Source organism: Palaemon carinicauda, chromosome 28, assembly GCF_036898095.1.
Source record: "Palaemon carinicauda isolate YSFRI2023 chromosome 28, ASM3689809v2, whole genome shotgun sequence".
Classification (NCBI taxonomy): Eukaryota; Metazoa; Arthropoda; class Malacostraca; order Decapoda; family Palaemonidae; genus Palaemon; species Palaemon carinicauda.
The window spans coordinates 822,224-894,312 of NC_090752.1; the positions used below are offsets into that span (position 1 = coordinate 822,224).

Here is a 72,089-nt window from a genome sequence, read left to right on the forward strand (position 1 = left end):
TACTTAGAATTGAAATCAACCCATCCTCACCATCGTAGCTAATTGGTAGTTTGTTACTTGGCATTCAATTAATGATAAACACGTAAAAATGTGCAAAATTTATCATTAATTGAATGCCAAGTAACAAACTACCAATTAGCTACGATGGTGAGGATGGGTTGATTTCAATTCTAAGTACAAAATACCTGAATTCGACAGGTATAAGTACAGAAGAATTGTCATTGACTTTTTATCCTTCTTCGTGGCCAAGTGGCTTAGTCACTGTCTATACAGGCTTGCCGACCAGGGTTCGATTCCCGGCCGGAGCCAAGCTCTTGTCTTTGTGTGATTTCGCCTGGGGCTCTGATCCCGAGGTCGTTAAGAGAATCCAGACATTAATGTATCAAAAATATATATGGCTTATTTGAATATGTATATATATATATATATATATATATATATATATATATATATATATATATATATATATATATAGATATATGTATATATATATACTGTATGTATATATATATATATACTGTGTATATATATATATATATATATATATATATATATATATATATATATATATATATATATATATATATATATGTATATATATATATATTGTATGATAATTATATATATATACTGTATTATATTTATTTTTATATACTGTACTGTATATACACCATACACCTTGTTCCTATTCAACCTCAATAGTATAAGCAAATCCTCAGAGGTGAGGATGCTCTCCCACAGCTGTTTTCTTCCAGCAAATCCTGATACCCATTTCTAACTGGGTGAACTCGTGAGCTTAAGCTTAGGTCAAACGTAGTCCCAGAGAATGTGAACCTGAGCACTAAATCACATTTGTAACTTACAAATCCATCCTTTAATTATTGTACTAAATTGTGTATGAACCCCAAGTTTAGTTAAAGCTTCACAAAGCTAGTCTTTTCAAAAGACTCCGCTCCTAAGCGATGTAGCTCCCGGATAGCAAGGTTGGTAGCGTCGCGGATTTCTATTATAGAGGTCCCGAGTTCGGTCCCCGCCAGGGACGCGAATACTGCGAGACCTTCTACCGGGGGGTACTCCCATGTGGCGCCTGGGGGGGAGGTTAGAGGGGACTAGTGATAGTCCCTGCTGGCTAATGGTCGCCCGAGGAGGACGATGTAAATCGTCTCTGTGGAGACCTAAAACCCGCAACTTTAACTTTTTTAACTTTTTATACACCTCTCTGTTCATCCCAAATATGTATGAATTCATATTATTATTGAACATCAGAGAACTACTTCTCAAAACCTATTTCACATTTTTTTTGTAACTTTCTGTAGGACTAATCTTCCTCTACCATCTTCCTCATAGATTGAGCTAATATATGCCCTCTTTTCAATGTCTTTTCATTGTTCGTTCTTCCCACTTGATAAACCACCTAAAGAACGGATTTTGAGCGAAGCGAAAAATCTATTTTTGGGCTCAAGCCATGGCGTTCTGATGGAAGGTTCCTTTTTGGTAGCTTCCTTGGGTATAGCACTACTAAATATTCCCAGAGAATTTAACCACAGGTTATCACAGAATTCTAACTTCTGGAGCGAGTATCCTAAAGGTTTCCCTTTTAAGACATCGTATATCAACAGGGGACGCATGTATTAACGCGCCACATAGCTATCTACACCCCAAACAGAGTTAACACTTCGGTGTGTAGGGGCGGAGAATAGCTGGGAGCCGTTCCACAGCTAATCTCGTTCGTGGCTAATTTTGGTACTCGAGACGTAAACAAACGGGCGCCATTGCTAAATGACGTCACGTCCGTCGTCATCCTGAAGCCAGTTGCTTGCCGATCGCCATGATACAGCAGAGCAGGGTGGGACCTGAAAAACTGGACGAAGTAGCAGGGAGGGTCCATCAGGACGCCATGGCTATCTCACGCTCAAAATCCGTTTTTTGGGTGAGGTAGCCATGTCGTCCTAATGGAAGTTCCTTCTTAATAGCTTCCTAGGTTATATTTAACTACTTAAATATAACCTAGGAACTACTAAGAAGGAACTTCCATCAGGGCGACATGGCCTGAGCCCTAAAATAAAATTATACATTCTTTCACTTACACCCACCTTTCTACCACTATTGCCTATCAATTATTACTACTATGTACACTACGTTATAGTGCATCATAGCTTTTACATTTTTCTTCTTTCATATTCAACATGCATTTTCGCTTTCACTTCATGCCAGTCATTCTTACCTCAGATTCCACGGACAGTTTGAATTAATTACCAATAATTAGCACATATCTAGCATCACTTATTGCCTTACATATTCTATGTTTCACCTCTTACCATCATACTATCATTCATTTTGTTTCATCCTAGATACTATATCAACCATTCACTTCCAATGTTCCAATCATCTTCTTCTTCTTTTTCTTCTTTTTCCACTTCTATGCGGTGTCGATGTTTCTGGTCAGCTTTCTCCATCTACCTCTGGCTCTGTCCCACACCTCATCACCGGTTGATTCCTTTGATCGAAGGTCATCCTTGATACAGTCCATCCACCTTCGCTTTGGTCTCCCTCTCCTTCTCGTTCCCTGTACCTCCATTTCCATCACTCTCCTCCCAATATACTGTTCATCTCTTCTCATGACATGGCCATACCACCTCAGTCTACTTTCTTGGATCTTATCTGAAAGTTTTCTAACTCCTGTGGTACCCCTAATTACCTCATTCCGTATCTTATCTCTTCTTGTGTTCCATTGGCAGTGTTTAAAGATTTAAAGGCTGCTCATGAATGGCAGAGGCAAGGGACAGTGACGTTGCCCTATCAAGCATGACAGTACCCTAGAGACTGACCATTTACAGTATACTTATGATCACTGCCCAAGCCCCCTCTCCACCCAAGCTAGGACCAAGGAGGGCCAAACATTGGCTACTGATGACTCAGTAGATAGATCTATAGGCTCTCCCAAATGCCCCATCCTTAGCTCACAAAGTTGGTGAGGTTGCAGCGACCAAAGAAACTAACGAGTTGTTCTGGCATTCAGCAGTCAGGGACGTTACAGATTGGTTTATTATGATTTGAGATTCAGTAAAAAATGTGCTTGTACGATACCACACCTGCTTGCAATACCAGGCAAAAAAACGTACAGTGGCAGTCTATCAGGTGGATGCACTGACAAAGGGGATTATTGCATTCACAGCTGTCATATCAATGTAATAACCCTTTCCTAGAGTACCAATCTGGGAATCTACACATACAGGATGATCTCTAACCAACCATTCATAAATACAACCTCAGTTATAAGCATATACAGTACTCAGTCATGCAGCCAGTGAATGGTACCCTTCACCAGCTATCACATGAGATCAGAGGAAATGTTGTCATGTACCCCATTAATAATACTTTTTCAACTAATTTTGTGCCATTTAAAAAAAAAGGAATCAAATTACCAATTATTTCTAGTTTTCATTGCGTATTAGTGCATTGATTTTTTTTATTCAATTCTGACGTTAGGTGTTATAAATGGTTCAGTAATTACCATTACAAAACATTTAAGAGTTTGTGTATTTATGAAATAAAGGTAATGAGATTCATGTATTGTATATGAATGTTCAATTTTATTGATACATATTTAAGCAAAGAGTATTCAGTCCTTTATTACCAATTTTTTTTTTTTTTCAGAAAAATATGCATGAACTGCAGGTGTGGGAAAGATGACCATGAAGTTGAAGATGACGACGAGGATATCGGACAGATTGTCATTGGAAAACTGTTCGACCGACCAGCACGAACAGAGAAAGAGGAACTAGAATATTGTCATGGTTAGCATTTTCTTTTATTCCCTAATTTATATTAAGTAGGGATGGCAGCAGATTACTATTGAACGAGTCTTAATTTGAAATTTTTTCCTCAACACATTAGCTTTTGTGGGTTTCCACCAGTACAAATTTCTTTCAATGTATTCTTTCACAAACAGAAGTCCTCTAGATCCTGTTGGATTCATCACTTTAGTAGTGCCATAGCCTTTGCACCATGGTCTTACACTGTCTTGGGTTAGAGTTCTCTTGCTTGAGGGTACACTCGGCACACTATTCTATCTTATTTCTCTACCTCTTGTTTTTCAAAGTTTTTATAGTACTGTACAGTATATATATGAAAGATTATTTTGATATTGTTACTGTTCTTAAAATGTTTTTGTTCCTACACTTGATACAAACCCTCATTCTTTACTATAGGAGATATTCTAGCGCGAGCTGGAAAATACAACAGAAAACCTTAACAAGGTCGTTAACGACTGGGCTGGTAGTTATTCTAGCCGTCGCAGTGGTAACACCGCTGCTCCTTCTTTTGTTTGACTGGCAGACTAGCCTTTCTTTATTGTGTTTTTGATTAACTCTCTTTCTTTTTTCTTCGTTAGATGTGATGTCCTCTATTATGAGGAAGTGTCCCGGGGTTCCCCCGAAATCATGTGGCACATTTATGTCACCACCGGATTTGGATCCTCATTCCCTATGCTCTTCGTGCAGAGGTCATAGGTGTTCTGAAGGCTCCCCCTGCCAAGTATGTAGAGAATGGTCGCCCTCTCAGTGGGAAAAGTTAGTGAAGAGGAAGAAGAAGAAATCCAAAAAGGATTCGTTACATCCAGGTTCGCCGTCGAAAGGTAAGGAGTCTCGGGCCTCTTCTTCGGCCTCTCGATCTCTCCCTTCAGACTCTTCTTTACCTCCATCTTCCGGGGGGAAGTCAAGGAAGAGCGGCACCATTGACTTAACCCCCATTCCCCCTGGTCAGGCGGATCACGTTGCCCCCCCCACTGGGACAAATTTTTCCGCCACGGGGAATGACTCTATTACCGCTTCCATTCCAGATCATGTACGAGCGGTATGGCCTGCCTTTGGACTTCCTGGTTCTCCTTCAGAGGAAGTGTGGAACCAGTTCCTCACGCACAGTTTTACCTCAGGTCCCTTCTGTTTTGGAGCCCTCGGGAGTTCCGGACCTCGCCTACCTCCCATCAACTCAGTATGCGCCCGCAGAAGTTTCAGTAGAGATATAGTAGTAACTTCAGCTCCGGCGGCTCCTACTTCGCACCACGCTTGCACTTCTACAAAACTACAACGTCGCAAGTGCAAACATTGCAGTACCTCCTCCTCCTCCTCCTCCTCCTCCTCCTCCTCATCATCATCATCATCATCATCATCATCATCATCATCATCATCATCATCATCATCATCATCATCATCATCGTACTCGCCCTCTTCGGAGGCTAGGAGGGAGAGAGAGAAGAGGAAAAGGAGAGCTCACTCTCCTTCGCCCAGACGTTCTCGTCGGAGAGACAGGCGACATAGAAAGAGATATCATCATTCTCGCTCTTCCTCGCCTTCTATCTCTTTATGAAATGTCTCGCCGAGAGACTATAAGTGCTCTCATCATAAACATAAGAAGAGCGCTTCCTCGCGTCATCGTTCTGCCTCGTTATCGACTTCCTCTCGTGAGGGATCATCTATGTGCTCTAGGCGCTTTAAGAAAAAGAGCGCTACGATACGTTCTTTCTCTTCGTCACAAGAGAGTTCTCCAAAGCGTAATAAGCACTCCCGTTGGAAAAGCTCTTCCCACAATTTTTCATCTAATCGTGCCCGGAGCGCGGACAAGGGAAAAGTGCGATCCCTCTCCTTCACAGATTAGTATGAGGATCTCAGATCGCTCTAGGAAAGGGAGAAAGAGTACTTCTCCTCACCGTTGCTACGTATCATCAGAGAGAGAGCGCTCCCGTCCTTCAACCTCCCGATCGCGCAAGTCTCCGGGCATATCCGCGCGGGGTCAATCACCTCGCCCTCGTGTTTCAGACAGGACAGCTCCGGTTCCCTTGCTCCCTAATGAGTTACAGAATACGAGCCTCACGAGAACCTCGGAAGAAGACGCAGGGGTTCAACCCTTCTTCTCCTCGGTTGAGAGCAGAGGGAAAAGGCCAGATCGCCAATCAATGTAACCTCTTCTAACTCGTTCTTCAGACCCTTCAAAAAGAGGAATCTCTACGAATCTTACTAAGACACTACCGATAATTCGGTCACCTACGCCTAGACCATCGTCTTCCAGGCAATGTCAGGCGCCCGCGGTGCCATTATCCAGCTCTCAGCCTTTCCTTGGAACTACTGCAAGAGTCTCCTACTTCGCCGTTACCTCCAGACACTCTGACTTCTATCGCCCTTCCTCGCGAGGAATTAGCGCAACCGGAAGATTCCTCGGAAGAGCAACCATCAAAGGACTTAGAGTCCTCCTATCTGAGGGCTTTAAGAACTGTGTGTAATATCTCAGGCCTCGACGATCTACATCTGTCGCCTCGACATCCCGACGCTCCAGCTTTAGACAGACTATGTCGTCCTCCACCAAACCCTAAGACCACAATCAAACTTCCTGGTCTATTCACACTGCAGGACGTCTGAGGAAGGTCTTGCAGGCGGTCTCGGGGGAAATGGGTTCCTTGAAGTCGCAAGGATCCCATAAACTTCTACAATTCCCGTTTTCGTGGCAAAAGCGCTTTTAAAAAGGTCAGACGCCAACCCTTCTCCTCTGACCCTGGATCCCGTCACAGCGAGGCTCACACCTGGCTGCTCTTCAGAGAGACTCTCTTCTCTCCCAGTCTCCTTCACTGCCACAGAAGCCTCAGCAATAGAAGCAGCTTTAATGTCCTTTCTGGAGGCATTATCCTGGTTTGACACGTGGTCCGGCACAGTCGGCTACCTAGCGAGTCACAAAGACTTAACCAAAACTCCATGCAGTCCCTACAGGAAGTCTTAGCTGCTGGGGCCAAGACCATGGACTTCCTAACTGCCACAACTGCAACTATGTGGGGCAGTTGGATCCTCAAAAGAAGGGGATCAGTAGTTTCCAGACTTCATACGAGCATCGGTAAGGCTGAGAAATCAGATTTGAGAAACTCGGACCTTCTGCAACTTCTCCTCTTTTCTAAACAGGCAGTTTCCTCTGCCTTAGATACTTGGAGGAAAGAGACGGAGGACACCGCGATGCAAAAGGCTGCCTCCCTTCGCACAATGCAACAGCAGCCAACTCCACAACCTAAAACCACAACTGCAACTCCACAATCTAAAACCACAACCACAACTCCACTCCCAGCCAAGAGCCTCAGCCGCCCCTCTTTTATAGTCGAACCTATGGGCAGAGGAAAGTCGGCTCCTCCCAAGGCTAAAGGCAGAGGGAGGAACCCTTGACAGAAATAGGGTCACGGCTCCCCTCCTCACAGTGCATAGGGGGTTGCCTGCAGGGCAGGTGGAAGGCTATGGGGGCCATGCAATGGACCATCAAGGTGCTTTGTTGGGGGTACCGCATCCCCTTCATAGGCTCTCCTCCTCCTCTGATTCCTCCCCCGATCTCGTCCTCCCAGGTCCCTTGGGATCCCTGGAAACAGCAAGCCCTAGCTCGGGAGATCCAGAGCATGCTTCTAAAAGGCACCATACAAGAAGTCTCCAACACCTCGATGGGGTTTTTCAGTTGCCTCTTTCTGGTAGAGAAAGCCTCGGGAGGTTGGAGACCAGTAATCGATCTCTCTACCTTGAATCAGTTTGTGAAGCAAACTCCATTCAAAATGGAGACAGCAGCCTCTGTGATCCAAGCGGTGCATCCAGGAGATTTTATGGCATCTTTGGACTTAAAAGACGCATATTTCCAAGTGCCGATCCATCGCGCATCCCGGAAATTCCTGCGCTTTCTGGTTCAGGGTCAAATCTTCAAGTTCAAAGTCCTATTCTTTGGCCTCTCGACTGCCCCACAGGTCTTTACAAGGGTTTTTGAACTAGTTTCTTCGTGGGCTCACAAGCATGGGATACGACTGCTAAGGTACCTAGACGATTGGCTACTCCTGGCCTCGTCCAGGGAACTAGCTCTGGATCACCTGAGAAGACTTCTAGACCTTTGCAAGGACCTGGTGTTCCTTGTAAATGCAGAGAAGTCTTGTTTGATTCCAACCCAAGTCTTAAACTATCTGGGTATGTCCATCAACACCCAGATAGGGAGGGTGTTCCCTTCGGAAGACAGATTTTAGAGACTGGAACAATCCATCGCCCAACTCTTGTCTCCACTGCCTCCTACAGCCAAGTTGTGGCAGAGAATTCTGGACCATCTTTCCTCCCTGGAAAAACTAGTTCCAATCGGAAGATCAAGAATGAGAAGTCTCCAGTGGCATCTGAAGACCCATTGGTCTCATAAGATCGATTCCCCATTCTTGTCAGTGGAGGTTCCAGCTCTGGTGACACAAGATCTTTATTGGTGGTCAACCAGAGAGGATACCCAAATGGGCATTCCCCTCCAAAGCCCCAGTCCGAAGTTAAAACTCTTTTCAGATGCATCGCTACGGGGCTGGGGTTCCCACCTAGGCCCGAAATTAGAATCAGGAGTTTGGTCTCCGATAGAACAAACTCTCCATATAAATCACCTGGAATTATTAGCAGCCTGGAAAGGCCTAAAATACTTTGTAAAAGATCTACAAAGACGAGAGGTGGTGCTGATGAGCGACAACTCCACAGCCGTCTCGTACATCAACAAACAAGGGGGTACTCTGGTGAGAGACCTCTGTCTGCTAGTGGTCCAGATTTGCCACTGGGCGGAAGGTCACAACATATCTCTCACAGCCAGGTTTATTCCGGGTTGGAGAAATATCGTGGCGGATCAACTGAGTACGCATCACCAAGTGTTGAGTGGCGAATGGTCTTTGGATCCTTAAGTAGCGAAGACAGTAATAGCTTTGTGGGGTTTCCCCACAATAGACCTGTTCGCCATTTCTCTGAATGCGAAATTGCTACGGGTTCCCAGTTCCAGACCATCAGGCAGCGATCCAGGACGCCCTTCAACAGTCTTGGGACAACCTGGACGCATACGCCTTTCCACCCTTTTGCCTGCTCAGAAGGGTGATCAACAAACTCAGGACCTCCCAAAACTACAAGCTAACCCTAATAGCTCCGGCATGGTCAAGCAGAGAATGGTACGCAGACCTTCTTTCCCTGCTGGTTCAGGTTCCAAGGTTTCTTCCTCCAGAACCCCTTCTGCTGATGCAGCCACACAGTGGTGTCCCCCACGGGAGAATCCCCTTCCTGAAGCTTTACGCCTGGAGGCTGTCCAGTCACTCCTCAGAAGCAGAGGCTTTTCAGGGAAGGTGGCTGAGCACATGTCCAGGCACCTGCGCTAATCTTCCACAAACCTTTACCAAGCAAGATGGAGAGTGTTTGCAGCTTGGTGTAGAGGGCGAGGCTTATCTCCACTCGATCCCTCTCTTCCATTAGTGGCAGACTTCCTTGTGTACCTCAGGGAGGAAAAACTTCTCTCAGTCTCGGCAACTAAAGGCTATCGTTCAGCCTTAAGCCTCATCTGTAGACTGAGAAGGGTTGACCTTTCCATCTCAGAAGATATCACCTTGTTGATTCGAGGTTTTGAGAGATCTTGCCCCCCAGTTGAGATTAGACCACCACCTTGGGACGTGTCCCTGGTCTTACGTACCTTGAAGGGTCCACCCTATGAGCCCTTAAATAGGACCTCTGACTACTTCCTAACCCTTAAGACCGTCTTCCTAGTAGCTCTGGCCTTGGCAAAAAGGGTCGGTGAACTACATGGTCTGTCCTATGAAATCACCCATTCTAGAGGATGGGGGGAAGTCTCGCTCAACTTCATGCCAGGCTTTGTGGCCAAAACTCAGGATCCTTCATCGGCCGATGAGAGGTTTAGAGAATTTCAATTTTCCAGCCTCAATAAGGTAACACAGGATACAAACCAATTGCTACTGTGCCCAGTCAGGGCACTAAGGAAATACCTGATGCACACCAGACCTTTCAGACCACGCCTCCATCATCTCTTCCTCAGTACCAACAAAGTAAAGAAGAGAATCTCTTGCAACACCATCTCTTTCTGGCTCAAGAAAGTTATTGCGAGAGCCATTCACGGAGACCCAGAGGCATCGCAACCCAAAGCCCATCAAGTTAGGGGAGTAGCTGCCTCACTGGCGTTTAAGAAAAATTTTTCAGTCTCCCAATTCTTAGGAGTTGGAGTCTGGAAACGTCAATCTACATTCACCACTCACTATTTAACCGATGTGACACATAGGTCTCTAAATACCTTTTCTATAGGGCCTATTGTGGCAGGTCAACAGGTGCTGTAGCTACCTTACGCCCTTTCAGGGGACAGTAGTCATTGGTCGAGGATTCTGTGTTACACTAGGTTTTTAGAAGGACATCCATCTATCTTCTGCACTTCCTTCTCCCTCCCATCTGGGTATCCTAGTCTGTAGCTAGTTTCAGCTGGACTCATCAATGGAAATAAGGTATGAAACTCATCTGACTCCTCTCACAGGGTATGTGTTATACTCGTAGTCACGAGGGTTCCCCTTTTCAAGGTCGGGGGAATCCTAAGTATGAAAGGGTCCAAGTTGAATGTTCCTGACCCTCTTCATCCTGAAACATTTGTTTCTACGAAACTACAAACTTTCAGTCTTGCCAAGATTATGGGGATCTACAAAGAAAAGTTTAACGGGAGATTTTTTATTTTTTTTTTTCGTCAAGAGTCTAGTCTGAGGACTATCTTCCCTAGGAATAGGGAACTCCTTGACCACCCTGGCCTCAAGACTCAGTCTCCTATAGTAAAGATTGAGGATTTGTATCAAGTGTAGGAACAAATGATAAACTTATAACAGAGTTTGTATTTTTCCTAAAGTACAAACCCGAATTCTTTACACAAATCTTCACTCCGTCACCGCCCCCTAAAATAGTCTTAGCTAGAATCCGATTGAAGGTATTCATTAGCTACCGACCGGCAGTCCCCCACCACTAACAAGTGGATAACTACCGGCCCGGTCGTTAACGACCTTGTTAAGGTTTTCTGCCGTATTTTCCAGCTCGTGCTAGAATATCTCCTATAGTAAAGAATTAGAGTTTTTATGTTAGGAAAAATACAAACTTATAAGTTTGTCATTTTTTCTAATTGTTCATAACTTCTCATATGGTTTATTTATTTCCTTGTTTCCTCTTCTCACTGGGCTATATTTCCCTGTTGGAGCCTTATAGCATCCTTCTTTTATAACTAGGGTTGTAGCTTAGCAAGTAATAATAATAATAATATGAAAATAATGTAACTCCTTGTAAATGTACTTAGTGAATGTTTTTATGTTGAACAGGCTTGATTAAGTCCTTTTATAGTTTATAAATCAAATCTGTTTTAATGTTTTTAATGTTTTTAAAATATTTTATTTTAATTGTTCATTACTTCTTATATCGTTTATTTATTTCCTTGTTTCCTTTCCTCGCTGTGCTATTTTTCCCTGTTGAAGCCCTTGGGCTTATAGCATCTTGCTTTTCCAACTAGGGTTGTAACTTTGCTGGTAATAATAATAATAATAATATTTCAGGAAAGAATATTTATATGTACCATTGATATTTAAACAAACAAGCTCATTATACGATTATGAATCTTTTAGGCAACAGTTTGGAGATTGTCAACGAGGAGACTGGTAAAGCCGAGAATGTGAAGTTCGACTGGGTCCCTCCAAATGTCGAGAAGACGCTGGCATCTCGTTACATGGAGCTTCTGCCTCCGGATAAACGACCCATTGCTGGCTCAGAAGTAAGGATAGATTCCACTTTACTTTGTGACAAAGCTCAAACATGCTCATACATTATGATAGTAAGATTTTCCTTATTAGATAATTAGAATTCTGTATTTTATGATTATGATTGACAAGTTGAGAAATTGAAAGAAATTACTCAATCTTTGTCATGACTCTCAAGGTAAAAAAATGACTTTTACTCTTGGCTTGCAGCATAAGTCGTCTTAACATTCAAGGTGAAAGATAAGTATAGTGGTCTTTCTTTAAAAACTATTACTTGTGCATCAACTATCCTAAAACTGTTGTATATATAATGTGACAATATTAGAATTTGGTTTTGGAGGTAACAGAGAAATTTAAGCTGACATTAAGCAATTGAATAAGAATACTCAAAAAAAAAAAAAAAAAAAAAAACTTATGACATCGTTATTTTAGATTTCTTATTCCAGTTTACCTTTGCTATTTGTATAGATTAAAGAAATATTTTTTATCAACTTTTTTAACAAATTTAGATTTCAATTATAATTTTTTGGGTAGATTATCCCTTTGGACAAATAAGTTTTACATGGCAATGCCTTGGAAATAAATTTGTGTTTTTGCATTTACTCCATAGATTATCTAAAATTGTGTTTGATGATTATATAGATTAAAGATACATTTCTGGAAATTATACAAATACTTATAAATTAAGATTATTTTAATCCGCCATCTTATTTCAGGCTGCTAAGGCCCGACGTCGTCAGTTAGAACAGCAAGTTCCTCTCTATGATATGGATGCAGCTCAAAGAAGTGACAGTTTGCCACCAGAAGAGCTTCAGAACTTCTTGGCGTACTTGGATCGAATCAAAACGGAAGTGGCCGGGCAAGGCACAGTCCAAGAAATTGCTGGGATGCCTACACCTTCGTATGCAAAACCTCTCCAGTGGCAGTCTGTACCAGAAATGGATCCCATAGGAACCCCTCTGGGGAACCTGGATGCTAACGGGAACATTGGCTATTACTCGGATGTTCAGCCAGAGGGGGATTTGCATGGTAAAGGGTCTATAGACCTTGCCAACATTAGGAATAACAATGTTGGAGTAGATAGTACAACCCAGACAGTCGGGTCTGATCCCATAACGGGCGAGCCTAGGCGCGGAAGTAATCTTATGCCCAGCCTTCGACAGCAGTTCCTTGGAGGGATGGTAGGCGAACAGAGAGGAATCACGCCTTTTGGAAAAGCAGACTCCGCCCAAAGTGTCTCGTATGGTGGAACTCGTATGACTTCCAGGCCACTGTATACTTTAGGAGAAGAAAAAGGACCTGAGGGAATATCGGCAGAACTTTCTGATCTTAGCTTACAGGTAAAGTTATAGAATTATGCGATAATATTTGTTTTTTCATATGAATATTTTAAGTTTTTTATTTTTAATTTCATAATACTTGCATGTCTTGATTTGATCTTATTGAGTAACTTAAGTTTTTACTGTGGTGGTGTAGTTATGAGAAGGTAAGGTGGATTAATCTTGAACTGCACATATAAGGGATTTTGACGAAGGAAAAATCTATTTCTGGGCGAGGAACCTGTGTCGCCCAGTGAAATGCTCCTCTAGCACCATTTCTAAGGCATAGTTATTGGTGAATATACCAGAGAAAAAAAAGAGATGCATGGAATGCCAGGAATAAACCTAGCTCGCTCACTCTTTGATTGTCGGTATAGAAAACTGGGGTGATATATTTTTTTTTTACATAATTGTAATTACCAACCTACAAAATAGTCTTTTTACTGGTACACTGTAATTGCATTATAGGGAATCTAACTAAGTATATCATTTACTCTTATGAAAGGAATTAGAATAAATTCTCTCTAATTTTCCTGGAGTTTTGCTAATGTAAAACTCAAGTGATTATGAATAAATAAGCTTGCCACACACACATATAAGATAATGATTGTTTCCTCGGTACAGATACTTTGAGGATAGACACAGTTCCATATTAGATATTGGTTACATTGTGCTTCCTGGAATGTGGTACACATACACAATAAGGGTAGCCAATATTTTGGTTTCAAATCAGGATTATATTTCTGTAATAGTAAGATATTCAGCTCTAATACATTAATGTAAGCTTAAACTACTAATTAAATATTCTCTATATTTGTGTTTGGCATTCAGCAATTTCAAATTCTGGTTTTGAAACTAACTTTTATTTTCTTTTTTAATATTTTCAATTGCATTAAAGTGACTAAGTAAGATTAAAGAAAATTCCTTACACTTCATTAATGATTCTTGGAAGTTAAAAGGGTTCTGTACGGCCTAAAAAAAGTGGTAAAACAAAGATGTATCATCACAGTGGGAGCAGTGTTATCAGGTTAATAGAGAATCATAAAAGGAATGCTAAAGTTCCAACCAAAAATGGTATATGATTACTGTACAAAATTTTACAATGCCTATGTTTTCCATTACTTGTGGTTTTTAAATAATCTAGTCAGGGACATTACCAATATACCTAGTACACTTGTCCAGCCATAAAATCTTATTCATAATTGTTTTGATAGCAGCAGTATGACTATAGAATGTACTAAGTAGTTAATGTTTTATGAATTATGTATGCTCTAATTTTCAAGTATTTAAAATTGTTATTCCTGATATAAAAAATTGTATGCATTGCTTTTTCCAGATTTTCAATAATTGTTGGCTTCATAGGCAAGGTGCTAAAGTAAAAATTCCTTCTTGAGTTCAGCATTACAGTACTGTACTATCACTTATTGTAGACATTGCCTTCATTATTTGTCATTTTTGTGGTTATCATAATTCTAAGTTTTGTTTACCATTGTCTTTTATTTATAGGAAAATGTTCCTGGTAAACAGCCAGTTGTGTCAGGGCTTCCTCCACCAGGAAACTACAGAACTGATTCTACACAAATTCCTTATTCTGGTGCTCCAAAAGGTTATCGTCCAGTTAGGCCTGCTCATCTACAACACCAAGGTAATCAGACAGGTTTACCAACAAATCTGCAGCATCAGGGTAACCAGACAGATTTACCTGCTGAAGAATCATCTCAGCCAATGCAACTTTGGCAGGATAGAAGCGAATATCAACCAGGACAGCCTGTATCGGCCTCCGGGCAACCATCCTCTCGTTCAAAGGAAATAGGTTTTCATCCCGGACAACCTGGGTCTCAGCCAGATCAACTTGGTTATCATTCAGCACCCAAAACGACTACAAGCTCACAGACCACGGATCCAAGCGACCAGCTGGAACCACCTCCGCCACCAATTAGTTCCCCTCTTGCTCAGTTTAACTACGAACATGATAGACAGCAATCTCTTGGCTATCTACCACCAATGCCAGGGTATGAACAAGGTTACCAGTCTGAACAGCCAAGACAATCTGAATACAGACCTGGACTTACGGACCAGAGTGTGTTTTCACCGCCCGATGTCCAGACGGATGATCAAGAGTTTCCTCCACCTCCTCCCCCAGAACTTCTTGCCTTCCCTAGTGATCTTGCAAGCAGTGATGCCGGCAGTATTGACAGTGGGGTTGAAGTCTACGATAACATTGGTTCTAAGTTGAAGGCTAGATTAGATGAGGAAGGAATTAAGACTCCATTACAGCAAATGTTGGCGAGGGAGAGAAATATATCGTCGATTGAAGCGACGCAAGCACCTTATGGAGCCCAAATAGACACACTTGCAGGTAAGACTAGATGTATATTTTGCTGTTCTCTTTTCCATTTTTGGATACATTTTATGACACTCCTCATGAATTACCTAAAGATGTTGAGTGGAATGAGGCACTTATACTGTTGCTGGAGATATAAATGAAAGTGACTTTAAATTTTTCTATTGGTAGCAAGATAACTTTTAAGTGAATTATAGTTTGAAAAATAAGTTTGATTTGATGAAGTCACTGTAAATTTAATTGTAGCTAATTAACCATAGCTTTATCAAAATATTTGGTATTTAATTAATATAGAATGCCTACATGTAGATTGAATGGGTTGGAATATTCTGTGCACTTTTCTTTCTTTACATATCTGAATACCCTGAAGAAACTGAGCCTCAAATATTCAATGAATGCCATAAATACTACACATATATTCAGTATCATGAAATACCAATATCTAGCCTTTAAAGTGGACAAGTTAAGTTAATTAGTAGGCTGTATGGAAATTGTAAAAAATGATGACAACTCCCATACTGTACTCAAGAGTTTTTCAGATGTAATACTGTAATACCCTCTAGTACCCATTAGCCTTCATGTACCATAGTCCGGGGATATGAAAATTCTATGGAAAATAAAAACTCATTAATCTTGGTGAAAATTACCTCAATTATAGTTGATACAATGGTAGGAAGATATATAGTAAGTAACGGAGATTTCATGCCTTCCTATTAGACTACCAACTGACGGGTAGCTGACTCTTTCAAACCCCCCTTGAGTACCCTGGGATTCTCAGCCTGATACACAGCATAGTGGAAATTGTTTTTTGGGCTCAAGCCATGGCGTCCTGATGGAAGGTTCCTGTTTGGTAGCTTCCTTGGGTATAAGACTACTAAGATATTCCCAGAGAATTTAACCACAGGTTATCACAGAATTCTAACTTCTGGAGCGAGTATCTCAAAGGTTTCCCTTTAAGACATCGTAATACAACAGGGGACACGCATGTCTGGTCGTGCCACATAGCTATCTCCACCCCGAACAGAGTTAACGCTTCGGTGTGTAAGGGCTGAGAATAGCTGGGAGCCGTTCCACAGCTAATCTCACTCGTGGCTACTACTGATACTCGAGACGTAAACAAACGGACGCCATTGCTCTAATGACGTCACGCGCGTCTTTATCCTTTGTTTAGTAGCTGCCCTACTGAGACGGATTTTCCCTTGTGTGAACTTTATCGTTTTGCATCTTCGCTATGTCGTTACCTTCAGCCTCGCCTTCTTCTGGAAAGTTGAGTACAAGGTTCCAGTATTGTTTAATTAAGCTCTGGCCGTAAAGTAAATATTATTTTGCGAAATAATTGATGTTTTGTGGCAGAGCTGTGCCTCTACCGGACCCGCCATTTTATGGCGTCGTTGTTGTTTTGCATGTCTTATTTAGTTAGCCACAACAACGCTTCCGGCCTTATATACTAATCGAATACATTAGTTTATTTAGTCTTCATAGCTAGGAACTTTTATATCGTGTTTAGACGCTTTTTATCGGTCATCGATTGACCTCATACCAGTCGGCTACTATAGCCCCCAGGCCAGGAGCCTATATACAAGTGTTCATGCATGATTTATCAGTGATCCTAGACTAAGTTATGAAGATAGTGGCATTATTATTTTACAATACTTTTGACTAGTGATGCAAATGTTTTCGCCTTCAGGGACCATATAGGGGATAGGCTAGTCAGTGATTCTTACTAGCCTAACCTAACCTTAGGACCCCTATATGCTTCCTTCATCCCCTGCCTTGGCATTCCCTCTAATTAGCCTTGATCCCTTTTCTGAGTAAAGGGATTCATTGTCTAATAGAGTATTATATCGCCTCTCAGTCCTCCCTAAAGGAATGAACCCCCTTTAGGATTGCGTCTGAGAGTGAGGTTAGGCTAGCCTACCTCTATGGCTAGGATAGTCTGCGACTTTCCTGCGATAGCGATACGTCTTCTTCCTTGCCTAGTTCAGGACTTTTAGCCCTGATCTAGGTCGGGTTAGGAAGGTTTCTCTGTTCCATGCTGAAACTGTACTCTTGCACCGTTTTAGCCGATCAGCCTAATCTTAGGTTAGGGAGTGTCCTCCCTTCCCTTTGTGGCCGCTCTGGTACAGAAACCCTTCCTGGGAAGACCCCTCTCTTCTCCCTCCCCACCTATCTCTTGTATAGCCTAGCCTATGCTTAGGTTAGTTTATACTCATCTGTCCCCTGTCCTACAACTCCTCCTTAGGGTGGATGAGTAGGGCTACCCGAGCTTCCTTGTGCAGTCCGCTCTGGTACATATACCTTCATAGTGTCCTATAAGGTTAGTTCCTAGTGTAGCTCTGCATAAGGGAGTCTCCCCCCCCCCCATCTTGGGTGTTCCCTAGTCCTCCCTTGGGCTACCTGCTCCCGGTCCCTAGTGACCCCTGCATATGGATGATAGAGCCTGTCTCTATCATGGGTACACCCCCTCAGGGAGGGGGAGGGATGTCTGGAACCCTGAAGGTACTTCCTGCTTCCTTCCCCCCCTCCCCCTGTCTCTCTATCTATCCGGGTGCCGGTCTCTTGCCGCCTCTTATGCCGGCAATACCTGCCTCTTGGTGACTTCCCTACCCTTGCCGCCAGCCCCCCGTGTTCCGAGGGACTGCCGGCTGCCGCCGGCTACTACCGGCGGCTCTCCTACTCCTATCTAATCGTCCGCTTGCCGGTCGATCTCCGGAGTGCCGGCATATACTGCCGGCAACCCGATACTACCTGTACCATCCTTACCCCAGTCACCAATCCGGCATCCTCCGGCTGCCGGAGCCGCCGCTCCCTGCCGGCGTGCCGCCGTTGTGCCGGCGGCCGCCATCCTGGTATCTAACTGACTTTTGAAAATTGTCTGTTCTAATGCCAGAATCTATGCTGGAGCGAGCTCCGGCGTGCCGGCGGCTTGCCGGATACCCCGGAGGCGTCAAGAATACTTGCACCCCCTCTCTGTAGCTATCATAAGACTAAGATAGCCCTACCTGGCAAATAGATAAGCTGCTTTGCTTCTAAGATCAGTACCTAGTACTGCTCTATTAGTGATCATGCTGTCTCTTTGCATTCTTCTATTTCCAGCATGCTATGTGCATCTTAGCACGGCTGGTTGCCAGAAGCAGTTACCCTTAATGAGACCTTCTGGCTCTTATCTGGGAACCGAATGAATTCAATCCCAACCTTGTCCTTGGCTTTCCATGGAGTTCCAATATAATGGGAATCCTAGGAAACTATATCCAATGATCTCGGTCATTTGGATTATCCCAGGACCAAGCCTATGGTAACCAGCCGGGCGAGATGCATGGAGCGTGTTCTCCTTTACTGTTTCACTCTCTATGCATCACACCTTCTATAAGTTAAAATTAATGATTAATATTAACTTAATTTAAGAGCCATTCCTATGACTTCCCCATACTCATTTTCTCTTTCTTCCACAGGAGGAGCAGATGAAGTGCGATTTCGCATACTGTGCCGTGAAACGCTCCCAGTTTTACGGACATACGGCGTGCAGGACTCACGCCCCTTGCTCAGACAAGAAAGGGGATTGGAAGTTCTGGAATCCACTGGAATGTACGGTCTGCCAGGCCTACCTAGTTGAGGCCTTCCATAACCCTCCCTCAGCGGAGGTTAGAGACATTGCTCGTGAGAAACTGCGCAAGTGGGTGCGTGGTTTTCAGAGGAATGCCACTGGACCGTACCTGGCCACCGAAGAACTGAGGTCCCTGCTGTTCCCTAAGGCCTCCCCTGATTCAGTGGTTCCAAAGGAAGCAATCCCCACTGTCCAAATTACGGTGGAACCTGATGTGGTCATGGCTCAGTCCATGCACGAGTGTCGCCTAGATTCCGAAGAGGATGAACAGATCTCTGACGTCTCGGAAGACACGGAGAAGACGCTTATGGCTCAAGGAGCCGAAGAGGACGAAGACAAGGTGGAATACACCGAGTCGGAGATTGGAGCTACTCCCTCGTCCATCCCTCCGCCTACTCCTACACCGACGGATGTGTCCATTCCGTCTACCTCCTCGACCCCGGATCCTTCTTCTTCTACACAAGAACTGATCCGACTGATTAGAGCTGTCATGGACGACAGACTGAAGGAGAACCAGGAGTCCATCAGGTCTATGATTGGATCCAGAGAACCGAAGAAGATCTCGGTTAAGGATCTCCCAGCTTGCTCTCATGCCAACCCGTGGAGGTATGCAGAGCATATGGTTATTGCGACCGGCAGGATCTTTGTTAGTGACAAAATCGGCACGGTCCCGTTGGAAGATGTGGAATTCTTCCCAAGCTTCGAGGCCTACCCGGACTGTTACGTCCGGCTTCGTTCTGAACCTGCCTCGAAGGAGGAGACCGAACCTAAGGAAGAGATAGTGTTCGATCTCGCAAAGGCCCAGGCTATGCTAGCCTCCGCATTTAAGAGCAGGGGCTTTACCTGCTCTAAGCTTCCTGCCTTGAGCAAGAAGCATCCTACTTATGTCGCTCCCGACACTGCGATTCTTCCATTTTTGGAAAAGGCCTTGGCTGCATGCCTTAAAGCGGCGGAAGAAGGGAAACCCTGCCCTGCACTGGAGGAGTGCAGACCCTTCTCCATCGTTACGCCCCCTGACACTAGACAATGGAAAGATGTCCAACATACTTTCGTTGTGGGTAGGCTCGATCCTGACGTTGCCGGACGTCAGTTTAATGAAGACCTCCCTAAGCTCAATGATCACCTCCTTCGCCGGGAACAAGACACGAAGGAGAGGCTTGCAGCGTCTCTTTCTCATCAAGTCCAACTTGAAGTTATGGCCTGTGACACAGCAGTACCCGATCACTACATGGTACTGGCCAAATCCCACTTACTCACGGTAATGAAGGACTTGTACCATTTCATAAAGGCTCGTAGAGCCTGTCGTGAATTCGTGTTTGTCGGTGCCACCGTGAAACACGAACCCCGGAGGCTGATTTCCTCCAACATCTGGGGAAAGCACCTGTTTCCTTCGGACCTTGTCAAGGAAATAACGGACAGAGCCGCCACGGAGAATAGGAACCTTCTCCACAAGTGGGGCATGTCCAGGAAAAGGAAAACCTCTCAGGACGATGGACCTCAGCCTAAGAGGAAACCTCAGAAACCGAAACCCCAGCAACGTCAACAAAGACGTCAGTTTCCGGGACCCGCTACCTCCCAAGTGGTTGCCCAACCACAACAGACCTTTCAATTGGTCCCCCAACCGGTGTTGTCACAGTCACCGGTCTTCACCCCTGCCTTTGAGCAGCCATCCACTACCTTTCATGCCAGAGGTAGAGGCTCGTCCAGGGGTGCAAGCAGAGACGCCTCTCGTCGTCCCTCCAGAGGTAGAGGAGGAAAGGGAGCTAGCGGCCGAGGCAACAAGTCCTCGGGACACCAGAAGCAATGAAGTGCTTCCGGTGGGAGGAAGACTCCGCCAATTCCAGGATCGTTGGACCTTCGATCCTTGGGCACACAGCATCATCAAGAACGGTCTAGGCTGGAGTTGGGTGCAACCACCCCCAATCTTCCAGCGGTTCTTCCAACAATCGACCCCCATTCTGGAAGAATATGTTCTAGACCTCTTGAACAAGAAGGTGATAAGGAAGGTAAAGTCCACCAGGTTCCAAGGGAGACTGTTTTGCGTTCCCAAGAAGGACTCAGACAAGCTCAGAGTCATTCTGGACTTATCCCCCCTCAACAAGTTCATAGAGAACAACAAATTCAAGATGCTGACGCTTCAACAAATAAGGACCCTTCTGCCTCAAGGTTCCTACACGGTCTCTATAGACCTGGCGGATGCCTATTGGCACATTCCAATGAACCATCACGCTTCCTCCTACCTAGGATTTCGACTCCAAAGGAAAAGCTACGCCTTCCGGGCCATGCCATTCGGCCTCAATGTGGCCCCTCGGATCTTCACGAAGCTGGCAGACGCCATAGTACAACAGCTCCGCCTAAGAAACGTCCAGGTGATGGCCTACCTCGACGACTGGCTAGTCTGGGCTCCATCGCCCGAAGAGTGTACAAAGTCTTGCGACAAAGTTACCCAGTACCTAGAACACCTGGGATTCAAGATCAACGAGAAGAAATCTCGCCTCTCTCCGGCTCAGAAGTTTCAGTGGCTGGGAATCCACTGGAATCTTCAGTCACACCGCCTTTCCATCCCCCAGAAGAAAAGGAAGGAAATAGCAGGGTCTGTCAAGCGACTACTGAAATCCAAACGCATTTCAAGACGACAGCAGGAACGAGTTCTAGGCTCTCTACAATTCGCCTCAGTGACAAACCCAGTGCTTCGTGCACAGCTAAAGGATGCCGCGGGAGTCTGGAGACGATCGGCATCCATCGCTCGAAGAGACCTCAAGAGACGGCTTCCAAACAGACTTCGACGCCTCCTAAAGCCGTGGTCGGAAGCAATGGCCCTGAAAAGGTCCATTCCTCTCCAACACCCTCCTCCTTCACTCAACATCCACACGGATGCCTCACTGGAGGGCTGGGGAGGTCACTCCCACCTGAAACAAGCTCAAGGGACCTGGTCTCCACTATTCAAGACGTTCCACATAAACATCTTGGAGGCCATGGCGGTCCTTCTTACTCTGAAGAAGCTATCCCCGCCGCCCTCGATCCACATCCGTCTAACCCTAGACAACTCGGTGGTAGTTCGTTGTCTCAATCGCCAAGGCTCAAGATCGCCCCAGATAAATCAGGTGCTTCTCCCAATCTTCCGTCTGGCGGAGAAGAAGAAGTGGCACCTGTCTGCAGTTCACCTACAAGGATTCCGCAACGTGACAGCGGATGCTCTATCTCGGACAAACCCGATAGAGTCGGAATGGTCTCTAGACGCAAGATCATTCTCCTTCATCTCTCATCAAGTCCCAGAACTTCAGATAGATCTCTTTGCAACGAGCGACAACAATCAACTTCCTCTGTACGTAGCCCCGTACGAGGACCCCAAGGCAGAAGCGGTGGACGCCATGTCACTGGACTGGAACAGATGGTCCAAGATATACCTGTTCCCTCCCACCAACCTTCTGTTGAAAGTCCTCTCCAAACTGAGAACCTTCAAAGGGACAGCGACCCTAGTGGCTCCCAAGTGGCCCCGGAGCAACTGGTACCCCCCTGGTCCTGGAGCTGCAGCCCAAGCTGATCCCTCTCCCGGGCCCAGTTCTCTCTCAACAAGTACAGAAGTCGACTGTCTTCGCTTCATCATCGAAAATCAAGGACCTTCATCTCATGATTTTCTCTCCCTTGCCGCAAAGAAGAGGTTTGGGATCTCGAAGAAAAGTCTAGACTTCCTAGAGGAATACAAGACCGAATCCACGAGACGGCAATATGAATCATCCTGGAGGAAATGGGTCTCCTTTGTTAAAGCAAAAAATCCTAAAGAAATCACCATTGATTTCTGTATGTCCTTCTTCATTCACCTTCATGGACAAGGATTAGCAGCCAATACGATTTCGACCTGCAAATCGGCTTTGACTAGACCAATTCTATACGCTTTCCAAATTGATCTGTCCAGCGACATCTTTAACAAACTGCCGAAAGCATGTGCTCGCCTACGCCCAGCACCCCCTCCGAAACCGATCTCCTGGTCACTAGACAAGGTGCTCCATTTCGCCTCCAACTTGGACAACGATTCATGCCCCCTCAAGGATCTGACTCAGAAAGTTATATTTTTATTTGCTCTCGCCTCGGGAGCTCGAGTCAGCGAAATAGTGGCATTATCAAGAGAAGAGGGACACATCCTGTTTGCTGATTCAGGAGAAGTGACCCTCTCCCCTGATCCGACGTTTCTCGCCAAAAATGAATTACCCACCAAAAGATGGGGCCCTTGGAGAATATGCCCCCTGAAGGAGGATGTCTCTCTATGTCCAGTAGAGAGCCTCAAGGTCTATCTTCGCAGAACTTCAAACTTTGGTGGAGGCCAACTCTTCAAAGGAGAAACATCGGGCAGCGACCTGTCACTGAAACAATTAAGAGCGAAAATCACCTACTTCATTCGCAGAGCGGATCCGAACAGTACACCCGCTGGTCATGATCCTAGAAAAGTGGCATCTTCTCTGAACTTCTTTCAGAGCATGGACTTTGAGAGCCTTAAAAACTTTACGGGCTGGAAGTCCTCGCGAGTTTTCTTTAAACATTATGCGAAACAAGTGCACGAAATCAAACATTTTGTGGTAGCCGCAGGTAGTGTTATGAAACCTGCACCTAACTCTGCGTAGAACAGTGAGTTACTTGGGACTCTAACTCTTCGGGTGCCTATGTTGACCCTCGAGTGATTCATAGTGATGTCTAAAAACACTTAGTGCTTTTATAACTGTTCTTATCCCAGGTGAAATGTCATAGTGTTACACAAGTGCCGCATGCCTTGAGCATGATGTGTTATTTAAAGACTTGCGTTCCTCGAGAACGAGTACCTACTAATCCTGAAATTCCCTTTCAGATTCAAGAGCAAGCCTTTATTTCTATGTACATTATTATTACTGTAAATGAACTTTACTTTTGCTGTAAATTATTTAATTTCTGCATTGTGAAATAAAATTTCTATTTTATTACTTATGCGTCTCTTTCAGCTCCTACTTACTATGAAATACATACTGTCATAGTTTTATTTACTCCTCCTTTCTTATGGTCATGAAGAATTTAAGATGTCCATTCCTAAATTATATTCACCTTGCCTCAGTAAGGTTCCTACACGAATACTTACTTCTGATAATCAGGAGATGAACTCTACGCACAGTGCCCAACCACCACTGGCCTACTTCAGAATGTTCCTATACAAATATCAAACATTCTGCTTCATCTCTAAGCTCTTAAAAAGTTCTTCTGTCAAGATGAATAGCCCTTCAATACCACTTTGACGTCGGCATAGCCCATGGGAACTTCCTACCAATGGGGGGCAGGATATTTCGTTCCTATGGTTCTTACCTAAGATTACTTTGCTGTTTTGTCAATGCCTAGGCACTTAACTCTGGGGGAAAATCTACCACGATACATTGATTCTCTGGTACTCTTCCATCAGGACGCCATGGCTTGAGCCCAAAAAACGGATTTTGAGCGAAGCGAAAAATCTATTTTTGGGTGAGATAGCCATGGCGTCCTGATGGACCCTCCCTACTACTTCGTTCAGTTTGCTCCCACCCTACACAATTGTATCATGGTGATGGGCAGCAACTGGCGCCAGGATAAAGACGCGCGTGACGTCATTAGAGCAATGGCGTCCGTTTGTTTACGTCTCGAGTATCAGTAGTAGCCACGAGTGAGATTAGCTGTGGAACGGCTCCCAGCTATTCTCAGCCCTTACACACCGAAGCGTTAACTCTGTTCGGGGTGGAGATAGCTATGTGGCACGACCAGACATGCGTGTCCCCTGTTGTATTACGATGTCTTAAAGGGAAACCTTTGAGATACTCGCTCCAGAAGTTAGAATTCTGTGATAACCTGTGGTTAAATTCTCTGGGAATATCTTAGTAGTCTTATACCCAAGGAAGCTACCAAACAGGAACCTTCCATCAGGACGCCATGGCTATCTCACCCAAAAATAGATTTTTCGCTTCGCTCAAAATCCGTTTTGTAGGCTACATATTTATTTTAATGTTGTTACTGTTCTTGAAATAATTTATTTTTCCTTTTTTCCTTTTGTCACTGGGCTATTTTCCCTGTTGGAGCCCTTTGGCTTATAGCATGCTGCTTTTTCAACTAGGGTTGTAGCTTAGCAAGTAATGATGATGATAATAAAAGGCATGTATGAAAGCAATTTGTAATGACATAAATATGAATCTGGTGAAATAATGGCAAGGCAAGACAGAATGGTATATGCATGCTATTCAAAAGAGAAATGGTATAGATTGCTATAGAATTTGGATTTATGGAATTTTGGCCATATGGCTTGTGTTGGGGCTGGGAAGGTCATTCAATATCAAGGGTAAACTAAGAGGTTGAAGTTAAGAGGTTGGATATAAAATAGAAGAAAGGGAACAGAAGCAGAGGTAAAGTAGAAAGCTGGAAATTGACTGGAGCTGGAGGCTGAAGGTATGTGGCAAAGACCTTTTAGTGCTGTAATACTGTACTGTACCTATAGTTTTGACGAAACTACCTCATACGAGAGATAGGAAAAATAAATTAAAGAACAATGGAGATTAATATTATCTTAGGGAAGAATGTGATACATGTGTTCTCAGTACAGTATACCCACCACAATTAGGGAAGAATTTTTATTAGTGTCACAGTCAGTAAGTATAGTTCTGTATACTGGTTTGGGGTAGACGATGGTTTGGACATGTGATGAGTAGGGATGAGAAAAAGTTTGGTAGGAAAATATTAGATGTTGAAGACCAGTATGGAGACCCATAATTCTTTGGGAAAAGATTAAGTTAAAAGACCTGGAATTGTTGGGAATTCAGGCAAAAAGAGTGGATAGAAGACAATTTGCTAATAACCTCACACAGAGAAACTCTGTGGGGAGTAGTGTTATCAATGCACATTGTGTTATACTGTAGACATTAATTAGGGTCTTTGTAGGATTTCTTAGGTCCCTTCATTTCCTTCATTCCCTCTTCCTTTCTTCCATCTTGCTGTCCAACTTCTAGCTATTACATCATAGTGCAACGGCAAGATTTCCTCCAGTTGCACTTGTGCACGGAATGGCCTGAAAGGCCCCAAGGTTGGGCTATGTAACCCAAGTTCATAAATCTAATCCAAAGCAATTTAAGGGAAAATCTGATACACATTTTGATGATAGTACTGTAACATTTTGAAATATTTATCATGAGCAGCTATAAATGGTATTGCTATGAAAAGAATAAAACAATTTTATTACGATTCTTAGTATCATTCCTGTACATGTTTCAGTCATAATTAGAGGACTGAATACTGTACTAAGTGTAGATATGAATAGGGACATAATTTTTTAAATATTGACTTGTGGCAGAATTTTAAGCAAAAAAAAAATTAAAAATTTTTTACATTAATAGAACAAAGAAATGGTGAAGTAAACAATGAATACAATGTCGCTTTTGCATGTTTTGACGTAGAAATAAAATTCTGATGTATTTTACTTTTAAATAGAATTCTGATGTATTTCATAGTGCAATGCCCTTTATCTCCATTTTCTTCTTCTTTCTCATTCCAGGTGGCATGTCCATAGCTCCAGGCAGTAATGTCAATGTTCTGTTCCCCAAAGAAAGCCAAATAATTGGGCCACCATCTAAAAGTACTGGTGCCAGTGGACACAAAAGTAAATATTCTTGCCAAGGTTGCAATCTCCCAATGAATGTAGGAGATGTAGCAATTTTCTGTGAAAGAGCTGGAAGTGATAAGGTCAGTTTTGGATAATGGTCTTTACTATACTTTTTCTATGCCATACAATTTTATGTCGGTTAAGTCATTGAAATATAAATGACTTGAATGTTTGACATAAGATTGTAGATAAGGTCGGTTTTGGATAATAATCTTTACTATACTTTTTCTATGCCATACAGTTTCATGTTAGTCAAGTCATTGAAATATAAATGACTTAAATGTTTGATATAAGATTATAGATAAGGTCAGTTTTGAATAATAAGGTTTACTATACTTTTTCTATGCCATACAGTTTTATGTCAGTTAGAGTTGTTGAAATATCAATGACTGAAATGTTTGACATAAGATTGTAGATAAGGTCAGTTTTGGATAATAATCTTTACTATATTTTTTTTTCAATGCCATACAATTTTATGTCGGTTAAGTCACTGTAATATCAGCGACTTGAATGTTTGACATAAAATTGTAGATAAGGTCAGTTTTGAATAATAATCTTTACTATACAGTACTTTTTCTATGCCCCACAATTTTATGTCGGTTAAGTCACTGAAATATAAATGACTTGAATGTTTGACATAAAATTATAGATAAGGTCCGTTTTGAATAATAAGGTTTACTATACTTTTTCTTTGCCATACAATTTTATATCAGTTAGGTCGTTGAAATATAAATGACATAAATGTTTGACGTAAGATTATAGATAAGGTCAGTTTTGGATAATAATCTTTCTGTACTTTTTCTATGCCATACAATTTTATGTCGGTTAAGTCACTGAAATATCAGTGACTTGAATGTTTGACATAAGATTGTAGATAAGGTCAGTTTTGGATAATAATCTTTACTGTACTTTTTCTATGCCTACAATTTTATGTCGGTTAAGTCACTGAAATATACATACATACATATACCAAGGCACTTCCCCCAATTTTTGGGGGGTAGCCGACATCAACAAATGAAACAAAACAAAAAAGGGGACCTCTACTCTCAACGTTCCTCCCAGCCTAACAAGGGACTCAACCGAGTTCAGCTGGTACTGCTAGGGTGCCACAGCCCACCCTCCCACATTATCCACCACAGATGAAGCTTCATAATGCTGAATCTCCTACTGCTGCTACCTCCGCGGTCATCTAAGGCATCGGAGGAAGCAGCAGGGCCTACCGGAACTGCGTCACAATCGCTCGCCATTCATTCCTATTTCTAGCACGCTCTCTTGCCTCTCTCACATCTATTCTCCTATCACCCAGAGCTTCCTTCACTCCATCCATCCACCCAAACCTTGGCCTTCCTCTTGTACTTCTCCCATCAACTCTTGCATTCATCACCTTCTTTAGCAGACAGCCATTTTCCATTCTCTCAACATGGCCAAACCACCTCAACACATTCATATCCACTCTAGCTGCTAACTCATTTCTTACACCCGTTCTCACTCTCATCACTTCGTTCCTAACCCTATCTACTCGAGATACACCAGCCATACTCCCTAGACACTTCATCTCAAACACATTCAATTTCTGTCTCTCCATCACTTTCATTCCCCACAACTCCGATCTATACATCACAGTTGGTACAGTCACTTTCTCATATAGAACTCTCTTTACATTCATGCCCAACCCTCTATTTTTTACTACTCCCTTAACTGCCCCCAACACTTTGCAACCTTCATTGACTCTCTGACGTACATCTGCTTCCACTCCACCATTTGCTGCAACAACAGACCCCAAGTACTTAAACTGATCCACCTCCTCAAGTAACTCTCCATTCAACATGACATTCAACCTCGCACCACCTTCCCTTCTCGTACATCTCATAACCTTACTCTTACCCACATTAACTCTCAACTTCCTTCTCTCACACACACTTCCAAATTCTGTCACTAATTGGCCAAGCTTCTCTTCTGTGTCTGCAACCAGTACAGTATCATCCGCAAACAACAACTGATTTACCTCCCATTCATGGTCATTCTCGTCTACCAGTTTTAATCCTCGTCCAAGCACTCGAGCATTCACCTCTCTCACCACTCCATCAACATACAAGTTAAACAACCTCAGCGACATCACACATCTCTGTCTCAGCCCCACTCTCACCGGAAACCAATCACTCACTTCATTTCCTATCCTAACACATGCTTTACTACCTTTGTAGAAACTTTTCACTGCTTGCAACAACCTTCCACCAACTCCATATAACCTCATCACATTCCACATTGCTTCCCTATCCATAAATGCAACATACACCTCCTTACCTTTTGCTAAATATTTCTCGCATATCTGCCTTACTGTAAAAATCTGATTCATACAACCCCTACCTTTTCTAAAACCACCCTGTACTTCTAAGATTGCATTCTCTGTTTTATCCTTGATCCTATTAATCATTACTCTACCATACACTTTTCCAACTACGCTTAATGAACTAATACCTCTTGAATTACAACACTCATGCACATCTCCCTTACCCTTATATAGTGGTACAATACATGCACAAACCCAATCTACTGGTACCATTGACAACACAAAACACATATTAAACAATCTCACCAACCAATCAAGTACAGTCACACCCCCTTCCTTCAACATCTCAGCTCTCACACCATCCATACCAGACGCTTTTCCTACTCTCGTTTCATCTAGTGCTCTCCTCACTTCATCTACTGTAATCTCTCTCTCATTCTCATCTCCCATCGCTGGCACCTCGACGCCTGCAACAACAATTATATCTGCCTCCCTATTATCCTCAACATTCAGTAAACTTTCAAAATATTCTGCCCATCTTTTCCACTGAAATATAAATGACTTAAATGTTTGACATAAGATTATAGATAAGGTCCATTTTGAATAATAAGGTTTACTATACTTTTTTCTGTGCCATACAATTTTATATCAGATAGGTTGTTGAAATATAAATGACTTAAATGTTTGACATAATATTATAGATAAGGTCAGTCTTGGATAATAATCTTTACTATACTTTTTCTATGACATACAATTTTATGTTAGTGTATTCAATGTGAATAAATAAAAGTACTCCGAGAGAGTATTTGCTAATTCCTATGTAAGATAAATTATTTCTTTTCTGCACTGACCAGAATTGTGTTTGCATATGTAGCAGCTGTTTGACAGTACTTGAATAAACTTTGTTTTATTGCATGATTAGATATTAATATATGATTAGCATAATTTTATAGAATTGATATTGTATGTTTTATTTATATTATAAATGAAAATATAATTAGTTTATTTCTTTAAATTGTATTTTTCTTTCAGTGCTGGCACCCCGCTTGTTTCTCATGCTTTACATGTAAAGAACTATTAGCAGATCTCATCTACTTCTACAAAGATGGGAAAGTGTTCTGTGGCCGACATTTCACGGAGTCGGAAGAAATGCCAAGGTGCAAAGCCTGTGATGAGGTATGTTTGAATATTTTTGAGTTTATTTGGTTTGATTTTCCAACTTGATGGATTGTATCAAAGTTGTAATATTTACTGATGCCATTTCAAATAAATGGAAAAGAGATAAGTTTGGGGGTGTTCTTATGATAATTTTTTTTTTTTTTCTGAAAGCTACTTTACTAAAGAATTACGACACAATACCAAGAAGTGATCAATAGATATTGCTTTTTCAAAAACACAGTACAGGGGTAATACAGCTAAAAACAAGACCTTTTTATGCTGGATACAGTATTGTTTCTTATATTCTATGCTGTATTCTGGATTTGGTCTCTGGAAATAATGTTTAATTTTTAGATGAGAGTGAATCCATTTTTATTTATGTATAAGTACGGTATGTTACTGGTTTGAAGCATTTTGTGTAATACAATGAGTAGTTCAGCTGATCTTGTTTGCTGAGTGGACTGGTAGTTATTGATCTAGTGGGTTGACTTCCAGATCCAAAAGAAATTTATTGAAAAGTCTGATTGAATTTTTAAAATCTCAAATTATTACTGAGAAATACGAGTGAATATTATGCATGTATGGTAGTTAGAAGGAAAATGTGCTAAATAAAAAAGAATCTGTTATGCAGCCCCATTTTGAGATAGTAAAGACTTTCTTTTTTTATTTAGAACTAGTTTGACAGGAAGTTTGACATAGAAAACTTACTGATTTGTCCATAAGGATTTAAATTATTAGTTATCAAAAGTGCATAAATGTGGCATTTGGTAAAAAGAAAGTTTATCATTATTAATGGATAACTTAACCAAATTGCCAAATTAACCTTCCTAACTCTCATAGTGCTCCCCTGAATGTTTCATTCTGAATGAATATTTTAGATCTAGGACCAGTATTGTAATTCCTTAGAATATTTCTAATTAGATAAGCCAGATATGTTGAAGTTTCTTTTAAGCATTTTTTGCCCAGCACTATATACGGTACTACAGTATAGTTAGAGGAAAGAGTACATTAGCGGAGAAAAAGAGATCAGTGGTAGTCACAGTTAAATATAAGGAAAGATGCAACCACAGCACTGTTTATTAAAATTGGAGTAAAAGTCTGTTACAAAATTTTAAATATTAATCTCCAAGTAAAGTTCTATGTAGCAAAAAGAAAAAAAAAAAAACAGAAAAAATCCACAATGTTTGATAGGCTTAGAATTTTAATTCTTGATAACTATTTAGAAAGAGGAGTAAGAATTTTGGTAGACTAGTTATTTCCACTCAGATTTTATATTTTTCAAGAAGAGTTTATGATAAGTACTGAATGTGTAAATGTATTGTACAGTATTTGTATATAAGGCAAATGACTTCCAAGATTAGAAGTTATTATGATGAATAAAAGCACTGCAGTTGCACTATGTAGAAAAAGACTTAGTTTCACTTTCCATATCACTGTGAAGGTGTGAAAACTAGATGAATAATATTCATAGTCAAGATATAAGAATGTAAATGGTGATTCATGTACAATGAATCGATTGTTTAAAAACTAAAAACTTAACTGAAGATAGAGTATTTTAATTAGCAATTTCAATTGTTTAAAAAATTGTGGCTATGGAAAACAGGATATACTGTAGGTCACATTTTATCCAATAAAAGTTAGCATTTTAAGAAAGCATAAAAAACAATTAGCTTTGATGTATGTTTAGGCTATGTGTTAACTTTGCTTTAAACAGATTCAGCCTCTTTGACATTGTTAATACTAGTCTTATTATCACAGCTAATCTTTGGGAACTCTTGGACCCGAGCCGACGGATTCGATTGGCATATCAACCATTTCTGTTGCAACGTTTGTGATACCCCAATGGCTGGCCAGCGTTATGTGCCCGATGACAAAGGGTATCCTTATTGCCTTCCTTGTTTCATGTCCTGTTTAGCAAAGGTAAGTACTGTATATGAAGATTTTGTATTTGTTTATACTGTACATTGCTGTATTACCCATCTCTCATAGAATGTTGAAAGGATTTGCTTCCATTGAACACTAGATTTATACCATTAGGTAGATTTCATCTTTTGTTAGTGAAATTCAGTATTCTTTCTAGTGTTATCAGCTTATGATTTTCAAGTTTTAAATGCATAAATGAATGTAATGGGGGTTATTATCAACAATACATAATAACTCTTAATCAGACAGCTTTGTGAATAAAAGTTTGATATTGAGGAAATAAAAGCTAACTGCCTTTTTATATAATATAGTACTTCCTTGACCTTTTAAGTCTGGCAACTTTTTATTTCTGTGAGCCTACCTTGATGTTCTTATTGCTTCTCTCTCAAAGTTTGGTTTATGTCAACATGTACCCCAAAACTGAGGCTTTGAGCAAAGAGTTTCTAGCCTAACCTTTATTTTCCGAAATGATCTTTAGTTTCTAGTTAGGTTGGCGATTGTGAAGGTGGAATGCACACACCTGCATTTTGCTGGGGATTGCATTGAAGTGCCATTTTTTCTAGTATACTGAGAGAGATGATGATTTTCTAGATAGTCTTTCCTATATTTCTTCAAAGGATTGCGACTGTGTGGCAATGCATAGGTCTTCCGTGTACTATATATGAATCTTTGTATATCCTGAAACTCTGGCTGGTCATTTGAATAAATGTCAAACTAACCGGGAGCCAGTACAGCCCTGTGGGAGACTGTTCTTTTGGGTCCTCCACCTGGTTTTCTTGCTGTCCATTTCTACAAAGAATTGTTGATAAGGAGTGATTCTATGATTTGTACTATGTTGGCATCCGACAGTATCGTATACAGCTGTAAGATCTACAAAGGCTATCCCAATGATTTGTCTGGTCTCAAATTCATACTCGATGTACTGAGTGTAGCAGGATTAGTCTGGTCAGAAGCTTGCTTAATTGGTTGATAATTTTCCTACGACCTTTGAAGATATTTGTGCCATTCTCATGCTTTCATATGATTTATATGTGATGCATAAGTGATATTGGTCTGTAATTTTGGGGAGATAAAGGGTCTTTACCTGGTTTTAGCAATGCTATTACTTTGGTGTTCGATAGGTTGTTGCACATTCATTTTATAGTGCAAGAAGCCATTCTCATATCCTCTCACCAAAGTGTAGGATCATCTCTATTGTAATTACATTTAACCCAGATACCTTCCCAGTTTTAAGAAATTTCATTGCCCTATTCAGTTCTTGCATGGTGAATGGTAGGAAATCCTGGTTACTCTTACATATCTTGATCCATGTCCATCTTCATTTTCTTTCAAGTACCCCCTTTGTTTGTTATTTGGTTTTCTATTGAGTAGGAGTTGGCGAGCCACTTCATTGGGGGTGATTGTGGCTATTCTTGGCTGGCTTTGATCTTCAGAGTTGAGTTTTTTATGGTGGCCCAACCTTTTTTACTGTTATGAGTCAAATTGATGTTGGTTATAGTTTCTTGCCAGCATTGACATCTTTCGTTGCTAATTGAATGTAGTAGAGTTTCTCCAAACTCAGTTGTATTGTTGGCAAATGGATCTTTATTATATACCTCTATGTAGCTTCGGTACAGCTCTCTGCTTCGGTCTTTGAGGCTAGGGATGTAGGTATTTCTGCAGCCTCTAGGGATGTTGTTCTTTGCAGCCTCCCAACATAAATAATTGAAAAATCTCATACTGCCGAGGGTCAGGAGGTATGTTTGATATATTATTTGAGTAATATTCCCATTTTGATTTGTTGTAGTTAAATCTGGGGATTTTGTGAATGTTCCCCCTAAGTCTGATGACAGGCTTTACAGTATATTGATGGTCGTTGGCTGGTGTTAAGATTCAGGAATTGGATTAGATATGGTCTTTGTAAAGTTTTGGTGGTGCTTGGAAGAGACTAAAGCCAAGTGTGGGTTGTACCCTCTTCACCAGCATGCACTTCTGAAGGATTAATCATCCTTTGCATCATATCAAATGGTGAGGTCATGTTATGTTCCACTCCTCCATCGCCTTTCCATTATGGTCATAGCCTCAGATGGTACTGTGGCTGTTGAAATTCCCTACAATAAGGAATGCTTTATTGTTAGGTTGGTTCATTTGAGGCCATACAAAGTGTGTAGGTGGTGGTTTATAAACTGATATGATGGTTGTGTTCCGAAGTCTACTTGGAGGATCTCAAGTCCCCCAGCGGAGAGATCTCTGTCCCAAGCAAATATTGCACTTCTATGGGTTAAACTTGAGTGGGGAATAATAAAAGTGCATGGTTGGGATACTTAGTATGGCGGAGTTTTTGTGCATTTCTTATATGCATAGTATGTTGGCATTCAAGTTGGCAAGTAGTTCTGCTTTTGTTGCCAACAAGCTTTCTGCACTGAAACTGCTTACTCTAAATTTTGCCACCTGTTTGCTCGTGGGCCGAGGTTTATCCTTTTATCACTCACATCTGGAATCACCTGAGGGTTCAGTAATGCCCATAGTGCACTATAAGGGCTATCGACTACAGTATTATTGTACAGGGGACCATCTCGATTATTTTATTTTATGTAATATGGAAGTCCCGTCACTCAAGTAATCTTTATCGACACAAAGTGGTTAAGTTTTCCTAAGGATTTTTCATCTTGAGATCTTATTGCCAGTTATGATTTGATTATGATAATAGTCATGATTCTGGATACCAAGGTAGTGCCATTGACCAATATTTTTGATGGTTTTATTGGTGTCTAAGGGAAGGGACAAGATATCATTGTAGTATTTAACAAGATATTGTTAAAGTGAAAAGTTCAGTTTTCACTGTGAGCTAGAGCTGCAAAGATTTTGAGTGCTAATGAATTGTTTCATGGCTGCTTTGCAAAGTTTATTTTATAATGGCAAAAATTAACCATGACTTTTGTATCAAAGCTAGCTTTGATACAAATCTTTAAATTTTATAGAAATTAGATACAACGGTAAGCCAAACAAGCCTGCTAGTTAACGAGTATTTTCAGTATAATTCGGTCATGGGAGTTTACCATAATTAGAGCTCTACAAGTATTTTTAGGATATACCTTCAGTCCTAAAAGATTCACTTTTTCAACTGTAAAACTTTCTTCCATACAATTGTCATATAAAAAAGTTATGATATAGAGAATTTTACTCATATAAAAGAGGTCATAGTCATATAAAACTATTATACTGGCATGTTCTTAGCTTGAGTTTAGGGCCCAATTCTGGGTAAACAGCACAACAATACACTTCTCGGTAATTTTCATTGTCCACTGCAATTGATAAGACTTCCTTCCTATTTTATGCCTATCTAAACTGTAATAGTTTAATAGGTTCACTTATGTTTCTACTTGCCTTTCATGTAATTATCCTTGGTTGAAATTTCATTTGATTTTATTTCAAAAATTTTCTTCCAATTCTAAGAAGAGATTCATTAGCAGGGATATCTGGCAGAAAGTTTGTTATTTTTTTGGCTATGGACTGTATAGCTGTCAATTTCCCTGCCAAACTATTAAACCCTTTGACAAGCAGGCAGACAGTTTCTGAGATTTAATATGAAGTAATTCATATCTTAAAATCCTTCTCCAAATATCAAGAGCCATAAAACTTTCTTTTTCCAGGTACAGTACTGGTGCCTAGATGTTTATTTGCTTACATAACCTCCTCCCTTTTATATGTAACTGTTTCTGACTGGTCCTTTTAAATTTATTTGCCTTTCAGATGACCAAATGTGTTCATATTATTGTATTGAAGTTTTCTGTTGCTTTGAATTCTAGTTTTCTGTAACTTGAAATTCAAGTGTTATTGGTTCATGCTTAGAAGCCTAAAATATAGCCATCTTTTCTGAGGAAAATATTTGTATGTTTTTTCTTTATAGTTTTGATGCAAATGAGGCAATGAAATTAACAAAATACAGCAAAGATAGCCATTATTATTTACTCAGGATATTTTTAAGGGTAAAGGAATACAATGAATATACAGGCAAGTAAATAATTTTTTTTATTTAGATATTTAAATTCATAATACAGTACAGATATTACTTAATGCAGTTTCACTATAAGGGAGATCCTTACAGTACTGTACAGTAGCTGTTATGCAAACTGCTCTGTAAAAAAAATAGAACTATACTCATTTTTTTTTAGCGAGGTGCATTTGCACCGACTCGCAGCGGTGCCCTTTTAGCTCGGAAAGACAATCCTGCTACCCGATTGGTTAGAATTACCCTGTCCAACCAATCAGCGACCAGGAAACGTTTCTGAGCTAAAAGGGCACCCCTACGAGTCGGTGCAAATCTGCCTCACTAAAAAAAATTGACTATAGTAATCCCAATTACCAAGGTGGTGTTAATTATTCCATAGGCATCACAAATTTTAAATAATTTTTATTTTCCTAGCAATACAAACCAGAGTCCTTTAATTGGAGTATGAATTCAACTGTTTGGCTTCTAAGAAGTAGTATTTTTAACAAGATGTCTGTAGTTACAGGTGGATGGCGGGGTAAGATCCCCCTCTGAGACCCCTCTCAGGGGTTTACGGCTCCCCTTCAATTTCGCCACTCTTCCCCCTCAGAGCGAAAACTCTATTCGGGGTGAAGATTGCCATGTGTGGTATCAAAATATACGTCCTGATATTATGCGACATCCTTAAGAAAAATTTTAAGGATACTCGCGCCAGGAATTAGAATTCTGGAGACCTATGGTCACTTCTCTGGGAGTATCACTGTAGCCAAATATCCCTTGGAAGGCTGTCTATAGGAAGCTTCCATCAGGACGACATGGCCATCTCACCCAAAAATAGATTTTTCGCTTTGCTTCAAAATCCGTTTCAAGAACCAAGTACTCTGGTGGTCTGATATCTCTGGGAGGGCATGGTTACTCGAAACCTTTCATCAGTAATAAGAGTTCCCATGATAGAGAGTAGTCAAGACTTATCAGCTTAAAAACATGGCTCAAGGCTGAGCGATAGTCTTTCACGGCACTAACCCCAGGAGATTCTCACTTTGCAAGTCTTTGGCAGTAGTCTACCAAGCAGAGTTTTTAGAATCTCTTTTGTAGTGCCTTGGTTGGTGCATAATGGTCTTCATCCTCAAGTGGCAAAAAGTCTTTATTTAGTGGGATCCACAGTAATAGACTTGTTTGCAACAAACCTCAACAAGATGCTACTCATCTATTGTCCACCAGTACAAGATCAGACAGTGGGTCTCAAAGCCAGCTTCCAACACCCATTAGATGGCCTCATTGCCTGTGCTTTTTTGCTGTTCTGCCTGATCAAAAGTGTCGTCAAGAGGGTTTTGAGCACACTAGACCTCAGTATGATCTTGGTGACACCAAAATGGCCACGAGCAGTGGTACCCAAGCTTCTTAATGATGTCTACGATATCCAGACATCTCCCCAACTGGCCTAACCTTCTGTGACAGAACAGCTCAGTGACATCCCTTTATCTTCATAGTTTTTGATTATCCATCATCTGCTAGATAACCAAAAACTAAGATAAAGGGATGTCACTGAGCTGTTCTGTCACAGAAGGTTGGGCCAGTTGAGGAGATGTCTGGATATCGTAGACATCATTAAGAAGCTTGGGTACCACTGCTCGTGGCCATTTTGGTGTCACCAAGATCATACTGAGGTCTAGTGTGCTCAAAACCCTCTTGATGACACTTTTGATCAGGTAGAACAGCAAAAAAGCACAGGCAATGAAGCCATCTAATGGGTGTTGGAAGCTGGCTTTGAGAGCCACTGTCTGATCTAGTACTGGTGGACAATAGATGAGTAGCATCTTGTTGAGGTTTGTTGCAAACAAGTCTATTACTGTGGATCCCACAAAATAGAGACTTCTTGCCACTTGAGGATGAAGACCACTAAGCACCAACCACAAACCACCTGTCCTGGATGGGTAAGCTAATCACTATTCTTTCAGCCCACAATGAATGTTGCTAACAGCTTTGTTTAGCTGAGGTGGTGATAGAACATTCCTCCTTGTTTGTTGATGTAAGCCCCTGCAGTTGTGTTCACTTTCCACCTTTCACTGGCAGCTGAGTTTGTTGCTGATAATTTTCTTCCTGCTTGGAGTGAGCCTTGTCGACAATATTTCATTCTCTGCAGCCCACAAATGAGCCCATTTTGCCGAGATGGTGAAAGGATGTTTCTTTCTCGCTCATTGATGTAGGCCACTGAGGATGTGTTGTTGCTCCCGAGTGGCTTAATAGGAGTAGTTGAAAAGAATACAACACTGCTCCTTCAGTGATGTAGGCTATTGAGGTTGTGTTGTCCCTTACGAGTGGCCTAATAGGAATTGTTTCAAGGAATGCAGCGCTCCTTGTTCATTGATGCTGGCCACTGAGGTTGTGTTGTCCACTCCTGAGTGGCCTAATAGGAGTTGTTGAAAAGAATGCTGTGCTAATTGAGCTTATTGCATATTTTTCCTTCATGGACATTATCTTGCCTACTAGTACTATGGCTGTCCATCGAGTCGGTGATGACTACTGCTTCCTTAAATGATAAGTATGGTGATAAGGATTAGATTCATGTTGCTTTCACTGATGCCATTGGGCATGATTGTACAGACCAATCCTAAAACCACACACTACTGTACGTCTTGTAGGTCCTGTACAGTTGTGGCTCAGTGGGAGGACTCCCATAGGATGATTTTGTCTTCATTCCCTGTGTTGCTATCTTGCTAGGATTTTTTTATCTTCCAGTAAAGTTACTCCCATCTTACACAACGAACACCACCGTGGTCTGTTGAAAGCACTTACTTCATGACCTTCTGGATTAAAGCTGCATTTCTTGAGTGTTGTCTTTATATCACTTCATTTGACCCCAACCCGGGTTTCGATGTGCATTAGGTTTGTCCGTACAAGACCTGATGAGGGGCAGTGTTCAGGCATATATACAGTAAATGTCCAGTTCATCTCGACCTTCTTTTTGCTAGTGTTGCCTCTGTGCCGATTGATTTGGCATGTTGTAATATTTCTGTATGCAGGACTTATCTCTCCATGTTATTCCATGGATGAGTTGTAAGCACCTAACATGGAAGGTTTCCATAAAATGTGGCAATGATAGACAGAATTCTTCACCATACAGTAGGGTGAGAGGCATACAGCTGCATAGACAGACTTTAGTATCTATTTTTAGGTGGTTGTTATCGATTACTCTCCATCAAAGGCGTCCAAAGGATGCTGATACTTGGTTGATTCAGGATATGATTTCTTCATCGTGTTGTGCTTGACTGAGAGCATACTGCCAAGATAAGTGAAACTTTCAACATATTTGATTTTTCCTGTTAATTTGGAATTAAAAGCTCTTCATTATTATTTCTTTGAGCAATCACTGCTCCATTGCTTGATAGATGGTGGAGACTGTTTCGAGACTGTTGAAGAGCCTCGGGTGTGTGTCGTTAGCATGCTGGAGTTCTAGATGTGCTATTGTGGGTTTTGTTTCTGCCACATGAATCTTCTCAGATGTCCACCCAAGCCTTCTTTCCATGCGTTCAAGGATATAAGCAGCTCTAGAGGTGGACATTCTAGGACTTGCCCTTTAGGAAATTATCACCTAACCACCCATGTAGGTTTTCCTGCACTTCCCATGTTCTGGGAGTAACTGGTGAAGGTCTTCGTTTGCTGCCAACATACTTCTTTAGGCTTCACTGAAGGGATCTCTGGTGTAATCTCCCTTGTGGTACAAGTTTTTCTAGGAACAGCTGTTGGCCCAGTTGACATCGCGCTGAGAGTTGTGGTTTGTAAAGGAAAGTCGAACTACTTTCCAATCTTTCATGAGACTTGGTTTTCAGAAGTGAACACTTTCCTTAGGTAAACCATCCTCTGCTTGGGAGTTAGGCTGGACAACTAATTTACCACAAGCCCCAGATTGTGACAAGGTCAGATTTGGTTAACCTAAAAGGGAAAACACTTAGAATACCTGTAAGATTATCATGACCTCTGCCATGGATCACCAGCTAAAAATGTATCCATAATTGAGGAGCCAGGCAAAAATGTTCATTACATATAAGTAAAATTCCATCAGTCTGGAAATCCCATGAATATTTCTAAATAGCATACAAGAACATTCACCCAGGCTTAAAGTTTGTATCTAGAAAAGAAAAATAATAAATATTAATGAGCAAAAATAATTACTTTACAAAACCATGGTTAAACATTATTGGTTTGAAAAACTTATGATGAAAATGTATTTTACACACATGTAATCAGGAAATTTAATTCTGGATCATAAAATATTGCTAGTATTAGTATTTTGTGACCAAAGATAAAAAGCAGTGAATCATAAATAATGATTGAAAAGCAAAAGAAGCTATAAATCCTCAACTCTACAGTATACCAAATTTTCTTTAGAGAAAACAAGCTCTACAATTGTGACCTTCTCTGGCTACCCAATAAAAATTTACAGGTCCAAACTCTAACCTCCTTGGCAAAGTTAAGCCTTGGATTTTATTTTTTGCATAAGGCATCCATTATAATCACCACTATTGCCTAAGAATGATTAACTATTAAACTGCAATATTGAAAACTGTTTGTTTTCTCCATCTACAGTAAATTTTTCATTGCACCAGGAGCTTATTCTCAGTTTTGGTAGGATGCCTTCAGCAAATAGTTTACGGCCCTTATGCAATGGTCAATCAGGACATTCCAAAATCTTTGTAATATTAGCTAAACTTTGCTCTTTGTGATATTACCATAGTAAGATCATCCTCATGAAATATATACCCTCTCTTCATTGGTACTCACAACCAGTGGTAGCCTGCTTCACTTTCCCATCCTTGGCATCAGTAATTGATCCTGGGGTAAGTGTAGTACAGTGACCATGGATAAGGGTTGTAATAACAATGCTTCAGGAAGTTGTGTAGTTTCTACCATGAATGTGGTACTTCACAGAAGGCATGGTACATTAGTAGACTGTACATATGTTGTTCATCTTGTGGTGATAATTAGGAACGAATTTCTCAATACCCACTTGCTAAACAATGACAGGTCATCTGGAATGAAATAGTAATTTGTAAAAAGAGAAATGAAATTTATTTGGAGTTGTAATCTTTGTTACATCACCTCCCTCATAGTATTTAAACATTTAAATGAGTTTGAAAACAGTAAACAGATATTACTGTGCTTTTATGTTCCTCATATACTGTATCCCTACTAATTTACTCAAAGTTATGAATTACAGTATACATATTGCTGCCCACTACCTACTTTTTACAAGTATGCAGCTCTTGTATTCAATTGATAACTCTGATTACCACAAAGTTTCTTCCCCCTAAATTTAATTTATGGCAGCACCATTCTTTGTGAAACGAAAGTTATTATTAAACGCGAGTTAGCATTCTATGAAGAAACATGGCATTGTAAATGTTAAGTAAATCTTACTGTGCTTTCTTATAGGTACATTAAGTTATCAATCAAGACTTATTTACCCACCTTTTATTTATTTTAGGTCTGCGAAGGCTGTGAAGAAAAAATTTCCCCAGAGATTAACAGATGTGGGCACAGAGGATACTTCTACCATGCAACACCTCAGTGTTTCAAGTGCTACTCATGTAAGGAGCCTCTCTTGGGGAAAAGATTCAAGATGTCTAAAAACTGGCTCTTCTGTTCCAACGAATGCATTCAAGCAGCAGCGGAAGACCTCGCCGTTAACCCTAATCCCAAGACGAAAGAAGTTTAAGCAATACGTAATTCAGATTTGATATTTTTCTTACTATATATCTTAACTTACACTTAGAAATGAATGCAGATCAGGACTTGTATATAGGAAAAATTAGTGCAGCATTACAAATACCTTGACTGATGAAACTGCTGAGGATAAGAGAACTTCCAATGAGGTGATTAGCGTGTTCTTCAGCTTACTTTGCTAGCTTGCATTCAGGGGGGAAATCATGGATAGTGCCTTTAACTGCTTACATTTTTCCATATTTTTTTCATTTACAATGCTATTTTCATGACGATCTAAAATTTCCTGTAAATAAATATAAATATAAATCATAGATTGGAAAAGTTTTTATAACAATACTTTTACATTTCATTCCTCCATAAAAGAATACAAAATGTCTGATCCCACAGCTTTTATTGTTAATTTTGTCAATTATTTTGTGTATGCCTGAAAGCTCATTAGGTTTTCTCCTATAAAAATATCTTCTCACAGATAACTTGCTTACAATCTATCTATGTATGCCCGTGAGCCCAATAGGTTTTTTACGATAAAAATATCTTCTCACATAAAGAGCTTACAATCTATCGCTATTTTCCTTTCAAGTCTGGTAATGGTGAAATGTTTTCTGCAATATATAACCAACATTATACTATTGTACTTCCCCACCCTTTAATTTCTTTTATATCAATCCTTTTGTATAATAGATTTGTAATGACAGGAGTCATAACTCTTTACCTCTACAACAAATAAATAAAAACAGAGTCTAAACTTTATATTCTGTCTTTGGAAATTTTTATTCTGCCATTAGAACTAAACATGGTAAAACTTCCTGTGTAGTATTAAAGAATTAGTCCAGTAGAAATTAGCCTTGTAAAATGTGAGCTTACATTATAACAATCTATATAGTCATAGTTTATTTAGATTTCATATTACTGGTTAACCCTTTTACCCCCAGGCTATTTGGAACTTTCCAACCCTTGACCCCCAGGCACATTTTGCAATATATATTTTTTAAATTGCTCTAACAGCCTTAATTTTCATCATAGAGAGGTCAGGTTGGTCTCATTCTTTTGGAAAATGCATGAAGTTTCTCATAAAGATATCGAAAATATGCAAAAAAAAAAAAAAATGTAAATAGCAGTTTTTTACAAGGACGTACCAGTACGTCCATGGGGGTAAAGGGATGAGTTTTGTGAAACGTACCAGTACGTCCATTGGGGGTAAGAGGGTAAGTATGAAATGACCTTCATTTCACATAAAAGGTGCTACAGTATTTTGTATGAATAAAATTTGCCATGGGAAATGTACATATAGCTTTATATTTGATAAGATTAACATTAGAAAAGATATGTACTGTATACTTTAAAAATGTGTAATGGTTCATACCAATCTTTCTTTCAGTATATCTGTATTGCAGTACAGTGGGCTACTGTACTGATCGAGATATTTCATAATCATACGTTTTCTATTCCACAGAATCATTCTATGTCCGTCATAACTACGCAAAATACACAACAATATTGTATCCAAGAAAAAAATTCAAGTTTTTCATGAATAAATTTTTTTTTTCACATCTTTATCAGTAACCTTATTGTTTTAGCAATAAAATAGAGTAGCCTCAATCTCAACAAAAATTTTTATTTTTTTGTATATAAAATCAATGGTAGTGACTGTAACGTAATCTTGGTAATACATAATTCAAGAAGTTGATATTTAAACCCAAAGTACGGAGAACTTAAAGACTTTATAAACTAATGTGCATACAGTACTGTAAAAACTTCTTAAACTTCTGTTCAAAATTGTGCAAAGGACAACTTCACCAATACAGAGATTAAATTCCTTATAGTCAAAACAGACAGAAATTTTCCCCTCCCAATTTCACTTGGGCCAGTAAGTAAAGTCTGTATTATAGCAAGGCAGACATGTCCACATTGAAAGCAATTATAGTTTGCTTAATTTTTAATAGTACAGTATGCAAATTTTCAATTTGTAAAGTGGCATAGTAAAGCACATACATCAATACTCAGGTAGCTTTTATATTTTGTACATGTATCATTAAGCATAATACACTTAATATTTATTACTGTACTTCACATTGTTGGACTTGAAGTTCAATTAGTTTAAAGGTTACTCATGAATGGCAGAGGCAAGGGAGGGTGACAATGCCCTAGAGACTCACCATATACAGTATACATATGTTCAGCACTCAATCCCTTTCTCCACCCAAGATAGGTCCAGGGAGGACCAGTTAATGGCTGCTGGTGACTCGACAGATAGACCTATAGGCTCCCCCCCAATCCTCAGCTCACAAGGAATGTGAGGTTGCAAACAATAAGAAATAACCGAGCTTGAGTGAGTCTCGAACCGAAGTTCAGCAGAATGCCAGGCAGGGAAGTATCTCACTAATTTATAAGGTAGAACATACAATAAGTACAATCATCAGAAACTGTTGGAACCAACAGTAATCTTCCCGACGCTGAATACACAGTCCAATAAGGAACTCTTATCAAGATTTTCATAGACAACCAGACTACAGTTCCCCTCAGAAAGAGGGGATCTTACGTGAGAGTTCTCAATGCAGTGACTTTCCATTATGCAGCAACTCTTCCCATTATGAAGTTCCTACAGGAGTTTGTCGTTACTCTCCCCACTCTATCTGCCCAGGTCTCAATTTGGTAGCAGATGCCCTGTCCAAAGAGACTCATGCATATGGAATGGACCTCAGATCAGAAATCTCTCCAAGAGATCCTAGAGTTATTTCTGGGTCTCAAAATAGACCAGTTTGCAAAAATAGATAACCACAAGCTTCTACTACACGTAGCTATGAATGTGGATTCTTAGGCAGTGACAACGGTTAATTTGAAACTAGATTGGAATAGATGGTCATTGATTTATCAAATTTCCTCAGAGTTTTGATTTGTAGAGCTTTGAATATCCTTCAGGACTTTTCAGGGACAAAAGCTGGGCTAGTAGTTCCCTCGTGGTCTACAGCCCATAGTATCCAATGCTCCTAAGTCTGAGACCAAAGTTAGACCCACTTCCATCAGCATATCTCTATCATTAAGTAGGGAGTTACTATCTTCGCTTCCTCCTTTCTGACCCAGAACCTTCACGCTTGGATTTTCTCTCTTGTGTTTACACTTGGGAATTCTCAGCTCACAGTATGACATTTAATGAGTTACAAGAGGTCTTCATCCATAGATAATGCCAGTCTGTCTGAAAGAAATGGATAGCCTTTCTGAAGAATAGATTTTGTGTCTGATGACCCCTGTTTTGGGGCCACCTCTTTGAAGATAGGAAGCTTGAGCCATCAATAATTTTGTCATACATATCGGATTAACAGAACCACTTCAGCGGGCTTTTGGTATGGATTTAGACTGACGGGTTTCATAAGATTACCCAATCTTTTTCTCTACATCTTTGATAATTGGGCTAAGGTGCTCGAGTTTTGGCAAGTTTAGATAATTTCTCCATTTCCCTTAAAGAATTATCATAAATACGAATAGTTTTGATAGCTTTAGCCTCGGGAACAAGTTAAGTAGCTTGCCGTTTTTGGAGAGATCAGGAGTTATATGGGTCATCACTTGATCCTCTGGGTCTTTGTTTTAAACCGAAAACAAAAAGCCTCTTGAGAGAAGTGATCCTCTTTATATTACAGCCACCAAATCAGGAGATGGTAACCTTTGTCTGGTATCAACCATGCAATTATACCCGCAAAGATCCATGCCCTTATAAGGTAGTCTGCTCCTAAATACTAGGACCAACAAGTCACTTCTAACAGGGGCTATTCTAATGACCTCCCTTAATAATAAGATCGATCCTCTCTCCATCCCTAAAACCCACAATTTGACAAAAATGGCTTTATCGCTAGCATACTTTCCTGATATGCAATTTTAGGACATCCAGAGCTTCGAGTTGGTCTGGGCATAGTCGACTTTTAAACACTATCTGAAACAAATCCAAGCAGTGCAACAGTCACTTGCGGTACATACTGTACTATACTCGGATCATTCTTGACTCCTACAAGGGGAAACCGCATATATTAGGGCCACATCATTCAGGCCCTTGCACAGAAGCATTATGACAGGCATCCAGTCTTTCTCCAGATTTTTTCCTTATAAGACAAGTGTCAGACTTAGGTATTCTTCTCATATATACCCACATAATCAGGTTACTTGCTTTGTTGTAGACAGTTGTTCTTGATGTTACGAGAGTACTCAGTTATTGCTCTGGTATTAGTTCTTGGAGACAACACAGCACATTAACCCTTAAAAAGGCGTTTTGACTACGGGAAAAAAATTTTCAGGTGCTGTGTGGTCTTCCAAGATTCTCTCTCTCTCCTCTTTAGACTTGTGCAGGTGTGCGGTACAATTAAATCTCACCGAGTTTGAAAGATGGTGGTTGGATGGAAGTTGGTGAACAGGTAGTACATTATTGTCTCCAGCTGTATCTATGGTTTTCAGTGATGTGTCATTGAAAGCCAGACTATTTCAGCATTCGAGGGGCTGTGTTGAGTCCACTACCCCTGAACTTGAGGGTCTCCCTTATACACACTGAGTCTGTGCTGTTGAGTCCACTACCCCTGAACTTGAGGGTCTCCCTTATACACACTGAATCTTTGCTTTGCCCATTGATACATTGACCCTAAACAAAACTACTTGAAGGAAAGTTGCTCGATCATGTGGCTTACCTGCACTTAGTGTGGGTTTTGGGACAAGTCCCTCGTTGTGAGACAGTCTCTCGATTCTAAATCCAAAAACTCGGGAGAAAGGAAGCTTGTTGCTTCTCTCTTCGTTCTTTCTAGAAAAGAAAATGAAAATAAATGTCACAAATGTACAGGAAAAGTGAACAGAGCACATCGCTCTCATGGTTCTTCTATGTATCACAATTAATTCAATAAATTACATTCATGGTACGGACAAGACAAGCAAATCAATTGGTACAACAAATTATAGCCTGAACAGCAAAATATCAATGAAAGAATGTTATAACTACGACACAAGGCACAGGAGACGAGTGATAAAGGCACAGGGGAGGGGAAAAGATGCAATCACCAAACACAAGAGGAAACTCTGTATTGGTTTCACTTCATACAATACAATTTACAACATTACACACACTATAATTGTCATAAGAGATATTTAACAATTATTCGATACGAGATTCTTTAAAAAAGTAACTACAGTATGTATAATTCAAATAAATTGATATCATGTAAACACAGTATTGTGAATGCGCTCTTTGACAAAATCATTCTTTCAACATCCTTCCCATTAAAGGAGTGTGTCAACACTTCTGTAATTGTAAGAACCTTAAATCTAAGAGTCATTAGCAGGTGCCTTAATGGACTTCCACTTTGAGTTTTACCTACACTAAACATGGGCAATTTAACAGCGTCCACAGGACCCTACACAACCAGACTGTCCGTTATTTCATCTGGGGAATTACAACCCGTTTCCTAACTGACATCTAATATTTCTAAATTATATAGTTTTTTAACAGGTCTAGTCTTCAATACACATTTAGTTTTAACTTTGTTAACGGTCTAGAATTAATACCTTCACCAACATAATGAGACATAATAACCAATAGATACAATACACCTTCATTTGGGTGTCAAAGAGCCATAATAGTACTTCAACAGGTTGGAGGCATCCAGAAAGATTTCATCATTGTCTGAGTAGAACAATGGAGGTACACCATGTCAAGCCACAAACCGTTGAATTGCCTAGTTGCAGTCAACAACAGAGAGTGATTCTGTAAGCTATGGGGGAACAGCTCAAAAAACAGCATAGGTAAAAATAACATACAACTTCCTGAAAGGAAAATAAAAAAATAGGGACCAACAAAATCTAAACCTGTTACAGAGAAAGGAGGGGCAGATTTAACTCTTAACTCGGGCTGAGAACAGGCTATGTCTTCACATCGACAACACGCAACGCACAGTCTGTAAACCCTCAATGCAACCTGACAAGGATGGATAATCCAATAATTGTTCTACAAAGTAGGAAAAAATGTAGCAACACCTAAGTTTAAGCAACACATGCTGGAAAAGAACTAACAACGCAATGTGAGTAACAGGCATGATGATGGGATGTTTACTTTCAAACCTTAATTCTGCATTTTCCAAGTGCCCCTATATTCTCAGTAATCTATCCTCATCTGGATAAGGATCGAGTTTGATCAAGGAGGACCCCTTTGGTAGGGGCTGAGACAAAGCAAAGCATTTACTACCTTGGCATTCGTTAATTCACCATACGTCAGGGGACCATCCATTTTACAAGTTGAAGCTTGGCAATTAAAAACAAATCTTAAAACCCAACCTGCAACATCAAGTGCCCTCTGAAAGGAGCTCCAGCAAGAGAATGTAAAAAAGGGCTGATTATACTTTACTATGACACTGTCACTTCCACGTTGCTCTTGGGGGGAAGGGGGGACCTTTCTCGCGATTCTTCCAGAAGAGAGATGATATGTAAAGCCAAGGAAGAAATACTAAGTTAACACCAGACAGCACAAGTTGTGCCACATAAACACCTTTAGATATCAGGTCCACTAGATTGTCCTGGCCAAGACAATGTTGGCAACAGGAAGGAGGGACCAACTCTTGAATTTCTACAACTCTGTTAGCTACAAAGGTTTGACATCTATTTTGGTCTCCCTTTATAAAAGCTAGGGCAACAGTGGAATCTGTCCAGCATTGAATGTTGGTCTCCTGGACAAGCCACAATGCAGACCAAAAAAAAAAAAAAAATATATATTTTCAAAATAAAATAAATTTTTGAACACACTTACCTGGTAGTTATATATATAGCTTAGTCCCTGACGTCACGACAGAAATTTAAAAACTCGTGGCAATCGCCGATTGGGTAGCCAGGTGTACCACCAGTGCGCCCTCTACCCAGGTAACTGGAACCATTCCAGTCATTCCTCAGATCTTCCATGAACTTAGGTCTCTAGAGGGGAGGAGGGTGGGAATTAAATTATATATAACTACCAGGTAAGTATGTTCAAAAATTTATTTTATTCTGAAAATGTATTTTTTAAACATCTGACTTACCTGGTATAGTAGTTATATATATAGCTGACTGACACCTTTGGTGGAGGGTCAGAGACAGCCAACATTGTTGAAATTTACTTAAGAGTTAATAAACAAGCTTAAGGGTTCGTACCTGATAAGGAAGCCGACTTCAATGAATTCCTGCCTCATTATGTCCGCTTTCCTTACGAGATCCAGCGATCTACCCAGGGGACTAAAGACCTCTAGGAGCTGTCAAACCGGTGTTAAAACCTCTATGTGACAGGACCTCCTCCAATACCCTTGTTCCGGGTGCTCCCAAGGAACAAACTGACCACCTGACTAAAATCAATGATTGTGGAAGACTGCATCCAATCTCCACAAACAACCGTAAAAATACAACAGTTCCAAGAGAAGAAAAAGGGTATTAGGTTATGGGATTGTAGTGGTAGATCCTTCCCCCACTACTGCACTCGCTGCTACGAATGGTCCCAGAGTGTAGCAGTCCTCATAAAGAGTCTGGACACGTTTCAAATAGTGTGAGGCGAACACAGATTTACTCCTCCAGAAGGTTGTGTCCATAATGCTTTGTAAAGACCTATTCTGCTTGAAGGCTACAGAAGTTGCAACAGCTCTTAACTTCATGTGTCTTGTCCTTCAAAAGCTTGAGGTCTGCCTCACTACAATGTGAATGAGCTTCCCTTATTAAGAGCCTGATGAAGAAGGATAGTGCATTCTTAGACATCTGTAACAAAGGCTTCTTGACCGAGCACCAAAGTGCTTTTGACTTGCCCCGTAACTCCTTCGTTCTTTGCAGGTAGAACTTCAGGGCTCTTACTGGACACAGGACCTTCTCCAATTCCTCTCCAACCACATCCGAAAGGTTCGGAATCTCAGAAGCCTTGGGCCAGGGTTGAGAAGGGCGTTCGTTTTTAGCAAGAAAGCCTAGCTGTAAGGAGCAGATAGCCTTGTTATTTCTAAAGCCTACATTCTTGTTGAAGGCATGAATCTCACTGACCCTTTTTGCTGTCACCAAAAAGAGAGTATTCATGGTGAGGTCCTTAAACGAAGCTGAATGCAAGGGCTCAAACTTGTCACTCATTAGGAACTTCAGGACTATATCCAGATTCCAAGCTGGCGATTCCTGATGTTGTTCCTTAATTGTTTCAAAGGATTTGAGAAGATCCTGGAGGTCTTTATTATTAGAAAGGTCCAAATTCCTATGCCTGAAGATGGCCGCTAACATGCTCCTGTATCCCTTGATGGGTGAAGTTGAAAACCTACGTTTCCTTCTAAGGTGTAACAGGAAGTCAAAAATCTGAGTCATAGAGGTACTGGAAGAGGACTCTGCACCATTCTCTAAAAACCTCCCACTTGGATTGGTAAACCTTGATGGTAGAAGACCTCCTTGCTCTTGCAATCGCCCTAGCTGCCTCCTTCGAAAAACCTCTAGCTCTTGTGAGTTTTTCGATAGTCTGAAGGCAGTTAGATGTAGAGCTTGGAGGTTTTGATGGTACCTTTCCAAGTGGGGTTGTTTGAGTAGATCTACTCTTAATGGGAGGCTTCTCGGGGTGTCCACTATCCATTCCAGTACCTCTGTGAACCACTCTCTTGTGGGCAAAAAGGGGGCCACTAGTCAATCTGGTTCCCTCGTGCAACACAAATTTTTGCATTACTTTGTGCACAATCTTGAATGGAGGGAATGCACACACGTCCAGGTGGAACCAGTCTAATAGGAAAGCGTCGATGTGGACTGCTTCAAGATCTGGCACTGGGGAGCAGTATGTCTCCAATCTCTTAGTCTTCGAGGATGCGAACAGGTCTATACAAGGACGACCTCAAATCTGCCACAGGTTCTTGCAGACCTGATGAAGTGTCCATTCTGCGGACAAAACTTGACCTCTCTTGCTGAGACTGTCTGCCATCACATTCCTTTCCCCTTGAATAAACCTTATTACAAGGGTTACACTCTTCTCTTTTGCCCAGTAAATAAGTTCTCTCGCAGTCTCGTAAAGGGACCTCGAGTGGGTTCCGCCTTGTTTGGCTATGTAGGCCAACGCTGTAGTGTTGTCGGCGTTGACCAGCACCACTCTGTTCAGGACTGACCCTTCGAAGCCTTTGAGGGCCAACAGGACTGCCAACAGCTCCTTCTGGTTTATGTGGAGGATCTCCTGATCTTTTGTCCAGGAACCCGAGATCTCCAACTAGCCCAGTGTTGCTCCCCACGCCGAGTCCGAGGCGTCGGAACACAACACAAGGTCTGGGTTCCTCTGTTCCAGAGAAAGACCTTCTTGAAGTTTGACTGGGTCGTTCCGCCAATGAGGGCAACTTTTAACGGATTCTGTAATGGGGATACATTTTGTCTCCAGTTCCTTTCCCTTGTCCCAATATCGATTGAGGTGGAACTGAGGAGGGCAAAGATTCAGTCTTCCTAGGGACACAAACTGTTCCAACGAGGAGAGGGTTCCCAGCAGACTCATCCAATCTCTCACAGAATACTTTCATTTCTCTAGAAAGCAATGAAGCTTCACCAGGGCTTGCTCCGTCCTTGTGGCAGATGGAAAAGCACGAAAAACTTGACACCGAATCTCCATCCCCAAATAAAGGATCTCTTGGATGGTGTCAGTCGAGACTTGTCTCTGTTTATCAGAAGACCCAGTTCTTCTGATAACCTCAATGTCATCTGCAAATCCTCCAGGCAGCGATTGTAGGAATGAGCTCTGAGTAGCCAGTCATCCAGATACAGGGAGGCTCTGATACCTCTTGAATGCAGCATACCCGCTACATTTGACATCAGCTTCGTAAATATTTGAGGGGCAGTGCTTAGGCCGAAACAAAGAGCCCGAAACTGGAAAACTTCCTCCTTGTACATGAACCTCAGGTATTGCTTGAAGTTCGGATGGATGAGGATGTGGAAGTAAGCATCCTGGAGGTCTAAAGAGACTATCTAGTCGTCCTTTCTTACTGCCGCTAGGACTGATTTCGATGTCTCCATGGAGAACTTCGTCTTCTGAACGAAGGAATTGAGAGCACTTACATCCAGGACAGGTCTCCATCCTCCAGGTTGTAAAAACCTGGTGACCGCAAATCTCGCACCCTCTCTATTGCCTCCTTCTCCAATAAGAGAGACATTTGATGTTGCATAGCCTGTATCTTTGACTCCTCTTTGTATCTGGCAGAGAGATATATCGGAGTTACTACTAAAGGGGGTTTCCCTAGGAAAGGGATTTTGTAACCCTCCTTTAGTAACTGTACGGACCAAAGGTCTGCTCCTCTCCTTTCCCAAGCTTGCCAGAAGTTGTTTAGTCTGGCTCCTACTGCTGTCTGAAGGCGAATGCAGTCAGACTCTGCTTCGCCCTGGTTTCGATCTTCTTCTCTTTGCTCTCCTTCCCTCGGGTCTGGTACTACCCCTGCTGAAAGTTTTCCCTTGAAAGGGCTGTGAAAACTGAGGGAATGGAACCTCTTCCTTAGGTTTGCGGCTTGAGAAGGAAGTAGGCAGAACCTTCCTTGCTGTTTTATACACAAAATCCTATGTGGTCTTTTGGGCTAAAGCGGAAGAGACCTCTCTGACCAACTCTTGAGGGAAAAGGAAGGAAGAAAAAGGTGCGCACAGCAATTCCGACTTTTGTATGGGTGTAACCCCAATAGCAAAAATTGAGCACATTTGGGCTCTTTTCTTATGAACACCCGCCAACTCATTGGATCCGTCTCTTAAGGCTTTGTCCATGCAAGAAAATGTGGATGAGGCTTTCAGTGTCCACATCCTTCAAAGCATAAATCTTTTTTCCCAAGGCTCCCAGAGTCCTGTCAAGGAAATTAAACACCTCGAAAGCTCTGAAGACGCCTTTCAAAAGGTGATCAAGCTCCAATGTTGACCAGAACACTTTGGTTCTTCTCATGGCTGTCCAACGAGGAGCGTCCACCAGACTCGAAAAGTCTCCTTGGGCAGAGGCAGGAACTCCAAAGCCGTGAACTTCTCCAGTCTCGTACCAAACGCTAGATCTGGAAGCCAACCTGGCCGGGGGAAAAGAAAAAAGACTTTCCCTGGTCCTTCTTGGATTGCATCCAGTCTCCCATTATTCTCAAGCCTCTCTTAGATGAGCGAGACATCACCATCTTTGTGAACAGAGACTCCTTCGACGCCTTCCCTAGCGTAAACTCTGAAGGCGGGGAACGAGAAGCAGCAGGAACAAAATAATTAGGAAACTCTTCAGTAAAAACTCTAAGTTTTTTTTAAATCCACCGAAGGATGAAGGGTCTTAGGATCTTCTCCTTTCGAGATTTCCTCTAAATGATCACTAGGGTAAAGGTGACCATCGATCCCTTCTTCCGACAGGTCTCTAATCGAGGTAGAGACGTCCTGTTTCCTAGGAATCAACTCCTTAAGATCCTGACTTCTGGCGTCAAGGGGTCCAATATCTTGACGCCTAGCGTCACGTTGTTCCAACGCTTGACGCTCGGAACTATGACGTTCGCGATCTTGACGCTCGGAACTATGACGTTCGCGATCTTGACGCTCGGAACTATGACGTTCGCGATCTTGACGCTCGGAACTATGACGTTCGCGATCTTGACGCTCGATTTCACGACGTCCGAGGCTCTTACACTTGGCGTCCCGACGTCCAACTCCTTGACGCTCGGCGTCATGCGTACCAGTCTCTCGACGCTTAGTATGATGTTCCTCTTTACGATGCTTGGCGTCATGGCTACCAGGCTCTCAAAGCTTGGTAAGCTGCTCGTCGTCAAGAACCTCTCGACTCTTAGCTTTCTGATGCTTAGCGTCAAGAAGTGAAGAATCCTAACGCTCGGCGTCTTGGTGAGCCATTCTCTTCTTGTCCGCAGGCTGATAGACTTGCATGAGGGAAGAGTGTTTCTACTGCATATCTTGCAGTAAACTTAGATTAAGATCATCATCTTGTTGATGAAGCAACGTCTCGTTCCTTCTTCAACAAGATCGCTTTCTATGTTGCTCAAGGAAAGCGCAGAGCGTCCAGGAGACGAATACCAATCTGAAGGAGGAGGAGGAGCATGCACAGAGGTCATACCAGTCTTAGAAAACTATCTTGCAACCGGTGGGGATGGACGCTTGACAGCTTCCGACTTCTTTCTATCTCCTACCGACGTAACAGGGCGCTTGGCAGGAGAGCATTCTTCGGAGCAAGAAGAAAAACGCTCCGGACTGCTCCAATGGCTGCAACCTGGAGCCTGAGGCGTCATGACACGACGCTGTTTGACAGAGGCAATCTTCCTCTTCAGAGATCTCGATGCGAGACGGCAGCCCCGTCTGGGCGCTGCGTCATCCGATGAGGACAAAAACACTTTCACCTCGCCTTTCCCATGGCGAGGGCGAGCGTCAACAGGTACGCTCGAGGGGACGACTGCTCGGGCATTAACGCCTCTCGTTTCCTTTCGCCTGTCGACATTCCTTCTCCCAGGGGTTGGGGAGCTTGGAAGAGGTCTATGGCTAGGAGAACAACAGGTCCACTGCACCAATTAAATTCAGTGAACCTTCAGCACTGACGCTAGCACTCTAACTCTTTAACGTCGGACATTAACTTGGTCCTGTCTGCTGCGAGCGACTCCACTCTCACGCCCAGGGCTTGAATGGCCACCATCATGTCCTTTTCGAGTTGGTTCATCAGGAGTAACAGCAGTGGGATCTGGAACTACCACTACAGGGGAAGGATCAATAGGTTCGTTGACACGGGGAGGGGAACAATCTCTAGAAGAACGAGATAAACTCTTACTCCTTCTAATCCTATCCCTCTCAAGCTTACGAGTGTAGCGGTCATACTCCAACCACTCACTCTCAGACAAAATAACACAATTCATCGCAACGATCAACCAACTCACAAACTTTACCTCTATATTTCACACAAATGGAGTGGGGATCAACAGAGGCTTTAGCAAGCCGGGTCTTACAACCTCTCACACACCTTCTAATACTTGAAGAAGTCAGATATTATGAATATTTTAAAGAGAGATCATACAAGCAAGGGTCAAAACAACAAAATCTAATCGTGGTTCATGAAAATCCAAAAACAAATCCAAACGAGCGAAAGCCAAAGCCAAATTGTACATCAACAAGATAACTGCAATTATACACAGGTTACAGCGAGTGAAAAATCCAACGATGTCGCCGGTGAGGCGGCAGGGAAGATCTGAGGAATGACTGGAATGGTTCCAAGTACCTGGGTAGAGGGCACACTGGTGGTACACCTGGCTACCCAATCGGCGATTGCCACGAGTTTTGAAATTTCTGCTGTGACGTCAGGGACTAAGCTATATATATAACTACCAGGTAAGTCAGATGTTTAAAAAGGTCTAGTACACAATAGGGCAGCAAATATTTCAAACCTAGGGATAACAAAATTCTTTATAGGGGCTACCTTACCTCTTGTTGCAACCAGAAATAGGTTGAAATTATTTCTGTCAGGCACCGCTCTCATATACACATGCACCATAAACCTTTTCCGAGGCATCACCAAAGGCATGGAGGTGAATATCAGGAAAATCACTCTAGGGTAACTCTGAAAAATAAGTTAACTATTAATTCTCAATGATTCCAGCATAGATAACCTTACAATCCATAACTTTAATTTGCACTGCATAGTCTCATTTAACTGTTTATTACAGTCTAAAGCTAGTTTCCAAATTCCTTGGAACAATAATTTTGCATGCATAACAAAGGGACATATGAACCCCAAGGGGTCAAAACATCAGGCAGGCTTAACACATTTGTCTTGGTACATTCAACATCCAATCTTCTCCATGCATAGCATTCATTGTTAAGTAACTTACTTTACAGATTCGCATTTCCATGGAAGGGCCACTTCATAACTGCCCTCCTTATAACTTGCTAAATTTTTCAAAATGAATCGCACTACTAGGGTCAGACTTAAGGACCCCAGGCTACTTCCTTGGCTTGAATGCAAACAGATTCCAGACCCCAAAAATTACTCAAACTAATCTCTTGAAAATCAATTGCTAGCAGTTATGCAACAAGGACAATTTCCTTCAGATCTATTATAGGATCCAGACAAAACCTAACTAAAAATATACTCCTGGGCCACAAGCCTCGTGTCACAAATTGGAATCATTAGCTTCCAATACAGGTAAAGTCCAATCAACATATCAACTTTCTGGTTTGATCCATACTTACCAGGTACGGTGATATGAACAAAGGGCTCTAAGCACTTTGGGTCCAATTTGGTCCTGCAATAAGAGGGACAAATTACATCAATCTCGGGAACCTGTCGTTATTTGCCCCAAGACTCATCCCTTCGTATATACTACACAAATCCTTCCACAAAGATAAAAAAAAATACTCAAAAGTCAGCTACTTAGGCTTAACACATTTTACCAATTTCCAAGAATCGTAAGGCTAACATGATCCTGTATCAAAAATTGCAGTGGAAGAGGTAATACACTGATGGCCTACAATTTCAATTCTTCCCATTTGTAATGCAGCCCTTCTTGGTTACTATCCTTTGACACCCATTGTGCTACTCCTGTATTATTTTTCATGGGGCATTACAAGGGGTTCAGCATCAGACTAGCAACATATGATGGCGTGGCGATTCCAGCCTATGCATTTAGGCTACAAAACTTGACCCAGCAACCATTTACATAGTGGCCTGTGCATAAACACTTTACGCAGCCGCCTTCCATGAACGACTTCTTTGCTGACTTGAATTGGAAGCTTGCCAATCCTATAACACTTTTCCCTGAAATGCTACTGTATATAGTTTTCCACATGCGATTCTTCCGGAAGGGAGATGATGTGCAAAGCCAAGGACTACATACTAAGCATACATCAGACAACGCAAGTCGTTCTGCATATACACCTTTAGATATCAGGTCTGCTAGATTGTCCTGTCCAGAACAATGTTGGCAACAGGAAGGAGGAGCCAACTCTTGAATTTCTACAACTCTGTCAGCTACAAGGTTTGACATCTATATTGATCACCCGTTATAAAAGCTAGGGCAACAGTGGAATCTCTCCAGCATTGAATGTTGGTCTCCTGGACAAGCCACAATGCAGACCAGAAAAAAAAGAAAAAAAAAAAAAAGTCTAGTACACAATGGAGTACCAAGTATTTCAAATCTAGGTATAACAAAATTCTTTATAGGGGCTACCTCACCTCTTGTTGCAACCAGAAATAGGTTGAAATTATTTCTGTCAGGCACCGCTCTCACATACACATGCACCGTAACCCTTTTCCGAGGCATCATCAAATGCATGGAGTTGAATATCAGGAAAATCACTGTAGGGTAACTCTGTAAAATAAGTTAACTATTAATTCTCAATGATTCCAGCACAGATAATCCTACAACCCATTACTTAACTCTGCATTGCATAGTCTCATATAACTGTTAATTACAGTCTAAAGCTAGTTTCCAAATTCCTTGGAACAATAATTTTGCATGCATAACAAAGGGACATATGAACCCCAAGGGGTCAAAACATCAGGCAGGCTTAACACATTTGTCTTGGTACAAACAACATCCAATCTTCTCAATGCATAGCATTCATTGTTAAGTAACTTACTTTACAGATTCGCATTTCCATGGAAGGGCCACTTCATAACTGCCCTCCTTATAATTTGCCAAATTTTCAAAATGAATCGCACTACTAGGGTCAGGCTTAAGGACCCCAGGCTACTTCCTTGGCTTGAATGCTAAAAGATTCCAGAACCCAAAAATTACTCAAACTAATCTCTTGAAAATCAATTGCTAGCAGTTGTGCAACTAAACAATAATTTCCTTCAGACTTATTATAGGATCGTGACAAAACCTAACAAAAAATATAATCCTGGCCCACAAGCCCTTATGTCACAAACTTAAATCATTAGTTTCCAATATAGGTCAAGTCCAATCAACATAAACTTTTTGGTTTGATCCATACTCGCCAGGTACGGTGATATGAGCAAAGAGCTCTAAGCACTTTGGGTCCAACTTGGTCTGCATTAAGAGGGACAAATTACATTAATTTCAGCAACCTGTTGTTATTTGCCCCAAGACTCATCACTTCGTATATACTACACAAATCCCTCCACAAAGACAAAAGAAAAAGAAAAAATACTCAAAAGATAGCTACTTAGGCTTAACACATTTTACCAATTTCCTAGAATTGTAAAGCTAACATGATCCTGTATAAAAAATTGCAGTGGAAGAAGTAATACACTGATGGCCTACAATTTTAATTCTTCCTATTTGTAACACAGCCTTTCTAGGTTACTATCCTTTGACACCCACTGTACTACTCCCGTATGATTTTTCATGGGGCATCACAAGGGGTTCAGCATCGGACTTGCAACATATGATGGCGTGGCAATTCCATGCTATGCATTTAGGCTACAAAACTTGACCCAGCAACCATTTACATTGTGGCCTGTGTATAAACACTTTACACAGCCGCTTTCCATGAACGGCTTCTTTGCTTACTTGAATTGAAAGCTTGCCTATCCTATAACACTTTTCCCTGGAATGCTACTGTACATAGTTTTCCACAGAATGCACACTAAAGCTTTGAATCAGCAGCTCCTCATGATGTTTGAAGGGTAGAGGCCAAACCTTAGCTGAATTTTTTCTGCCACTTATCAATACTGGATTCCTTGATTTTCTGTAGTTCAGCCCTTTACAAGTGCAGGCTTTTTCTTGCCTTTCTACCTTTTATTGCAATAATTTCAGCACTGTCTCTAGGTCTCCTCATCTAGCATTCTTTGTTAAATAACTTACTTTACAGACTCGCATTTCCATGGAGGGGCCACTTCATAACTGCCCTCCTTATAACTTAAATCCTCAAAATGAACCACACTACTACGGTCGGGATTAATGGATCCAGGTTACTTCCTTGGCTTGAATGCAAACATATTCCAGAACCCAAAAATTACTCAAACTAATCTCTTGAAAATCAATTGCTAGAAGTTGTGCAACTAAACAATAATTTCCTTCAGACCTACTACAGGATCGTGACAAAACCTAACTAAAAATATACTCCTGGGCCACAAGCCTCATGTCACAAACTTCAGGAATCATTAGCTTCCAATACAGGTAAAGTTCAATCAACATATCAACTTTCTGGTTTGATCCATACTTACCAGGTACGGTGATATGAGCAAAGGGCTCTAAACACTTTGGGTCCATCTTGGTCCTGCAATAAGAGGGACAAATTACATTAATCTCAACAACCTGTTGTTATTTGCCCCAAGACTTATCACTTCGTATATACTACACAAATCTCTCCACAAAGAAAAAAAATACTCAAAAGACAGCTACTTAGACTTAACACATTTTACCAATTTCCTAGAATTGTAAGGCTAACATGACCCTGTATCAAAAATTGCAGTGGAAGAGGTAATACACTGATGGCCTGCAATTTTAATTCTTCCCATTTGTAACACAGCCCTTCTTGGTTACTATCCTTTGACACCCATTGCGCTACTCCCGTATGATTTTTCATGGGGCATCACAAGGGGTTCAGCATCAGACTTGCAACATATGATGGCGTGGCGATTCCATCCTATGCATTTAGGCTACAAAACTTGACCCAGCAACCATTTACATTGTGGCCTGTGTATAAACACTTTACACAGCCGCCTTCCATGAACGGCTTCTTTGCTTACTTGAATTGAAAGCTTGCCTATCCTATAACACTTTTCCCTGAAATGCTACTGTATATAGTTTTCCACTTGCGATTCTTCCGGAAGGGAGATGATGTGCAAAGCCAAAGACGACATACTAAGTTAACAACAGACAGCACAAGTTGTGCCGCATAAACACCTTCAGATATCAGGTCCGCTAGATTGTCCTGGCCAGGACAAAGTTAGCAACAGGAAGGAGGGTCCAACTCTTGAATTCCCACAACTCTATTAGCTACGAACGTTTTCCATCTATTTTGGTCTCCCTTAATCAAAGCTGAGGCAAGAGAGGAATCTGTCCAGCACTGAATAATGACTTCCTGGACCAACAACAATGCAGACTTCAGAAATAAAAAAAAGTCTAGTACAAAATAGGGTACCAAGTATTTCAAACCTAGAGAGAAAAGTTTTCTTTATAGGGCTACCTTACCTTTTGTTGCAGCCAGCAATAGCTTGAAATTACTTCTGTCAGGCACCACTCTCACATACAAGTGCACCATAACCCTTTTCCGAGGCATCATTAAAGGCATGGCGTTGAATATCATGAAGATCTCTTGAGGGTAACTCTGTAAAATAAGTTAACTATTAATTCTCAATGATTCCAGCACAGATAACCTTACAACCCATAACTTTACTCTGCATTGCATATAACTGTTAACTACAGTCTAAAGCTAGTCTCCAAATTTCTTGGAACAATAATTTTGCATGCATAACACATGACATATGAATCCTAAGAGGTCAAAACAACAAGCAGGCTTAACACATTTGTCTTGGTGCAAACATCATCCCTACGGGATTCACATCCTCAACAGAGGTAAAACAGTCATGGGAGGAAACACCTACACTTGACCATTCTGTTATGGCCAAGGTCTTTTGCTATTAGAAGTATGCTTTGACAAGGATATACCAACCTCTTACAAAATACCATTGGCTTCCTTAAATTCTAAACAGGCCTCATCAGGGTTATCAGCCCTTGTAATCCAGTCATCAACGTACAAGGTCTCTGAATTCAGCCCCTGTAAGTCAGTCATCAACATTACAAGTTCTCAAACAATTCAGATACAGTACTAACTCAGAGTGATACTTATTGAAATTAAATTTCAGTGGCATTCAATAAAGGGGACTACTGTACAGTACTCTGATTACTAAATGGCATTCTTATAAATTGGTAATGTTCTACGGACCTAAGCTTCCAGCAAAAACCCGTGAACATCACAGTTGTTCCTTCTCACCTTTATTTGAAGGAAAGCCTTTAAGGCTTACCAGCCACCCGTTGAGATACTACCGCTAGAGTATTATTGGGTCCTTTGACTGGCCAAACAGTACTACATTGGATTCTTCCCTCCGGTTACGGCTCTCATTTTTCTTTTGCCTATAAATACACTGAACATACTGGCCTATTCATTAAATATTCTCACGCCTGACAACACTGAGATTACCAAACAATTCTTCTTTGCTCAAGGGGTTAACTAGTGTACTGTAATTGTTCAGTGGCTACTTTCCTCTTGGCAAGAGTAGAAGAGAGAGACTAGCTATGCTAAGGAAGGTGGGAGTTTCTATAACCAAACTGGCTGGAGGAGGACACTCCAAAATCAAACTATTTTTCTCTAGTCTTGGGTAGTGCTATAGCCTCTGTACCATGGTCTTCCACTGTCTTGGGGTAGAGTTCTCTTGCTTGAGGGTACACACTGACACACTATTCTATCTTTTTTTTATCTTCTTGTTTTTTTATAGTTTTCATAATTTATATATGAAAGATGTTATTTTCATTAGTAAAATAAATTTTTGAATATACTTACCCGATAATCATGTAGCTGTCAACTCTGTTGCCCGACAGAATTCTATGGAGGGATACGCCAGCTATCACAATACTAGAAGGGGGTGTTCTTACCAGCGCCACCTGTGGCCAGGTACTCAAGTACTTCTTGTTGACACCTCCTCAATTATTCCTCGGTCCCACTGGTTCTCTATGGGGAGGAAGGGAGGGTCAATTAAATCATGATTATCGGGTAAGTATATTCAAAAATTTATTTTACTAATGAAAATAACATTTTTCAATATTAAACTTACCCGATAATCATGTAGCTGATTCACACCCAGGGGGGTGGGTGAAAACCAGTGTACAAGATTAAAGGATAGCTAAGTATCCCATATTTCATATAACAGTTATCTCAAATAACAATGAAATAATAAGTACCTGGTAAGGAAGTCGAATTGAACCGTTACTCTGTCTCTTTTTTAAGTTCGTCTTCCTTACTGAGCGCAGCGTTCCTCTTGGAGGCTGAATCAACCCAAAGGTGCTAAAGTATACAGGGCTGCAACCCATACTAAAGGACCTCATCACAACCTTTAACCTCGGCGCTTCTCAAGAAAGAATTGACCACCCGCCAAATCAACAAGGATGTGGAAGGCTTCTTAGCCGACCGAACAACCCATAAAAAGTATTCAAGAGAAAGGTTAAAAAGTTATGGAATTATGGGAATGTAGTGGCTGAGCCCTCGCCTACTACTGCATTCGTTGCTACGAATGGACCCAGGGTGTAGCAGTACTCGTAAAGAGACTGGACATCTTTGAGATAGAATGATGCGAACACTGACTTGCTTCTCCAATAGGTTGCATCCATAACACTCTGCAGAGAACGGTTCTGTTTGAAGGCCACTGAAGTAGCCACAGCTCTCACTTCATGTGTCCTTACCTTCAGCAAAGCAAGGTCTTCTTCCTTCAGATGAGAATTTGCTTCTCTAATCAGAAGCCTGATGTAGTAAGAAACTGAGTTCTTCGACATTGGTAGAGAAGGCTTCTTGATAGCACACCATAAGGCTTCTGATTGTCCTCGTAATGGTTTTGACCTTCTTAAATAGTACTTAAGAGCTCTAACAGGGCAAAGTACTCTCTCTAGTTCGTTCCCCACCATGTTGGACAGGCTTGGGATCTCGAACGACTTAGGGCAAGGACGGGAAGGAAGCTCGTTTTAGCCAAAAAAACCGAGCCGCAAGGAACATGTAGCCATTTCAGATGTGAAACCTATGTTCCTGCTGAAGGCGTGGATCTCACTTACTCTTTTACCTGTTGCTAAGCACACAAGGAAAAGAGTTTCTAATGTGAGGTCCTTAAAAGAGGCTGATTGGAACGGTTCAAATCCTGATGACATTAGGAACCTTAGGACCACGTCTAGATTCCAGCCTGGAGTGGACAACCGACGTTCCTTTGAGGTCTCAAAAGACCTAAGGAGGTCCTGTAGATCTTTGTTGGAGGAAAGATCCAAGCCTCTGTGGCGGAAAACCGCTGCCAACATACTTCTGTAACCCTTGATCGTAGGGGCTGAAAGGGATTTTACGTTCCTTAGATGTAACAGGAAGTCAGCAATCTGGGTTACAGTGGTACTGGTTGAGGAAAACTGCATTGGCCTTGCACCAGCTTCGGAAGACTTCCCATTAAGACTGATAGACTCTGAGAGTGGATGTCGTCCTTGCTCTGGCAATCGTTCTGGCTGCCTCCTTCGAAAAGCCTCTAGTTCTTGAGAGACTTTCGATAGTCTGAAGGCAGTCAGACGAAGAGCGTGGAGGTTTGGGTGTACCTTCTTTACGTGAGGTTGACGCAGAAGGTCCACTCTAGGAGGAAGAGTCCTGGGAAACGTCGACCAGCCATTGCAGTACCTCGGTGAACCCTTCTCTCGCGGGTCAGAGGGGAGCAACCAACGTCAACCGTGTCCCTTTGTGAGAGGCGAACTTCTGAAGTACCCTGTTGACAATCTTGAACGGCGGGAATGCATACAGGTTGAGATGGGACCAATCCAGCAGAAAGGCATCCACGCGAACTGCTGCTGGGTCTGGAATCGGAGAACAATACAAGAGGAGCTTCTTGGTCATCGAGGTAGCGAATAGAACTATGGTTGGCAGACCCCACAGGGCCCAAAGTCTGCTGCAAACATTCTTGTGAAGGGTCCACTCTGTGGGGAAGACCTGACCCTTACGGCTGAGGCGATCTGCCATGACATTCATATCGCCCTGAATGAGCCTCGTTACCAGCGTGAGCTTTCGATCTTTGACCAAATGAGGAGGTCCCTTGCGATCTTGAACAACTTCCTCGAATGAGTCCCTCTCTGCTTGGAGATGTAAGCCAAGGCTGTGGTGTAGTCGGAGTTCACCTCCACCACCTTGTTAAGCTGGAGGGACTTGAAGTTTATCAAGGCCAGATGAACTGCCAACAACTCCTTGCAATAGATGTGAAGTGTCCTTTGCTCCTGATTCCATGTTCCCGAGCATTCCTGTCCGTCCAGTGTCGCACCCCAGCCCGTGTCCGATGCGTCCGAGAAGAGACGGTGGTCGGGGGTCTGAACAGCCAAAGGTAGACCTTCCTTGAGAAGAATGCTGTTCTTCCACCACGTTAGAGTAGACCTCATCTCTTCGGAAACAGGAACTGAGCCCGTCTCTAGCGTCATGTCCTTTATCCAGTGAGCAGCTAGATGATACTGAAGGGGGCGGAGGTGGAGTCTCCCTAACTCGATGAACAGGGCCAGCGATGAAAGTGTCCCTGTTAGACTCATCCCCTGCCTGACTAAGCATCGGTTCCTTCTCAGCATGCTCTGGATGCATTCTAGGGCTTGGAAGATCCTTGGGGCCGACGGACAAGTCCGAAAAGCTCGACTCTGAAGATCCATACCCAAGGAAACAATGGTCTGGGATGGAACGAGCTGAGACTCCTCAAAATTGACCAGGAGGCCCAGTTCCTTGGTCAGATCCATAGTCCATTTGAAAATCTCCAGACAGCGACGACTTGTGGGAGCTCTTAAAAGCCAGTCGTCTGACGGAGCCGGACACAAGATCATGATACTGCTGCACAGTCTGTAAACTGACAAACATGGGCAAGCGAGGAAGTACAGTGACAACCCGAATCTGTCTATACTATCTGGGTCGTACAGACAACTCCTTAACGGGTTGCTGAGGTTGCCGCACTGCGTCACAACAAGTCCCTTCTGTTGGTTGTTGAACGTCTTCCCCGTGACACATTGACTCCGTAAACAAAAATCCTCTAACAAGGACTAAGCTTGGACTGCATGTCATGCAACACAGCTCAAGGTCTATGGGAGCAGGTGTGGTAACAGACGGGATTAGCGGCTGAAGTGGAACCATTACCTTCCCTGTAAGCATGTTATGCTTAAATAAAAGTCCATAAGAGGTTATGCAGCTAAAGGCTCCCTCCAAATGACAGAGTCCTCAAGGGAATATCAGAAGGAGGGAGAAAAGAACTTTCTCATCTACAGGGACCTTATCCTAGAAAAGCTAAGTTCTCTGAGTGAGGGTTCACTGGTGCAAAAGCAGCAGACTAGAAGGCAACGTTATGAAACTGCTTGACAGTCTAGTGAGTTGGCAACAACCCAAGATATGTTGAGAAGCATGCGGTAAGGTATGCAGAGCATGATGAATGCAGAGTATGCTGTATGCAGAGCATGCTGTATGTAGAGCATGTTGTATGCAGAGCATGCTGAATGCAGAGCATGCTGTATGCAGAGCATGTTGTATGCAGAGCATGCTGAATGCAGAGCATGCTGAATGCTGAGCATGTAGTAAGCAGAGCCTGCTGTAAGCAGAGCCTGCTGTAAGGAAAGCAGAGCGTGTGCATGGCGTTTAACATTTCTCAGAAATTCCATGACCAGTGCTAGTGCTTTATGCATGCTTGCATGGGGTTTAAAAATCAACATAATGTTTACCTTACATTCATAACTCATGATTCATATTTTTGCCATGGTTTGAAAATGGAGGTAAGGTATGCTGAACAGCAGAGTCAGAACGAGCTGGAACAACAACAGTGGAAGGTGCAGAAAGTTCCTGTTCCTGTGGTATGAGTGGAGCGTGAAGAGACCGAGGTTGCGCAGAACAAGGTAAAGTTCCCACAAGCAGAGGTGTCTGAGGCGCAGGATCAGGGTGCACGGGTTGAGCTCGGTGCAGCAGCTGAGGAGACTGACTCACAGGTGGAAGAGGTTGTACCTCCACCGAGAGTTGCACCACCGGTGGAGCAGCCAGGGGAGGAGGAGGAAGAGTGGGGTAATCCTCCTGATCCCAAACCAAAGGTTGCCTTAAAGAAGGCTGAGGCTGAACAACACTGGGAACAGCGAACACAGAAAGAGGTTCAACATCGTACGCCTGGCAGATGGTGCTGCGACTGGGTGCAGCGAGTGCAGGCGGGTTGAGCACAGGCTGAACGGGTGCAGGGGAGGTGCAACACTCTCAGCCCGACACTCACACAACAGGTCCGAAAGCTGTGCTTGCATGGACTGTAGTAGAGTCCACAACATCGTACGCCTGGCAGATGGTGCTGCGACTGGGTGCAGCGAGTGCAGGCGGGTTGAGCACAGGCTGAAAGGGTGCAGGTGGAGGTGCAACACTCTCAGCCCGACACTCACGCAACAGGTCCGAAAGCTGTGCTTGCATGGACTGTAGTAGAGTCCACAACATTGTACGCCTGGCAGATGGTGTTGCGACTGGGTGCAGCGAGTGCAGGCGGGTGCAGCACAGGCTGAACGGGTGCAGCCGGTTGGTGCACCACCGGTGCAGGCGGGTGCAGCACAGGCTGAACGGGTGCAGGCGGTTGGTGCACCACCGGTGCAGGAGGAGGAGGAGGTGCAACACTCTCAGCACGACACTCACGCATCAGGTCCGAAAGCTGTGCTTGCATGGACTGTAGTAGAGTCCACAACATCGTACGCCTGGCAGGTGGTACTGCGATCAGGCGGAGCGAGCATAGGGGGGGGGGGAGTGTAGAAACCTAATGACTGCATCCGGGTTGTAGAACTTTACTTCGTACGTCTGGCATAGGTCTGGACTTTACGTTTAAGAGGTCTTGAGACCTGAGACCAGCGTAACTCTGCCTTTATTTTCTCCTCTAAATCTCTTCTGCAGACGAGCAAAATAAGGGCTCAATCGTCTGCGGGTGGGAGTGACGGTCTCGGTAAGACACGCCCACAACCACCGAGGATACTTCTGTGCGCCGATCAAGGCCTGCCGAACCCTTATGCCCTTCGACATTGCTTCTCCCCTGGGCTTGGGAGCTTGCAAGAGGTCCCGGACTGGGAGGACGACTGGCGCGCACAAAAGTACCCTCACGCATAACACTGACATACTTTGCGCTAATCACTTATCACTTTGATTTCTGTTTGCACTTATTTCACTGAACTCGAAACTTTAAGTGGTTTGTACCTGAAACACGCAATTCTATCCTTCTCAAAAGTTAGTAATTGCGAAAACAGAATTACAATGTAACAGAAAAATCTAATGAAAGAAAATTCAGTGGCTGGAAAGAGACTAAACACTAGATCACTCTAGAAACGTTTAGTTTCTTCCCCTAAAGAGACTAGGGATAAGAGCAAAACGATAACGACGTTACTCGTACGCCTGGCAGGCTTGAGGGAAACGTTTATCCTCTTTCTCCCTCCGTCTCTATCTCTCTCTCTCTCTCTCTCTTGACTTAGAACCTGAGAGAAGAGCCCAATCATATATATCGTTAAAACATATTATTGTTAAAGGAAAAAACTGAAATATTTCCCAAAAAGAAAAGTTCCTTATTAGGATCAAAACCATTAAGTTAAGAAAGAATGAACAAAACGCTAGACACGGTTACTCTTACTGCAATGTGAAACCGTGAACATTCTTTCTCTATCGTAACGATAGAGTGCAAGTTGAAACGTTCTGAACGTCAACAACTGCCGAGACAAACAAAACGTTAGTTCAACTTTGAAAAAGTACGAGACTATCAAAGAAATTCTTTCAAAGACCTTAAAATAGCATAATATGTTAACAGGTAAAACCGAAATGACGGGCTCACGATAATTAACTTCGGTACCAAGAAAAGACCGCCTACTATTAGGAAGGTCGAATATAAACAAATATAAAAATTAATTTTAATAAGTTTATAATAAAAGGAAGTTAATCGAAGAGGCCTATAAGAGGCGGAGAGATATAAAATAAATCTATAACTTTTGTTAAGCAAAATTAAGAAAGAGAGTCTATACTCTCTTAGACACCAACACTTCCGTCTAAGGGAAGGGTCGGCCATTGAAAGGTGAACGAGAGTTCATACTCTCTTCGTCACCAAAAATAATCAAATTAATTCCAAAAGCTAACTAAGCTAAAATAGAAGTTTCCAGTAAAGCGACAGCCGAAATCAAAGAGAAATACTTCACCAAAGTCGTGAAAATACTCCAAGAACATAAGCGTATCCCAGAACGTCTTGTCAGAAGCACGACAGAGGAATAATTGAGGAGGTGTCAACAAGAAGTACTTGAGTACCTGGCCACAGGTGGCGCTGGTAAGAACACCCCCTTCTAGTATTGTGATAGCTGGCGTATCCCTCCATAGAATTCTGTCGGGCAACAGAGTTGACAGCTACATGATTATCGGGTAAGTTTAATATTGAAAAACTAATTTTAATACTGTTACTATTCTTAAAATATTTTGTCTTAATTGTTAATTACTTCTCTTGCAGTTTATTTCCTTTCCTCACTGGGCTATCTTCCTTTTGGAGCCCTTGGGCTTATAGTATCCTGCTTTTCCAACTAGGGTTGTAGCTAGCAAGTAGTAGTATTAATAATAGTAATAATAATAATAATGATAATAATAATAATGTCACCTAAATCTTAATAAAACCTTTAAATCATGGTTGAGGGAAGGACAACTTTCTAAAAAGTTATAAGGGACATCCCATTGCTGCTGAGTGTTGATCCATCAAGCCTTATTTTGATGATGAGGCTCATCTCTAAGACCACGAGTTGATGGAGAAAATAGAATACAGGGTACCCACATCAAACTAATGGGGTGGGACCACTTCATTTAACCCCTCTCTCCCATATTCCTTAAACACCTTATGCTTCTGTTCTTTCAGACAAATTTCCTTGTCTAACATACAATTTCTCCAATCTTCGCAATGCATTGCATTGATTGTTAAATAACTTACTTTAGAGTTGTATTTCCATGGAATGGACCACTTCATGACTGTGTGACGGGCCAAGAGCAAGGTTGTGACTCAAAGGCAGGAAGCAATCAACTGAGTAACTTTATTATAGAATACTCTCCTTTATATACAAAACCTCAGGGCAACAGGAATTTTCATGTTCACAAGACAGACAATGTTACAGAGGAAAACCGGAGACGTGATTATTCAGGTTCTTTTTAGTGCGAGGGAAGAGCGCAGATACAAGCATAATATATAAAAAATAATTTATGTACGATCGTGTGACACACGGTTGGTACAACTGTCTCCCTTATAACTTCCCAAATCTTAAAAAGGAATCGCATAACTAGGCCCATGCTTAAGGGAGCCAGGGTGCTTCCTTGACTTGAATGCCTACAGAATCCTGATCCCAAAAATGACTCAAACTAAACTCTAGAAAAGCATCAATTGCTAACAGTTGTGCAATTAAACCACAATTCCCTTCAGACTTATTATATGATCCAGACAAAACCTAACCAAAAACATACTCTTGGGCACAAGCTCTTGTGAAACAAACTTTTGGAATTATTATCTTCCAATATAGGTAAAGTCCAATCAACATGTCAACTTTTGGTTTGATCCATACTTGCCAGGTAAGTTGATATAAGCAAAGGCCTCTAAGTACTTTGGGTCCAACTTGGTCCTACATTAAGAGGGACAAATTACATTAATCTCAGGAACCTGTCGTTATTTGCCCCAAGACACATCACTTCGTATATACTACACAAATCCCTCCACAAAGACAAAGAAAAAAAAAACAAATACTCAAAAGTCATCTACTTAGGCTTAACACATTTTACCAATTTCCTAGAAATGTAGGGCTACCATGATCCTGTATCAAAAATTGCCGTGGAAAAGGTAATACACTGATGGCCTATAATTTTAATTCCTCCCATTTGTAACACAGCCCTTCTTGGTTACTATTCTTTGACACCCATTGTGCTACTGCCGTATGATTTTTCATGGGGCATTACAGGGGGTTCAGCATCAGACTTGCAACATATGATGGCGTGGTGATTCCATCCTATGCATTTAGGCTACAAAACTTGACCCAGCAACCAGTTACATAGTGGTCTGTGTATAAACACTTTACACAGCCGCCTTCCATGAACAGCTTCTTTGCTTACTTGAATTGAAAGCTTGCCTATCCTATAACATTTTTCCCTGGAATGCTACTTTATTTAGTTTTCCACATGCGATTCTTCCAGAAGGGAGATGATGTGCAAAGCCAAAGACGACATACTAAGTTAACAACAGACAGCACAAGTTGTGCCGCATAAACACCTTCAGATATCAGGTCTGCTAGATTGTCCTGGCCAGGACAAAGTTAGCAACAGGAAGGAGGGTCCAACTCTTGAATTCCCACAACTCTATTAGCTACGAACGTTTTCCATCTATTTTGGTCTCCCTTAATCAAAGCTGCGGCAAGAGAGGAATCTGTCCAGCACTGAATAATGACTTCCTGGACCAACAACAATGCAGACTTCGGAAATAAAAAAAAGTCTAGTACAAAATAGGGTACCAAGTATTTCAAACCTAGAGAGAAAAGTTTTCTTTATAGGGCTACCTTACCTCTTGTTGCAACCAGAAATAGCTTGAAATTATTTCTGTCAGGCACCGCTCTCGTATACACATACACCATAACCCTTTTCCGAGGCATCACCAAAGGCATGGGGTTGAATATCAGGAAGATCTCTCCAGGGTAACTCTGTAAAATAAGTTAACCATCAATTCTCAATGATTCCAGCACAGATAATCCAACAACCCATTACTTGACTCTGCATTGCATTACAGTCTAAAGCTAGTTTCCAAATTCCTTGGAACAATAATTTTGCATGCATAACAAAGGGACATATGAACCCCAAGGGGTCAAAACATCAGGCAGGCTTAACACATTTGTCTTGGTACATTCAACATCCAATCTTCTCCATGCATAGCATTCATTGTTAAGTAACTTACTTTACAGATTCGCATTTCTATGGAAGGGCCACTTCATAACTGCCCTCCTTATAACTTGCCAAATTTTCAAAATGAATCGCACTACTAGGGTCAGGCTTAAGGACCCCAGGCTACTTCCTTGGCTTGAATGCAAACAGATTCCAGAACCCATGAATTACTTAAACTAATCTCTTGAAAATCATCAATTGCTAACAGCTGTGCAACTAAACAATTTCCTTCAGACCTATTATAGGATCGTGACAAAACCTAACAAATAATATAATCCTGGGCCACAAGCCTCATGTCACAAACTTTTTAGGAATCATTAGCTTCCAATACAGGTAAAGTCCAATCAACATATCAACTTATTGGTTTGATCCATACTTACCAGGTACGGTGATATGAGCAAAGGGCTCTAAGCACTTGGTCCTGCATTAAGAGGGACAAATTACATTAATCTCAGGAACCTGTCATTATTTGCCCCAAGACTCATCACTTTGTATACTGTATACTACAGTACACAAATCCCTCCACAAAAAAAAAAAAAAAAAAAAAAAAAAAAATAAATACTCAAAAGTCAGCTACTTAGGCTTAACACATTTTACCAATTTCCTAGAACTGTAAGGCTAATATGATCCTGTATCAAAAATTGCAGTGGAAGAGGTAATACACTGATGGCCTACAATTTTAATTCTTCCCATTTGTAACACAGCCCTTCTTGGTTACTATCCTTTGACACCCATTGTGGTACTGCCGTATGATTTTTCATGGGGCATTACAAGGGGTTTAGCATCAGACTTGCAACATATGATGGCGTGGCGATTCCATCCTATGCATTTAGGCTACAAAACTTGACCCAGCAACCATTTACATATTGGCCTGTGTACAAACACTTTACACAGCCGCCTTCCATGAACAGCTTCTTTGCTTACTTGAATTGAAAGCTTGCCTATTCTATAACACTTTTCCCTGGAATGCTACTGTATATAGTTTTCCACATGCGATTCTTCCGGAAGGGAGATGATGTGCAAAGTCAAGGACGACATACTAAGCTTACATCAGACAACGCAAGTCGTTCTGCATATACACCTTTAGATATCAGGTCTGCAAGATTGTCCTGGCCAGAACAATGTTGGCAACAGGAAGGAGGAGCCAACTATTTCTACAACTCTGTTAGCTACAAGGTTTGACAAATATTTTGGTCTCTCTTTATAAAAGCTAGGGCAACAGTGGAATCTGTCCAGCATTGAATGTCGGTCTCCTGGACAAGCCACAATGCAGACCAGAAAAAAAAAAAAAAGTCTTTAGTACACAATGGTGTACCAAGTATTTCAAACCTAGGGATAACAAAATTCTTTATAGGGCTACCTCACCTCTTGTTGCAACCAGAAATAGGTTGAAATTATTTCTGTCAGGCACCGCTCTCATATACACATGCACCATAACCCTTTTCCGAGGCATCATCAACGGCATGGAGTTGAATATCAAGATCTCTCCAGGGTAACACTGTAAAATAAGTTAACTATTAATTCTCAATGATTCCAGCACAGATAATCCTACAACCCATTACTTAACTCTGCATTGCAGAGTCTCATATAACTGTTCATTACAGTCTAAAGCTAGTTTCCAAATTCCTTGGAACAATAATTTTGCATGCATAACAAAGGACATATGAACCCCAAGGGGTCAAAAAATCAAGCAGGCTTAACACATTCGTCTTGGTACATACAACATCCAATCTTCTCAATGCATAGCATTCATTGTTAAGTAACTGACTTTACAGATTCGCATTTCCATGGAAGGGCCACTTCATAACTGCCCTCCTTATAACTTGCAAAATCTTTCAAAATGAAGCGCACTACTAGGGTCAGGCTTAAGGACCCCCGGCTACTTCCTTGGCTTGAATGCAAACAGATTCCAGAACCCATGAATTACTTAAACTAATCTCTTGAAAATCATCAATTGCTAACAGTTGTGCAACTAAACAA

At 41.7% G+C, this 72,089-nt stretch overlaps 1 protein-coding gene and 2 long non-coding RNA genes across 5 annotated transcripts in view; 1 reads left to right on the forward strand and 2 right to left on the reverse strand.

Annotated features, from left to right (window-relative positions):
- The first annotated feature begins 3,654 nt into the window (after positions 1-3,654).
- LOC137621415 (uncharacterized) lies at positions 3,655-43,090 on the forward strand. 3 transcript variants are annotated; one of them, XR_011040208.1, is made up of 9 exons: positions 3,655-3,797; positions 11,444-11,589; positions 12,292-12,915; positions 14,401-15,253; positions 26,371-26,558; positions 29,801-29,944; positions 31,685-31,846; positions 41,305-42,455; positions 42,748-43,090. XR_011040208.1 is itself a non-coding variant. In XM_068351715.1 (9 exons), the coding sequence occupies exons 1-8, from the start codon at positions 3,668-3,670 to the stop codon at positions 41,533-41,535; spliced, it is 2,478 nt and encodes an 825-aa protein (XP_068207816.1). In that variant the 5' UTR covers positions 3,655-3,667; the 3' UTR covers positions 41,536-41,542; positions 42,997-43,090. The 3 variants fall into 3 exon arrangements, 1 of the variants encoding a protein (XP_068207816.1); XR_011040209.1 differs by having other exon boundaries at positions 41,305-41,692; positions 42,997-43,090; XM_068351715.1 differs by having other exon boundaries at positions 41,305-41,542; positions 42,997-43,090.
- LOC137621416 (uncharacterized) lies at positions 40,639-41,789 on the reverse strand. Its single transcript, XR_011040210.1, has 3 exons — positions 41,650-41,789; positions 41,289-41,509; positions 40,639-40,849 (listed from the first exon to the last, which is right to left on the reverse strand). It is a non-coding gene; the product is annotated as an uncharacterized lncRNA (long non-coding RNA).
- Positions 43,091-71,480: 28,390 nt separating the features above from the next.
- LOC137621970 (uncharacterized) overlaps positions 71,481-72,089 on the reverse strand; it is a 13,820-nt gene continuing 13,211 nt past the window's right edge. The window contains exon 3 of the long non-coding RNA XR_011040305.1: positions 71,481-71,607. This is a non-coding gene — a long non-coding RNA (uncharacterized lncRNA). The remainder of the gene's footprint in view (positions 71,608-72,089) is intronic.

Excerpts from the sequence above, each read along its gene's own strand:
- LOC137621415 (XM_068351715.1), top strand. The coding sequence starts at position 3,668 with ATGAACTGCAGGTGTGGGAAAGATGACCATGAAGTTGAAGATGACGAC. Across the intron at positions 26,559-29,800 it reads AAAGAGCTGGAAGTGATAAG|TGCTGGCACCCCGCTTGTTT; the intron begins GTCAGTTTTGGA and ends TTTTTCTTTCAG. Across the intron at positions 31,847-41,304 it reads TCATGTCCTGTTTAGCAAAG|GTCTGCGAAGGCTGTGAAGA; the intron begins GTAAGTACTGTA and ends TATTTATTTTAG.